At 35.1% G+C, this 72089-nt stretch overlaps 1 long non-coding RNA gene across 1 annotated transcript; it reads left to right on the top strand.

The window, feature by feature from the left end:
- The first annotated feature begins 33742 nt into the window (after positions 1 to 33742).
- LOC140616490 (uncharacterized) lies at positions 33743 to 50297 on the top strand. The gene is made up of 3 exons (XR_012016960.1): positions 33743 to 34344; positions 34648 to 34712; positions 48923 to 50297. It is a non-coding gene; the product is annotated as an uncharacterized lncRNA (long non-coding RNA).
- Positions 50298 to 72089: the final 21792 nt, after the last annotated feature.

The raw sequence follows: 72089 nt of genomic DNA, 5'->3' as shown, positions 1-72089 counted from the left end.
AGTGTCACTCTGGACACTGTGGTGAGTGAATTCTCAGGAAACTGAATAGAAGTAGGGTAGTTACTACATTATGTGGGAGAAATTATTGTAGTTGAACTAAGATGACAGTGGGGAGATTGAAAGAAGTCAGTAGATTCTGGATATCTTATGAGTAGAACTTACGGAACTTGGCTCATGGATTATACACAGGAAACATGGAAAAACATGATTCAGTAGGGACTTTGCAGTTAAACATAATTATCTGACACTGAACAAACTAACTTTTCTGAGACTAAATTTATCTATATAATAAGTATAACAAGATTTTCTTAGACCATATGAAACTGCCCATTTTGGCTATTATTAATTTACAAAACCATATTTATATGGTTCAATCTATTACCAAACACACAGAATTATTGTAAGGATTGATGTGATAAAGTATATGAAGAAGCCAACTTAATATTGTACTTAGTAGATGCTAGTTTTCTTCCTTTCTTCTTTATCCTTCTTTTCACTTCAGGATCCAAATAAAAATCTTTTCATTGTAGTCATCTTGGATTAACTAGCATTCATCCATCTCTCTGTCCTCGGAACTCTAATTAAAGAAATAGATTAGTTAACAACACTCCTTGTTCACAGAAGAGTCCAGACAGGGCAAAGGCTTTCATTGTGTCACATGGTAAACTAATCACAGACTCAGGCCAAAATATGATTTCCTGAACTCTAGATTTTACCATATCAATACTACTTTGCTGTGTATCTATTAAGGTGTCTATTTTATCTCTCCAACTAGATTATAAATTCTTTGAGGGCAAGGCAGGTATCCAATTATTTGGAATCCAATATTATCATGCATTTAGTGAACATTTAGTTGATATGTTCGGATTTAATTCAAGCTGAACAGCATATACAATATACACTAATGAGAGAGAGAGAAGAACATAAAATTGCTTGTCAAATTTATTCATGATGTAACTCTAAAATAGAAAAAATAATAAAGAGATTATCAGAATAAAATTGGGTCAGTTAAGGAAAGTCTCCTACAGAGAAAGGTCTTACTAGGGCTACTAATTGTAATATTTTCTTGAGGTCTTAGGGCAATGTGTTACTTATTAAAAGTACTTCAAAAGCAAAGAGTTGAACATATTGAATCAGAAGCAATTATAAATAGTCATTCCAATTTGTAACAGGCATCTGTTAGAGCAGCTGGAATCTGAAATTACCTGTCCAATTATTTACAGCAAGGCTTAATCCACATCATGGAGTTCAAGAGATCTCATATTTTAGTCATGCTCAATTTGTTTGCACATAACAGTAATTTTTATCAAAGTTGCCTATATTTTTACACAAAAATAGTTCAACCAATTTGACCAAAATATCTAATCAAATCATCTTTTTAATAAATGAACAAAGCATATTGCATTTGTTTGTAGTAATTTTATTCACCACAAAGACACTAATACAACATTAATCTACTTAGAGAAAAATGAAGGTTAGCATAAATATGGAGCTAGATGTAAATTAGTCACATCACTATGATCATATTGTATTTCTTCCTGACTCACAAAAACAAGCAGCAAATATCTCATTACTTTACTGATACTAGAAGTGTTATCCATCATATAAGTAGCATAATTAACCAAGGCTAAACAATTGAAAATATCTTGATTCAGGGAAAAACCCAGGTGCATTCCATAGAAAACCATTTTCTGGACTTAGTAACATCTTACCAGATTTTACTCAATGGTTTTATAATAAATGACAATAGTCAACTGCAATGATAAAATAGTCTCTAGTTTTGTTAAAATTAGATCATTTAAACATGTACATATGAAATAAGTATATGGAACATGGATTTTTCAACACAGTGTTTAAAAATGTAGGATGTTCCAAGGTTATGGTGACCAGCTCTACAGTTTATCCAGGACCAAGAGGGTGCCTGGGGTGTGGGACTTTCAGTTTTAAAATCAGGACAGTCCTGCATAAACTGAAATCAGTTGGTCACCCTATCCAAAATATTTCAAGATACACTCTAAAAATTCTTGAATATTCAATTAGTTTAAAAGTTTAAATGAAGATATTCCTCACAAATCTTTGTTGGGTAAAAATAGTTTAGATGGAAGTAGGTAGTATGAAAAAAGCCTGAAAGCTATGGAAGTAGTAATTCCCGAATGAATGGGAATTAGATATTGAGCAATTTAATTGAATTTGATGGATATGTAAAAACTGCCCACTTAATTCTGTGCGCTGGGTCAGGGGCTGCAGGTTTAAAAATGATCAAGGGGCCTGGGAGGCTCTGTTGATTAAGCATTTGCCTTTGGCTCAAAGCATGATCCCAGGGTCCTAGGATGGAGTCCTACTCAGAGAGGAATCTGCTTCTTCCTCTGCCCTTCCCCTCTGCTAGTAATCTCTCTCTCACTCTCTCCCTCTTAAATAAATAAAGAAAATCTAAAACTAACTAACTAACTAACTAGATAATATCAAAGATCAACCCCTGAACAGGAATAATCAACAAAATGTAGCATGTCTTTAAGAAGCAGATATGTTTTTATAATAATTTCAATAATTCTCAACATGCCAAAATGCAACACTAGAGGAAAGTATAGAATTGTATATGTTGAAAGTGGCTCTAACTAGCAACAGCTGTCGCTGTGCAGAGATAAAACATAAAGGTAGTGCTATATACAATAAAAGCACATACAATGTTTAAAGAACCACTATAAAAACATATTAAATAAAACTAATTGGTTGAGGGGTGCCTGGGTGTCTCAGTTGGTTAAGCATTTGCCTTTGGCTCAGGTCATGATCTCAGGGTCCTAGGATCTAGCATCACATTGGGATCCTTGTTCAGTGGGGAGTCTGCTTCTGCCTCTTCCTCTGCCCCCCGCCCCTTGCCCCTGGCTTGTGTTCTCTCTCAATTAAATAAATAAATAAATAAATAAATAAATAAATAAATAAAATTAAACTAATTGGTCGAGAGCATCCCTTTTTGATTACAGATATGTTTTTGCTATCCCAGATAAACTTACCAATTGCCTTTGAGATAGTTTTTATTATTTTTTTTCTCTTGAGGAGAAGTGGTTTTTCCAGTTCTCGTAAAATTGTTGACTGTCTGAGAATCAGCTGCTATGTCATAAATTATAGGAAAACACCACATTTACAGTTAAACAGATTCCATCTGGGGTCACGTTCTCTTTTCTTATGTAGCTACTGCATCACTGTCACTCATCTTTTTTTTTTTCTTTAATGCTTTGATTATTTTTTCCTAACAGCAACAAGAAAATCGTTTTCAATGCCATGTTATTGCTAAGGCTTTAAAAAATATTATGAACTGTGGGAATAATAAACATTTTGTAAGTAGGAACTTGAGTTATGTCTTTTTTTTTTTTTTTTGGATGATTTATGTTTGCAGAAGGGTAGGATGGAATGAGGTCCTGGTTGAGCTTCCCATATTAAACCACAGTAAGATCTGTGGGGGGGGGGGGGGTGACCTGGCTCAAGGTGGTCAAAAGTCACTGAGCCGTGTTTTCTCTCAGATAATTATTAGCATCAAGGCTTCCAAAGCAGCTAACAAAGCAAACTGTTGGGAATCCAGAAATAAATTCCAGTCATCCCCTTTAGAGATTCTCTGAGAAATACATTTCCCACTGAAGATATTTATTTACTACAACTTGAAATTTTAAATCTATATATATATTTTAAATAAGGCTGTAAAAGAGAGAAGAAAACAATGTTTGGAGAAGAAAATGAGATAAGGAGAGGTTTATTCTATTTTTTTTTCTTTAAACACTGAATATACTTGATCAGACAAAGGTCCTAGAATAAAAGTAGATGCTGAAAATACATTTTCAGTGAGGGAAATGATTAAATTGATGCCTTTGAATCATCTCGAAAAGAAAGAATCTGGAGTTCAGTGGTATTGAAAACAAGAAAAGGTGAGAAGGTAGGTTAAGCATGAAGATAGATATTATAAAGTTAAAAACCTTCCTATCTAATGACTTTTGTATCTTGTTCTAAAAATAAAATGAAGCTATACAATAAAATGGTGCAGGAGCTTTGAGAATAGGAAAGAATGCTTGAAATAGTTTCTGAGAAAATTGGAAATGAAGGCGGACTTGCTAAGCATTGGGGAAGCATTTGAAGTTGTAGACCATGATTTCCTAAAGGCACCAATTAGTATGTTTCAGTGCTGAACAATCCCAAACATATGGAGCTGGAGAGTAATTCTCATTTTGGGCTTTGTTAAATGAATATAACAGAAGAAGAACAAGACAAGTAAGTTGATTATAAACATATTTTCAATGATGGGTCATGAGTTCTAAGTTGAGTAAAGTGTAAGATAAAGACAAAAAGATAAAGTCTAGAAACCAAGAAATAAATATTACAGAAAACAATATTTAGTAAACATTCCTAAGTAAAATAACATAATTAAATGTTATAATATTTAAGCCAAATGTTGAATTTAAGATTTTAAGTTGAATCAATAAGGGGTATAATCAGGATACTGGATAACTAAGTGGAGTGGTCAATGTAGAAGGAACTAAGGACATATAATAATTAAGGAATATTTGTGTACAGGAAGATTTTAGGGAGAATAGAAATTTTTGGTATCTGTAACAAAATTTTCAGCCAACAAGAGGAATTCTTGAAGTCAGAGGTAGTCATAAAAATGAGTACAAATTAGAAAAGCCAACGTGAATAAGACTCAAAGTTCAGATTAGCAGGAGTAGATAAAATTATAACAAAATTTAATTACTATGGAATGGGATGAAGTGTAATTGCAGGAGGCAGAATGGATAATTTGGGGAAAAAGAAGAAAAATGTGAGGTGGGTGAGAAAAGAGAACCCAGAACAATATGTGAAATTAAAGATAGGATAATGGAGGACTTTTGTTTGCATAGTGATCCAAAACTACTAAAACACTAGATTTCTAAGTCAAGAGTTCTCAAGAGTCTTACTTGGATAGACTGTGCTCTTGAAGGAAAGTTGTCCTAAGTTTAAGATCTTATTACTGTCTTTGAAATCCATTCCCGTCTGCTTCTGTGTTTATGCCTGTTTCACAGGAAACCTAAACACTATCTCTCTGAGTCCCTAAGAGCTTGACTCTGATTGGGAATAGGTTCTGATAGTGAGATACCCTTCAGGAAGTTTGGAAGAGTGAGGGGAGCCAGAAACTACATACTGGCATCTGTGGCAAGGGACAGCAATTGTCCATAGACATCAATGTTTTTAAGTGTTGGGTCACATATTCTACTGCCCAGTCACACTTGACTGGCAGTGGTAGGGGCAGGAATGGTAGTAGTATCAATAGTTTTCTGATATTTGGATCTACACATTCAGTAGCATCCCTTTATTTCTGCTTCTTCTGCCCTTCACATGATTTTGTATGTATCTAGTTTTCTGTATTAAATCCAATCTGTTTGAAAAAACTAAAGTGATTCTTATTTCCTATAACCATAGCTAAATACTGAAGGTCAGCAAGCATAGTCATCTCCAAAGGTCCTCATGATGTGTTCAAAACTGAGCATATCTTCTTGAAAGAGAAGGCTACCCCTTCTTCGTAAAAAGTCCACTATTGTGGTCTAAATGTCTTTTGGCATGATTAAAGAAATGTCATCATTCCTAAGAATCTTAATCTAAGTTAAAAATAGCAGCCACTTCTGGCAGATGGGAACAGGAGGGCAGCAGAGAGAACCCAAGGTGTAGTGAGGAATCAGAGCCTTCTTTATACATTGTCCTAAGTAAATTAACTAATTCCCAGGATGTACATAGTGTTCTTTTTCTTTTATCAGTTCAAAATTTTTAATTGTTGATTTTGAAAAGTAGTTTCATAAGAGGTTGCAAAGAAATGTATAAGGAGACCCTGTGCACCCTTGTCCAGCCAAAATCAACTTCTAACACAACCATATTTTAATATCAAAATCTGGAGATTGGTAGAATCCAGAGTTTATTCATATATCATCAGTTATAATGTGTTCATTTGTGTGCTTATGCATATGTGTGTGTATCTTCACAATATATGCTTTCCTAACAACCACCAAAATCAAATACTCGACTGTACCCTTAAAGATTTCTTTGTGTTATCCCTTTTTTTTTCTTTTTTTTTTTTTAATTTATTTATTTACGATAGTCACACTCAGAGAGAGAGAGAGAGAGAGGCAGAGACACAGGCAGAGAGAGAAGCAGGCTCCATGCACCGGGAGCCTGACGTGGGATTCGATCCCGGGTCTCCAGGATCGCGCCCAGCGCCAAACCGCTGCGCCACCCAGGGATCCCTGTGTTATCCCTTTTTGTGTGTGTGTGTGTGTGTGTGTGTGTGTGTGTTATCCCTTTAAAACCAGTCCTATCTCCTCTCCCATCCCTGGTAACCACTAATCTGTTGTCCATCTTTACAATTATGTTATCTTACAAATGTTTTGTACATAAAACATGTAGTCTTTATCCTTTTTGAAACAGTCTTTTCTTAATGAAAAAGTAGTCTTCCTGGAAAAAAAAGGCAACAATGTTTTGCACATTTTGCAGTGAAGTATAGTAGTGTGTAAAGGGGAAGATATTTAGAACAACAATTCCAGGGTCTGGATATAAAAGCATCTTGAATATAAAGTGTTTGTCCTTTTAAAATATTTTTTTAAGATTTATTTATTCATTCATTCATGAGAGACACACAGAGAGAGAGGGGCAGAGACACAGGCAGAGGGAGAAGCAGGCTCCATGCAGGGAGCCTGATGTGGGACTCGATCCCGGAACTCCAGGATCATGCCTTGAGCCAAAGGCAGATGCTTTAACTGCTGCGCCACTCAGGCATCCCAAAATATGGTTTTATTTAAAGTTCAGAAATGACTTTCAAGTAACTCAGCAATTTCTAAAACAAAAGACTACTGAAATTATTCTTGAAAGAAGATAATTCCTGTGGTATGTGGTGGCTCATTTCCTACAGTAAACAATTACACAGATCCAACTACAGAGACTTATAAATAGGCTACCCCTTGCTTTCAATATTTGTACTTTCAGGCAAATGAACTTCAAGTTATTAGTACAACTTTAACATTTATGAACCTTGACTGTACTTATTTTGGAAGACAATATATTCCACCCACCTTGCTTTTAAAAACTAAGGAAAACTCAACAGAATTCAGCAAACTTTTATCCATGTGGGAAAAGTTGAAATAAAAATAGAAACCCTGAGGAGAATACCTATAACACTGTCTGATTACAGGAGTACCAGAGTGAATTAAGTTATTAGTAGGGATGCATAAAGACCAGAGGCTCATCCTAAAATCTCTTTCTCACCTGCTGGAACCCCATATCTTGGGGCAGATCATGAACTCCACAGCTACTCTGACCCAGGAGCCTAGGAACCCCCTGAGCCACTAAAAAAACATTTGAACCATTTTTTCCCAGGCAAGTGAGCTCATGTACACAAAGGAATTTTGTAGCACTCTCAGCTAGGTAGAACTTGGAATATGTAACTTAGATGATAAAATATTGTGAATCTTCAAGTATTTTATGATATATAATAAAAAGAAGAATTTTAGAATTATCACATAAAACCTAGGATGAATAACCAATACAAATGTGAGAGAGAGTCTAAGAACCCTTTTCTGTACTCAGAGTATATTAGTTTTTTAGGGTTGCCATAACAAAGCACCACAAATTGAGTGGTTTAAATAGCAGAAATTTATTGTCTCATAATTCTGGAGTCTGAAAGTCTAGGATGGAGCTTCCAACATGGTTGATTCCTTTTGATAGCTTTGGGGGGAAAATCTGTTCCAGACCTCTCTCCTTGACTTGTGGGTAGCCATTTTCCTGGTTCTGTGGCATTTTGCCTGTGTGCATGCTGTGCCCACATGTCCCCCTGTCATAAGGACACCAATTGTATTAGTCCACTCAATTCCAGTGTAGCTTCTTCCTAACTAATTATATCTTAAAAAAAAAAAAACAAAAAAACAAAAAACAAACCTCGTATTTCCAAATAACTTCACAATCTGAGCTACTGGGGGTTAAGACTTAGACACATGGATGGGGGAGGGGAGTGGTGGTGGGAATAAAATTCAACTCATAACAGGTTTCATATTATTTGATGAAAAGAACTTTTCTCTGTACTTTATCCAAACTTTTTTTTTTTTTCCAGCAGGAATTGGTACCCACAGAGGAGAACCTGATTGAGCGGAATTGTAATAAGCTGCTGGTCATCCCTCTCTGACTGGAGACAAGTCACCTTGGACCACATTTTGATTTTCAGGAAAGAGTCACTTGCGAGGCTTTTTCTAGTTTTATTACTGTGAAGTAAGCTGACAGTTATTACCTTGAGGATAAAATGTGACAGAGCCTTCACTGATTAGTCTGACAAAGACAACTTCTTTCAATAACCTTACATAAGTGGACCTTGCCTGCAGAAAAATATTGGCAAAATTATGGCAGAGCATCCTATAATGAAAGTGATTGAGATCCCAGTTCCTTTGTTTTGTTAAGTCTCTAATGGATGAAGACAGTCTCCACTGAGGCTTATCAGCACTGAGAATACCACTAGTCCTCAAGAAAAACTTTCAGGAAAGGTAGAGGTTTTCTGAACCAGAAAACTGGTTCAACAACATAGGAAGTTACTGGGGAAAAGGCTTGTTTAGGCATATCATAAATCCATGTGTCAAACCTCTGTGTCTTGTCACAGAGGCATGGCAATGCCTGTGAGTATAAATTCAAAGAGCTGAAGTGTTAGGAGACCAAAAGTAGAGTGACTGTTGGCATGCATAATATGGAAGACATTGTCCTTACTAAAAGGTCACAGAGAGCTGCATAGGGAGCTGGACCAGCAAGACAATTGTCCCAGTATTGGGTAGGAATTCCCTGAACAGCACAACGATGATCAAAACAATGGCAAATGAAATCCAAGCTCCACTATTCACTTTTCACCCAGTGTGTGCAAGTAGGAGTGGCTGCTTTGGCAACAATCTGCTGCATTTCTAGGAGCATCTGAGGAAAAGGTGCCCAGGGTTGCAGACTGTGGTGGTTCTCCTGGAACCTATCCTGGATATCACACTAGTTCTGGTAGGTCATGTGAATAATGTAACTATTTTAAAACATGTGATTTTATATATATAGCCTACAAGGATGAATTTATTTTATTGTTGTTCCCAATATTTCCTTCCTTATAAGAGGATTATACCTTCCTATCATTTCAATATCAGTCTTGACCATATCACTTGCTTTGGCCAATGAAGTATGAGTAATGTCTGCCACTTTCAGGTAGAAGCTTCAAGAGTTATCTTCAGGCTCTGACATTTTTTCCTTGCCTTTTGCCAAAGGATGTGGATTGTCCCAGATAGAAGCTGTTTTTTCAACCTGGTCCTGAGGAATACAGAACAGAATTACACCAGAACCAGCTTCTGATGAACAGGAATATGAATGAGAGTTACAATTTTGTTATTCAAAGCCAATAAGATTTTGGGGGCTGTTTGTTACATAGCTTAACTTACCAGGACCAAAATAGGAGGTCTTATCAGTTATAATCCTTTTGCTCATTTGATAAAGGGAATTTGAACAAATTATATGGTTATTACTAATTTTCTGGAAGATAGAATTTTGGTATTTAATATTCTAAGGGTTAGTGAGAGCTTCTGGTGGCAAATGGCAGAAGCCCAAATCAAGGTGGCTTTGGATGATTTTAAAGGAATTATTGACTCACATGCTAGAAAGTCCAGAATTGGTGGTATTCTGAATGTTCCCAGATGTCTTCAGGACTTTGTATTTTACTCCCTACCCCCTGGTTCTGCTTTTTGTTTCATTGGCCCTTTCCCTACCCATTCTTTCCTCATACCAGCAAGATGGCTTACATCATATCTTCTCAGCAGGAATATCATCTTTAGCTCTGATTGTCAGAGTTTAAAATTGCCATAGAATATCTCATTTTAACTTCTCTACTTCATATATTCTCTCTTCTTCTGAGACCACAGGGAACTCACTGATTCCAGGCTATTTAATTCATCAGCTGGGGTGAGGAAGGGCTGCTTTATATGATTAAATGAGAATTAGGACCACAACCTGAGCGTTACACAGGCCAAAGATGTTTATTTCTTACAGGAGCCTCTTTTTTTCCCCAACCACAGCAATCTTCATTTCTGTAGGCTGGGGGTAGAAATTCATCAAGCTCCCATTTATCTTATGATAGGGTAGAATTAAGTACTCTAATTTTTACACAGATTATTCAATATCAGCTCCTCCAGTACATACATCCAGGCCTAAAGCCTGGATACCACTCCCTGCATGGATGCCAGAACCTCATGCCCTAGACATTAAAGCCCAGATCAAGTTCATACATCCACATGTCTCCTTCTGCCATGATTCTTGGTTATTGCTCTCAGAGATTATTCATCATAGCTGGCTTTTAAAAAATATTTATTTATTTATTTATTCATTATTTATTTGAGAGAGAGAGAGAGAGAGAGCACAAGCAAGGGGAGGGTGAGAATCTCAAGCAGACTCCATGCTAAGCACGGAGCCTTACGTAGGGGTCAATCTCACACCCTGAGATCAGGACCCAAGACATAATCAAGAGTCAGACACTTAGCTGACTTAGCCACCCAGGTCCCCCTATCATAGGTGGCTTTTAGAGTTTTCTTTCTCTTTTTTAATAGCTATGGATCAAATATTATTATATTTTCACTAGTGATCATATATGCTTGATTCAGAAAAAAAACATTTTCACATTAGATCAGTATGCCAGGCTTTTAGTGGCTCCCTTACTCATGTTCAACTTCCAGTAATCTTTGGTCTTGAAAAATTAGATACACTCTTTTGTTCAATTTAGAACTTATCATTGAGTTGAGCACATAATAAGCACTCAATACATATTTCTCAAATGAAGACAGGCAGTAGAACACAGGCTTAAAATTTTGCTTGAAATCAGATTGTCCAAGTCCAAATCCTGCTCTATCACTTACTAACATAAGCTGTGTGAACTTCACCATAACTCTTAACCAATCTGTGCTTCAGTTTTCTCATAGGTAAGTAGAATAATAATGGCATGCCTGCCTCATGAGATTGTTGTAGGCATTAAATGAGTTAATGTCTATAAATATCAGTCTAAGTACCGATGCCTGACATGTAATAAGTGCTTATGTACTGTTAACTCTTATTATTTGTATTTTCACTATTGATAACAAATTCAGAGTAGGTAAGCTGACATGGGGGTCAGGTCTTCTGGAATAATGTTGCTGGAAAATATAGCTCAGAATGGATATCCGATGTTTGTAAATCAAGTGTGATAAATTACAGTGAAATCAGCGAGTTATTGTAGGCTTGAAGCTATGTTTTCTCACTGAGCAATCAAAGGGCCAACTGGGTCAGGTGGGTGGGGACTGGGGACAAAAAAAGACAATGTTCTAGTGTCTTAGAAACATTCCAGAAAAAATGTTTAAAGAAATTCATGTTTCCTACTAAATATTGAATTCCCTCTTAAGGAGTAATCTATTTGCATTAGAATCGAGATTTTCAAAATGTCTCTAAGGATCACTTTGGTGGAATCATCTTTCTAGATTGGGAAAAGAAAGACATACAACTAGAAACACTGATTTGGAAAAAGTGTTTCAGTCCTAAGAATTGCCAAACATTTAAGTTCAATAAATTCAAGGATTGCCCACTTCCAGCTTAAAAATATTCATGCTCTTGCAATATACAAAACTCACAGTGGGGGGAGTTCCACTGCTGAATCCTGCTAATTTAGATGCACCAATATTGGAATCACATCTCAAAATAGAAAGAGAAAACCAGGCACCAATATTGGAATCACATCTCAAAATAGAAAGAGAAAACCAGGCAGGGAGGTATCAACAGCAGTGATGTTATTTCTACTCCCAACATCAACTATATAAAAGGTTTCTGTTGCACATAAATGTTTTGGACTTGGTTGCTTTCAAAACTATATTTAACTGATATATTTAGCAAAATAATGTGGGATCATCTTTTATATTTTGACATGGTACCTGAAACTGAACTACCCTCTCTGATGAACTGAAGGCTCAGGAGAACAGCAAGGTCTCTATTTGTTCTTTTAACCGACAAAGCAATCACATAGGAACAATCAAAATGACCACAAAATTAATATAGTTTGTGTCATTCTTACTTCAGAGAGCCAAGAGCAGGATGAATGGATTTACGTCAAACTATCAGCAAGGTTTTAAGTTTTTTTTTTTAAAAAAAGATGTGAGGGTGATATAATCAATGAATAAACAAATTAATATGCAGAGTATCATCTTCTGTTAGATTCAGACAGCTTCATTTAGGACAATATTAGCATTATAATTACTTGTGTTTGCAGGAAGTGATCTGTAGATAATATGATTCTCTACAAGTCATTAATGGAAAAAATCTGCATAATTTTATCTGGAATATATTTAATAGCTCATCCAATTTAAACATATTAACACATCTGTAGATGCTATCTGCTATCTGCAAAGAATAATATAACAGTGCAGGATTAGAAAACTTTGGCATTATTGACTTTGTTTTTTTATTACTAGCTATAGAGAAATTTACTGGTATAACAATAATATACAAATTTATTATGATTTAATGAAGTAATAATATATAATATACAGGTATATAATAATGAATAAAACATAAGTTAAAAATATGTTTTAAAGAAATATTGAGCAAACACTTTGAGTAATACTCAAAGGCTGTGTTTTCCTGTTAGAATTATACAACTTGAGAAACGAAATTCCTAGAAATAAATGTAAGCATTTTGGCTTCCAACTTACTTTTGAATTTGACTAGGTGTTGTGATAAAACTTTTCATTTATTTGAAAACAGAAATGGATTAGTGATGTTTTATAAACATATGTATGTAGCTATATGCATTTAAGCTATTGATTCTTTTTTTTTTTAGCCACTGATTCTTTTTTGTTTTGTTTTGTTTTTTGTTCTTTTTTTTTGTTTTTTTTTTTTGTTTTTTTTTTTTTTAGCCACTGATTCTTGAATGCTTCTGCATAGACATATGGTTTACCAGAGAGCATCCTTCCAATGTGAGGAAGTGCCTGCTTTGGCTCCCGACTAATGGGCAGGCAGCTTGTGATTGCTAGTGCTACAAGGGGTGGAGTTTATAGCCAGCCCTGACCTTTGGCAGGCGATGATAATAACCCAAAAGCTTTCCTTTAGTTTTGGGCACATGAACAAATACAACAAAGACTTCCAATCTTCCAGTGTTGTCTTTTTTCCCCTATATTCCACTATAAATGTTGCCCTTTTTTTCCTGCCTCCAACAAGGTAGGGTACCCTGGGATTGCTTACCATTTCATAATCCCTTAAGCATAGACTCCCAAACACATGAAACAGTCAATGTGTCTGCTATGTTCAGGAACAAGCTAGATGTTAATGAACATGAGGCATGTTCTTAGGAAAAGTGGCAGGAAATGTTGCTAAGAGGCCACAAAGACAAGCTGTAGTTAGATTGTAAAGAATACTGTTGGTGGGCTAAGAAATATGGCCTTTATAGTATCTGTAGTAGTCCCAGATGGAAGGATTTTATGCATTTACAATGAACACTCTAATGGCAGGGTAATCTGTGAGTATATACACCTCTAGTAGACTTTTTGCAATAACGTGGGTTGATGAAGTTCTATCCTAAAGCAAAGGCCATGGGAAAATGGAGAAATGATGAACCAAAAAATAATAAGTACATGGAAGTAATAGTATTTGGTCATTGATAGGACACTGAAAAAGAGTGTGTGCCAGGGAGTCAGGTAGATGTGGGTAGAAATACTGGTTCCACCCCCTTACTGCCTATAACTACTTGTGCATGTCTCTTAAACCTTGTAGCTCAATTTTCTCATCAGTAAAATAGAAAAAATAACAATACATAGGTAGTAAGCTTGTTATGAAGACAAAAATTAATACAAAGCACACAGTGCACTGCCATGTACAAAGTTAAAAGTGCATAAATTTAATTTCATATACGATGGATTACAATTTAAGAACGTCTTTGAATTTTCTGACCGGCATTGTATCAGGATACACAGAGGCAATTACATTGTACTTGGTGAGAATCCATGATTCAATGAGTGGAAGAAAATATAATTCCTCTGACACAGATAAAAAATATTTTCCAGAGCACAGTTTTTTATTACATTTAGTATTAATGACCTGCAGCAGAATCTCTGGTTGCTGATCTTACCCTGGGCGACCTGTCCTGCTTCTTTGATTAATTGATCCTTGTAGAATTCTAAGAGACAGCATTTGACTCTGCAGCTTTACAGGCAACCCCTTATTTCAAAACTGGCTGATCATTTTAGGCTCGGTTTCCAGCCTTGGGTCATGCCCTTGTCAGGACATCCCAGCTGCTCCACACCAGGAGGCACTTGGCTCTCCGTTAAATGTGTCCTGTGAAGCCCAGGTAACCATGGTGATAATCCTCAGAAGGCACAGCACCATCACCATTCTGACCTTTTGACCATCCATAGTGAAAACCACAATCCCTTCCCCTTTGAATGTTTTAAATTATACACTCATGTGGTCTACAGTCAAGGGAAAACACCACTTGCTCATGCTGACAGCTGCCTCGTATCCATCAAAGCAGGATGCCAATGATAAAATGCTGTTCTAACATAATTTGGTACAAAATGCAATCAGTCCTTTATCTTGAAAGGGCAGCCAACGTTTTTTTCAAATCTTCTACTATTCTGAAGTTAGGGACGCCTGCTTTGTGCTCTAAAAGATTTTTTGTATGAAAAAAATGTTCAGTGTTTCTCTAAGAGGAATACTAGAAGAGTGTCATAATTAAAATGAGACCTAATGAATCTTCTAACTTTCTGCCCAATTTTAAATAAAAGGGAACTGAAGTATAAAAATAAGACAAAACGACTTGCTCCAAACAGCAAGCCTCTGAGAAGCCATGCTGAGACTTTAAATTTCTCTCTGGATTTCTCGGCAGGCTTTTTTTTTCTACTGCATTCTGCTCTTTGCTTGGTACCAGAACAGTGGTAAAGCTGATTATGCTGTTACAACTACGGTTTTGTTTTTTTTGTTTTGTTTTGTTTTGTTTTGTTTATGTCTTATAGATCAACAACAACAAAATACCAACCGTATAGTGGGAAGAACAACCTTTAAAGTCAGACAGATGAGCTCAAATCCAACCTCTGCCACTCTGAGCCAGTTTACAGTCTTATGTTTCTAGTTTCCTCATTTTCGAAGGGCAACAAGTTATCTGCTTACAGGGCCAAAGTGGAAATTAATTAAAGCCATCTATATAAAATGCCTGGCATGAAGGCAAGTACACAATGCATGTTCTTTACTCTTTCTTAATATGGGGGTGGGAAGAGAGGAAAAGGGAGAGAGTCTAATTTCAAATTTAATAAAGTGATAGCATGGTTATATTAAACAATAAAAAATTAACATTAGATTATATGAGGTTTCTTGGGTTATTAACAGTCTTCCTCTGGAATAAATTATTCAACTTTCCTGAAGTAGTTGAAGTTTTGAGAATAGAAAAGTTTATTATTCTGCTTTTTAATTGTATGGATATATTAAATCCTTCAACTGGAAACTGTATCTTCCCCCATGTAGCAAATATCTGAGAAATAATACTTTAGTCTCTCTGTATCCAGATCGAGATGCTGAATGTTCCATAGTTTGATTCATTATTTTTTTTATTTTTTTTCAGAAAGCAAATATTTTAATGATAACAACAACCTCTTTATAATTAAGTTTCATAAATCTGTATTTCCATATCATCTACTCTGAGGTAGGATTACCATGAATCTAATGGATTTAAGCTTCAGAGTCCCTCACTTGGACAGGCCCTTTTATTTTTATTTATTTGTTAAAAAAATTTTATTATTATTATTATTATTATTATTATTATTATTATTTTGGACAGGCCCTTAGTTTGATTCATTATTAACTACACAAGGTCTTTTAATATGTGCTTTGCACCCTTTGTTTTGAGAAGCAACTTCAGTTTTAATTCATAAGCCCTATTCATAAATGTTAAATAAGAAAGGATATTTCACTAAATACCAAATTACAGTGTCATTTTTCTCCACTGTGCTAGCAGAGGGCTCTAGTGTATTATTGGAACCAGGGCTCTTATGAGCTTCTGGTTCTGAATCTCTGATCCCGCGAGATTATGGATTGTTCAAATTCTCCTCTGTGCTTTGCATAATGCTTCAGGAGATGAATGGTCTAGTAGTATATGCAGTCCAGACAATAAATGTCAGGAGTGGACTGTAATGCAGGCTTGGGTAATATTGGAATGGCTTTTGCACAAAACCTCTTGTCAGACAGCCTGAAAGTCAAAGGCCTTATTTTAATGCTATATTTTCAAATAAATAAATTATATAAATCATTCTTATAAAATGTCTGAAGACATATTTTGAGTATGGTTGAGTTAAAACAATTGAAGGCTGAGAATCAAGAAGTCTAGATCCTGAGCCCAGTTCTATCACATATGTCTGCGAAAGTCATTTGACCTTTGGATATCACATTTTCATTATCAACAAAATGAGATTAACACTGCTTTTGCTTCCTCACAGGACTGTTGAAACACCCAAATATCGGAAATATACTTTGAAAAGCATAAGAAAAAAATGCAAATACAAGGTAATGTGATTTTTAAAACTTCATAGGTCATTTATTTATAGACCCCCGCCCCCTTTTTTTACATGTTTGGAAAAAGAGAGCTTTTTAAGCTATGTGATCTGAGACATTACATCTTTTAAGGAGAATCAAAACAATAGAAAAACTTTTTTATTGTATCAGTGGATACTAGTATTTTTTGACTTTCAGACCCAGCTGAGTCAAATGAGGTATGTCAACTCTTTGACAAACTTCAAAGTAGAAGTTAAATGTTTGCTATAATTTTTTCCTACATGAAAATAGAGCTGGAAAGTGACCCCTCCCAGTCTATATAGGCACCTGTCCCCAGATCTCAGGGAGAATGACATTATTAACAACTTCCTGGGATAGAATTCTCAAATAAACACGCTGGGTTCAATTTGACACCGTGAAGTTGGCCACTTTCATTTTTTTTTTTTTTTGGCCACTTTCATATTGAGACCTTATTTAGCACTTCTTATGTTTTCTTCCTCCCCAAATTGTAGATTCCTTGGGAGCAGAGAAAGTATCTCATTCATCTTATTATCCCTCCCTCTTTTATAACATAGAGTTTTGTGGGTTGTAGACACAAATGATAGTTTGTTAAATAAATAATTACCATTTCTATGTGTGTAGCTGTTTTGCTAGCTGGCATTTATTGAGCACATACACTATGCTTGGTCACTATACTAAATGCTTTACAAACAAGTCTTAAGTTCTAAAGGGACATTGTAAACAAAGCTTAGAACATGGTAAACCTTAATAAGTGCTAACTGGGATTGAGTTAATGATCATTCTTAATATTCCCCTCTAACAGATCAAGTCACAATGTCAATAAATAGTAAAGCAAAGACTTGCACACAGACCTTGTACTTAGCCATTTTACTCTACTGCTTCTCCATAGAAGATATTGGTGTGATACTGAAATATTGCCCCAGACAAAAGTGCCACATTTGCATCTTATTACAGAATTACCTATCTCTCTCTTATGATTTGACAATCCCTTGAAAGAGTCTGAATAGGTTGGACAACTCACTGTGTGTCTCTTTAATTAGATCTCATTTCAGACTGTTGTCTCCTCATTGTATCCTGCTCATTCTGAGCTTTGTCGTATATACTTTGGCATTTCTCACAGGCTGACTTTCTGTGTTAGTAGCTTATGATGCTTACCAACACATGTGCTATGATATGTCTTTGCTCAAGTGAACAGTCTCAGCTTTTTGTTATTTTATGAAATATCATTTGATTTTATTCTTTATAAAAACCAATGCTATGTTTATTATAGAGATCTTAGTAATACATAGAAGTAACAAGGAGAAAAAAGACTCATCCATAATCGCACTATTTACTGCTGTCCACAATTAAGTAGAAATCCTTTTCAGATATGTATGTATACGTTTGTATAAATAGTGAGTGTGTGTATATAAGTAACCGTACACACAATGGTATCATACCACACAAACCATACCCATTAAGTTAATTCTGTTTTTGAACTTAATAATATATCATGAGTCTCTTTCCATTACACAAAATATTCTTTCAAATTATTATTTAACAGCATACATAGTAATGCCTCGTATAAATATAATGCATGTTATTTAAGCAATCCTCTACTATTAAATACTTTATTTTCATTGTTGTAAGGCTTATCATGTAGCTGAATATCTATTCATATCATAAATGATTGCCTTAAAATTACTTCTAGATCTTTGTCATCTTCAAATTTGTAATTTTACACAGAAGGGAAAGAGTTTATTTTAATCTGTAGTATAGGACGGCCACATAGCTAATGTACAGAGTGGCTTGGATTCTAATTTCATTATATATGACTTAAAATTCTCTACACGTTCCATTGTACCATATGGTCCCCTGTCACAGCATACTAGTCTACGTACAATCCACATACCCAAAATGCATAAGGATATTTTAAAAAGGGAAATAGGAATGCTTATCCCAGGGAAATTGTAATTTTGATGGTGTGGTCATATTTTGGAATCATCCTTGCATTTAAATTTTTAATCTGCAAAATGCTAGAGGGAGCTGGACACACAGTCTCTGAGTTCCAGAGGTCTAACCATGAAGTATATTGGCCTTTCTAATGAGCTCGGCAATTTTAAGGGGAAGAAAAATGCATTTATTGATTTGGCTCAGCTGTCTCGATTTGGGAGCTGTCCCAGTAATCTCATTACTATGGTATGTATGCTTTTATTCCCTCAGCATCAGAATTAAGTCTATATATAGAGCCAGCAGCTGCATTCTCAGCAAGACCTCAAGGTATCAAATGCACCCAGGAGCTCTCAACTACCCATTTTCATTAACACAAGGCACTAATGACAAATATCTGTTTCTTTACCTGAATGTTATTTCCAGCCTATGAATTTTTTTTTTGCTCCTTTATATATCTTTGTCTAAATTAATGCACAACTTTTATGATTTCCAGATTCAGGCCTTATATACTCTTAGATTTTGGCAGAGATTTGAATATATTCGAGCAAACCTTTTTAATCTGACTCCTGAAATTACCATATTGGCCCTTAGAATATTTCAGGAATTTGATACAAAGAAAACTGTAATAACTAAAGAGAGACATTGTATACCTTAATGCATGTTGTTTACATCACAAAAATATTTAAAATAAGTATACATTTTTTTTCTCACCAAGAGACCTCTCTTCAGTGCTATTCCTTTACATTTTCCTCTCTTCTGCAAGGAAAAATATGCTTCTATACAGAAAATCTGGCTTGCTAGAGTCTCCAATTCACCATCACTTGCCATATGCAGTGCATAAATTTATAATGTGTTAAGCTTCAAGAGCAGCTGATGACAAATTTCAGCTTTTCGACCTAGGTTTAATTTCACCAGACTCTCTGTCCCCTTATATTAGCTCTGTGTGCTGTGAAATGCTTTTATGACTAATCAAATATCTTCTGCTGCAAAGATTTTAAGGGCTCTTAGGGAAAATGAAAACCTGTATTAATGAGAACTTGTGAAGTGCTAATGAATTTTGTTTGTCTGAATGCCACATTTTTCCTCCCTTATCCTTGAAAGGTCATGGGCTTTTGGACAGAGGTTTTCCCTATGACCAAATTCTATGACATTCAAGTGAAATGTTGGGTTATAAAGTTACCTTCTTAAATAGTAAGATTAGTTTTTGCATTATTACTATGGGTGTCCTAATAAGACTGTATTCAACCTATTTGTTTGCTGGAGGCAAAATGTACCATAATTAATCTCTTGCTACAAAAAATTGGGCAGTTTTAAAGAGGGAAAAGGCTGTTTCAACAACTTCATTTTATAAATAAAACAAAGAGAAGTTAATACCACATAACCAGATAATGACAGAGCTGCAGCTAAAGTGCAGGTCTCACAAGTACCTTTCAAAATAACACAGAGAGATACATTTGATCTTCCTTAAGTGCTGAAGTATAAGTAGAAAGCCTACTTGCCTTTTTAAAACCATCATGGAGTCTTAAAAGAAGATTGAGAAGCTCACATTTAGAGGCCTAACAAAGAAAGTGTCACTTATTTGATTAAAAAAAAAATTTTCACTATGTATCAAATAAAATCAAAACTGGATACTTACTAACCCAATTTAAGATAAAATGAATCCATCTGAGACCTGCAAGATAATGAAGTAAATCATGACAGAAAAGATCCAAAATGATTCCAAACAATGAGTCATCATAAACTGAGAGTTTGAAATAAATGATGGACATGGTGAACAGCTCATTAATCATCTAAAAATAATTTTTCAAATGAGAGATTAGGGCATTCCTAGAATGATGGATTCTTGAATAAAAACATCTAAGCCACTTTTTACTTAAAATTTACTGAAATGACCAGAAGCACATGAAGTTGGGAGAAAATATGTCCCATATCTGGAAACTAAAATATAATGCTGTCCATATCACATAAAACATGAAGTCACAATCTTCTAAAAACAGAACAAAAAAATAAAAATAAAATAAAAACAGAACAAATTGGAATATATTGAGTAGTAACTGTAAGAACCAACTCATAACCCCACTCCTCTGGAACACAATATAATTCCAAATGTACTAACAAAGATATGCGAGAACACTGCTAACAAATCCAGTTTGCAAATGCAGAGGTAAGATATTGATGCATGGCAAAGCATTCTGAACCAACTTTGCTAGAAAACGCTAGAGAGAGTTTTGCTACAGCAAACTGAAAATGAAGCCTCTGTCCCAGCTCTACTATTTCCTCTCCATGTGACCCCAGTTTGTTAATTACTCTTTTTGTGACTTTCATTTCCTCAAATGTAAAACAATGATACTTTTCTCATAGGTTTGTGGAAGGTGGGAGATAAAATATTATGTGCAAAGCTTTAATCATGGTAATTAGTTTAAAATCAGCACTCAATATGTGGCAGCCACTATTACTATTAGCATTACGATCATAATTATCATCATGACCATCATAATCATGATCTTCAACACCTGAAGAGGTATGGACCTTCCCTTTTTATAGCAGTGCAAGGAAAAAAGGTGGGCAAGCTCTCCTATGTGGAAACTGGAGAGAACAGAAAATGTGGAAACCGGAGAGAACAGAAAATTAGCACCAGAAACCTTGTTGTGGTGGTAGATTTATGCAATAAAATGGCATGGAGACTAAGTTACCTATGCTATCACTACACCTGAGGTCCCTCATTATTCTTCTCAGAATGTTGAGATCAAAGAGCTGGTGATATAAATATGTATCAACCAGCCCTTCAACTTAAAATATGAAAAAAAAAAAGTATTCTAAAAGCATTCAAGTAAGAAGGCTTTTTTAGAACATACTTCCAGAAGAGAAATCTCATCCTATCTAAATATGAAGGAAAAAAACACAAAACCAATATGGAACCTGTGGTAGGCTGAATGCACCCCCACCAAGATGTCCACATCCTAATTCTCAGAATTTTTAAATATGTTTTCTTATATGGTAAAAGAGAACTTTCAGGTGTGATTTAATTAAGAATATTCAGATGGAGAAACTATCCTGAATTATCCAAGTGAGCCCAATGTAATCACAAGGGTCTTTTTAAGCGGGAGGCAAGACCATCAGTTAAATTAGAGTAATAAATATGATAATGAAAGCAAAAGGTTAAAATGGTACACAGAGAAGGTCACCAGCCAAGGAATGCAAAGAGCCTCTAGAAATTGGAAAAGGCAAGGATCAGTTCTGAATTTCAGAACTGTAAGATAACAAATTTGTGTTGTTTTAAGCTACTAATTTGTGGTAATTTGTTACAACAGCAATAGGAGACTAAAAAATACATATTCTTTAAAAAAAAAGCCAAAGTTATAATGTAGCACTTTGAAAATAAATAAGAAGAACATTATTGGAAAAAGGATTAATGCAAAAAAAAAAAAAAAAGATGAAGAAAAGACAATCCTCTCTGTGGTATAAGCAAAATTCAAGAATCCTTGGACATTACTTAAAAGACATAGGAATAAATATGAAACTCTAAGGAAAACTGAAGGAAGGGATCAGTAAAAATAAGAAAAAAATGAAAGTAATCACCATGACCTGAATGTTTGGGCCCCTTCCCTCCAAATTTATATGCTGAAATCCTAACACACACTCCACCCCCAGCCCAAAGGTATTAAGAGGTGGGACCTTTGTGACATGAGGGTGGAAAACTCATGAATAGGATTACTGCCTTATAAAGGAGTCTTCAGAGAGTTTCCCTAGCCCCTTTGGTTATGGAAGGACACAATGAGAAGTCTGCAGCTCAGAAGAGGATGCTCACTTGACCTTGGGCTTTCATCCTCCAGTACTGTGAAAAAATAAATGTTCGTTGTTCATATGCCACTATGGTATTTTGCTATAGCAGCCCAAACAGACTAAGAGAGTAATTGATAATTTTATTTTTATTTTTAAAGATTTTATTTTTAAGTGATCTCTACACACAACATGGAGTGAATAATTGATAATTGTAAAGCAGAACTTAAAATGACAATAGGAACAGTTAAGTGCAGAAGGGATACTGAAGAAAAGAGATCAGTTCTACATAAGATAAACATAAGCAATGTTGTCAGGATGCAAAGTAATAGATGAAGTGAAAATAGATAAAAATTAAAATGCTAGGTGGGGAAAGATAACAGAGATCTAAAGCACATGCTATCATTTCTAAAGAAAAGAGTGTATCAAAGAATAGTAACAGGAAAAATCACAATAGAACATATTTTTGAGCAAAGTCTTGATTGTTTTCAATTAAGATAATATGATTAAAGAATCTTAGGCACAATACCTTTTTTAAAGATCACCACTATAAGCAATCCAATTTAGTTTAACTGAATGTATGGCAGCATGGAATTATATGCTTCTTGATGAGATGCAATATAAGGAACATAATACTATCTAAGAATAATTCTTACAAAAAAATGTTGAGCCTGAATCTAATCAAGACTTTGGACCTAACTTCCAGTTTATCTGGAAATATATGGGAAAGAAAAAATAAGATTAATAATGCCACAATTAGATTGATGCAGAATATAGGCCATTCTACAATGCAACAGATCCCATTGCTTCAAAATAAATTCCATTGAATTAGAATAAGAACTATTTTAGAATACAAAGTCATAAAATCAACTATAATTTATAAATTTTAGATTTGGTTTGAAAAATAGAACTATAGAAGTTATTTGTGGAACAACTAGAGAACTTTGAAGATGAATCAGGTATAAGAGCATTATGAAAATATTACTGATTTTTAGAAGGAGATCATTGTATTATAGTAATGTATAAAATAGTGATTTCTTAAAAATATGCATGCAGATGTTCTAGGTGGTAATGTCTGTAACTTCTTTGAAATGGTTCAACATATATACACATACATATACATATTTGCAAATAGATATGACAAATATTAATGTAATTATTTCTGAGAAATGAGTTTATCAATATTCATTTTTATTATTCTTTATCTTGTATATTTAGGAATGAGTAAAAACACTGGAAAGAATGAATATAAATAAATATCAGATTCACAAAAGTAATAGAATAATGCCTTTTGAGTTTGAAGTACATCTAATTAAAATGGGTGGCATTAGTAACATATACATAAATGCAATTAAAGTATTCTATGCATCTTAGCATTTTCAGAGAAATGTTAAAAGTAAGAACTTGCATTGGATAATAAGCCATAAAACATGTTGTTATGTTCAAGACAGCAACTGAAAGAATAAGGAAATAATGACACATTAATAAAAAGAAATTGGGGGTGCCTGGATGGCTCAAAGGTTGAGTGTCTGCTTTCAGCTCAGGGTGTGATCCTGGGGTCAGGTTCAAGTCCCACATTGAGCTTCCCATGGGGATCTTGCTTCTCCCTCTGCCTATATTTTTCTGTGTCTCTCATGAATAAATAAATGAAATATTTAAAAAATAAAAAGGAAATAGAACATTAAAAAAACTTGCTTAATTGTCCCCGAAAAACCCCACGACATTAGAAAATAAACATAATGTTAAGTAGAAGGGTAAAATAGAAAATAAAAAGTAAATGGAACATAAAATCCAACTATATCAATAATTGTGTTAAATGTAAATGAATGCTCCACGTGAAAGAGATTAACAAAACAGAACAAAAAACTAAAAACAACACAAGTATTTACATTCTCATTAAAAGAGAATATTTCTTAACTTCAAAAACAAACGTGAAAATAAATGGATGTATATAATTTCTATTATATATAGTATATAGAAACATATACAGAATTTGTATATGTTATATATTGTTATATATTAACGTATTGATATATATGTATATAAATAAAAACAGAGTTGATATACCTGTACAAATATCAGACAATGTAGACTTTAAGGAAAAAAGAGTAATTCAAAGAAAGAAGAATATTTTATAATGATAAAAAGATCAAACTACCAAAAGATATCACAATCTAAATTTCTACGCACCATATAACTTAGCTTCAAAATACATAAAGCAAAAGTTGATTGAAATAAATGGAAAAGAGAAAAATCCACAATCATAGTAGCAGAACTCTCTTAATAATAATAGAAAAGACAAAAAAAAAAAAAAAACACCAGTAAGCAATAAGTATATTGAAATCCAAACAATAAAGTTAAAAATGAACTAATTGACACATATAAAACATTATACCAAATAACAAAAAATTACATAAATTTTTAGATGCAGATATAGTATTGAATAAATGCTGAGCCATTAAAAAAAAAAAAAGAAAGAAAGAAAAAAGGTTAGCAAAGAATCCCTTAAAAAAGCAGAGTATTTACCATGACCCAACTGGCTAATACACTGACTAGCCAACAGGGCATCTTGAATTTTCCTACCACCTCCCAGACCAGAAATAGTTGTCCCTAGCTCCCTCAAGCCAAGCTCATTCATTTTATCAGTAAATTCTCTGCATACTCTTTGAAAAGAAGATGTAGTTCCATTGGATCTGGAGTAGGTAAAGAGAAAAGTATCATTGTTGATGACGTTTTATGTTCATTTATATGTTAAAGTGAAAACTCTCTTCACTGTATATTCTCTTACATCATAGTAGACAAGACTATGATTAAAAACTAAAAGCACAATTCACAAGCTTATTACTATTGATAGGAATATTTCATTAAAAATGAAAAAGTATAGGACAAATAGTAAACCAGAGAAGACATTAGAATAACAGTGGTAAAGTGGGACTTTCCAAGGAAAACTACAATGGTCACATTAACCATGGCTTGATCTAAAAAAATAAATTTAAATAAAAAATTTTTAATGTGATTTTTTTTTAGCTTGCTTATTTACCTAGAAAGATAGGACTTGTGATTGTCTTTTTCTTTGTTCTCTTGCCACATGCTTACTCAGCTGGAAGGCAGAATGAAAGGCAAAACCTTCAACTGACTTCTTCTTCATATTCTTGCTTCTTGATTCTCATTATATTAAGCTGGGATAGTATACTTATGTAAAGCTAAATTCCTAAATACACCATTAGTAGAGTGCATTAGGGAATTTACTTGTGGAAACTATATCTTCTCAGTTGCTATCAGCCTTTATTTACATTCTAAATGCAAGTTATTTCCAGGTGCGCAAATAAATATATTTATTTAAAGAATATGGGACAAAAATAACCTCGGTGCTGGAAATGTATCACCCATATTGCAGAGAGGCCATTTTCTAGTAGGAATAGACCTTGAGTGCTTAAGTGTGTTTGACAGGGAGAGAGGAGGAATACACAGATGGGGAAGTGTTTTTATAAAAAAGTTTTTTTAATGCTCTTTCTTTTGCATAAATATTTTCATTATCTTTGTTTATTTCACTCGCAGTTAATTCCTTACAGATTCTAATAGGTTACCTGTCAGTTTTAACTTTGTATTCTTCTGCGGTTTGTCTATTGTCTTTACAAGTATTAAGTGGGAAATTGGAGAAGATTCACTAGAGGCTTGTAGTCAGATTCCATTTTAAATTAGTAATCTCTAAATCAATGATTTTTAATCAGAGGACAGGAGCAATAGGCAGAGTTGATTAGAACTCATTAAAATACAATTATCTTAAATATGGTGTTTCTGTTTTACTCCGTATCTTTCATTATATCATCACAGGCCATCACGTATGCTAAGAAATAACTCTTGCTACCAGAATTAAGATTGACACTACTAACTACAATTCCCCAGCATAGAGGTTTACAACTATTTTGGTACCTCCCTTTAGAGTTTCTCTTCCAACCCAAGAGATAAAACTTTTATCTCTCAGGTATTTGATTAATTGCAAAAAAAAAAAAAAAAAAAAGGAATTTTTAAATTGCTGATATAAGCTACAGCTTTGGGAAATTTAATTTATACCAGTTTGACTATTTTAGTTACATTGTTCAAAGATAGAAAACAAAGGTAGAGTTGGTTCTTTCTTTATGTTTCTGTTTCTTCTGAGAATATTTTTCATCAATATGAGCCCTATCAACACTGCAAAGGTCTGGTTTGAACCATGTGGAATACATAGACTCAAGTATATACTGACTCTGGTTAGTGAAATCTACACCAATTTAATAAAAATATAGATATTTTTTGACACCCTCTGTATTATCCATTTCTAAATTATGACTACACCAATGTAGAGAATTGCTCAAGTCTGCTTTGTGTTTTAAAAGGTAAATCATGAGCTGTCCCTCTGATATTGAATACATTACTGGGCACATGATATTTTCTGTTCTCCTATGTGCTAGAATATGTAAAATTCTGCTTTATAGGTGGGAGATTAGCTGATAGTTATCTTTTCTCATTTATTCACCCATTCCATTTTCTTAAAAAACCTTTGAAGATGCACGCAATTCATTATCCTTGGAACGGTAATGTGTAGTACATTAATCTAGTAGAAGGAGGGAAAATGCAAAAGAGCAATAATAGAGGGTTGCATTTTGATATTATTGCCCTTTCCCCCAAAAGATTGTAGAAAGAGATTCTTATTTGGATCCAATTTTTATCAGGTAAGCAAACAAATACACTTGTAATATTGGAATCATCACGAACTAGTCAAGTTTTATTTCATATGTGTTTGTCTGATAGAGGAAAATATTTGACATTCTTATTTTTGTACATATTCCATTATTTGTTTTTTTTATATTCCATTATCTGACTTACATTTGTTAAGTTCTTAATATATGTTAGCAATGCGTGTTGCAAATCCTCATATAGTTGTCTCATTTTATGTTTATAATCTCTATGTAAAGCAGGAATTTTACTTCTCCATTTAACTAAGGAAGAAATTGACACTCAAAAAGCCTCAATAACTTGCATAGTGTCATTTAGCTATTTAATGACAGATCTAGAATCTGTTTTTCCAAAGGAAGCCTGCTGCTATTAATGTCATAAACTCAAGAATTCCTATCAAATTAAAATATGAAGACATCTATAGCTAGCATCATACTTAATGTTGAGAAATTAGAAGCTTTCTTATTAAGATCAGGAACAAGGCAAGAATTCTACATCCAAGGAATCAATTCCTTGAAAGACACAAGCTGGAAAAAAGTCATACAAGAATAAATAGACAACTTAAATAGGTCAATGTGTATTAAAGAAATTGAACCAATGATTAATAATTCCTCAAAGCAGAAAGCACCAGGCCCAGATGGGTTCCCTGATAAATTCTATAAAATATTTACAAAGAAATTATATCAATTCTCTATAATCTTTTTCAAAGGGCAGAAGCAGAGGGAATGCTTTCTAACTTGTTCTATGAGGCCAGCATTACCCTAATACCATAACAAGGCAAAAATAGTAAAAGAAGTAATTCATAGACCAATAAGTTTCATAAACATAGATGCAAAAATCCTCAATACAATCACTGCAAATTGAATTGAACAATGTATAAAAAGAATTATATGCCATAGTCAAGTCGGATTTATCCCAGATGTGCAACTGGTTCAACATTTGAAAATCAATTAACATACTCCATCACATCAGCATGCCAAAAGAGAAAAATCACATGATCATAACAAAGGTGAAAAAAATAGGATTGACAAAATTCAACACCCATTCATGATAAAAACTCTCAATAAAGTAGGAGTAGAGGAAAACTTTCTTAATTTAATAAAAAAATATCTACCAAAACAAACAAACAAAAAACCTATAGCTAACATCATATTAATAGTGTAAAATTAAGGCTTTTCCACTAAAATCAGGTACAAGGCAAAGATATCCCCTTTTACTACTCCTTTTCATCATCATACTGGAAGTTGTAGCTAATAAAATAAGAAAAGGTATAAAGTTATACAGATTGGTTGGGAAGAAGTAAAACTATCTTTGTTTGCAGATGACATGATTGTTTATGTAGAAAATCCAAAAGAATCAAGAACAATAATAAAACTGCTGGAACTAATAAACAGTTATACCAAGGTTTCAGGATACAGGCTTAATATACAAAATTCAATTGATTTCCTATATACAAACAAAGAACAAGTGAAAATTGAAATTAGAAACACAGTGCCATTTATATTAGCAACAAAAATAAATACTTAGAGATCTAACAAAATATTTATAACATCCACATAAGGAAAACTGCAAAACTCTGATGAATGAAACCAAAGGAGAACTAAACAAATGGAGATATTCCACATTCATAAATAAGAAGACTCAATATTATTAAGATGTCATCTCTTCCCCAATTGAACCAATTGCACCTATAGTTTCAGTGTAATCCCAACCTAAATCCTAATAGGTTATTTTGTAGATTTTGAAAAACTGATTCTGATATTTGTATGAAGAGACAAAAAATTCTGAATAAACAATACTATACTGAAGAAGGGGAAGAAAGTTGAAAAACTAATGCTACTTGACTTCAAGACTTACTTTATGGCTAAAAATCAAGTAATCAAGACAGTATGATATTAGTGAAAGAATAGACAAATCAATGAAACAGAACAGAGATCCCAGAAATAGACCCACACAAGTATAGTCAGCTGATCATTGACAAAGAATCAAAGGCAATACAATAGAGCAAGGATGATCTTTTTAACAAGTAGTTCTAGAAATACTAGACATCCATATGCAAAAAAAAAATTAAAAATTAATCTACACATAGCCCTTAACATGTTTCACAAAAATTAACTCAAAATGGATTATAAATCTAAATGTAAAACACAGAACTATAGAACTCTTAGAAAATAACAAGAGAAAATCTACATTACCCTGGGTATGGCAATAACCTTTTACATACAAAACTAAAGCACAATCCATGAAAGAAATATGGCTAATAACTTCATCAAAATTAAAAATGTCTGCTCTCTGAAAGACAATGTTGGAAGAATGAGAAGAAAAGTAACAGAGAGGGATCCCTGGGTGGCGCAGCGGTTTAGCGCCTGCCTTTGGCCCAGGGCGTGATCCTGGAGACCTAGGATCGAATCCCACGTCGGGCTCCCGGTGCATGGAGCCTGCTTCTCCCTCTGCCTATGTCTCTGCCTCTCTCTCTCTCTCTGTGACTATCATGAATAAATAAAAAATTAAAAAAAAAGAAAAGTAACAGAGAAAATATTTGCAAAAGACACGTCTGACAAAGGACTGTTATTTATACAAAGAACATTTAAAACCCAACAATAAGAAAACCAACAACCCAATTAATAATGGGCTAACCTCCTTAGTAGACACTTCACCAAACTAGATATGCAGATGGAAAATAAGCATATAAAAAGATGTTCCACATTACATGTGATCAGGAAATGCAAATTAAAATAGCAATGAGATACCACTACACACTTATTAGAACAAAATCCAGAATACTACTGACAGTGCTAAATTCTAACAAGAATGAGGAGCAACAGGATCTTTCATTCATTGCTGGTAGGAATGTAAATTGTTGCAGCCACCATGGAAGACAGTTTGGCAGTTTCTTACAAAATTAAACATATTCTTATCATATGATCTAGGAAATCACACTCCTTGGTGCATATCCAAAGAAGGTGAAATCATAACCACACTAAACCCACACAAAGCTGTTTATAGCAGCTTTATTTATAATTGCTAAAAACTTGGAAGCAGCCAAGATGTTCTTCAAGAGATGAATGGATAAATAAACTGTGGTACATCCAGACAATGAAATACTATTCAGTTCTAAAAATAAGTGAACTATCAAGCATGAAAAGACATAGAGGAAATTGCATATTACTAAGTGGAAGAGACCAATCTGAAATAGTTATATACTCTATGTATATGACAACCTGGGAAAGGCAAAACTATGGAGACAAAAGGATCATTGGTTGCCAGGGTTTGAGGGTGGAGGACAGATGAATAGATGGAGTAGAATACTGACTTGAGTGATTATGATATGTCAGTATGAGGAAAATATATTCATATATGGAATACAAGTATATGGGAAATCACTGTACCTTTTACTGTAAACCTATAACTGCTCTAAAAAATATTTTTTAAAAAAGCCAAGCTGTATCAAGCTTCATAGGACTAAAATGTGATAAATAAGAGAGATGTTTAAATGGACAAGCTGAAAAGAATTCTTCCAAGGTCAAATTTATAAAATGTTAGAATGAAAAAATTAAAATTACCATTAAATATGAAAAATATAAAGATTTTTAAGTCTTCTATGACCCCTACTGTTCTATGTCTGTCTAGATAATCTGTTTCTCCACCTGTACATTTTATAATCATAGGCTTTATCATTGTAATGTAAGTCCTCACAGTTGGCTTTTCTTTTTATAATGCAAGAGCCTGATTTGAGCTTTGATTTTTCCAGGCATCCACTTTGACGAAACCTCTCTCAAATAAACACATTGCCAGCCGCGTGATTAAAGGAAAGGCCAGGCCACCTCCACCCTTAAGGATTCTTAGTTTTAGAGACCTTGTTTGATTTCCATAATGGACCATTTGAGCCACTGTTTGTTTCTTTTCTGGTGTTTTAAATTCCCACTCGTATGTTTTAAATTCACCAATAAAAAGTAAACTGATGAAACCCTAGTTCCCCACACTTGATCCCAATAAAGCAGAACCCTAGGTCTGTGCACTCTCATTCTCCCACCCTTTACCTGTGACCTTGCTATGTGACCCCAGGTGTGTTGTTTAATTTCCATGTCCTATAAGTAAAAACCTTTATTTTTCAAAGTTTCTCTCTTTTCTTTAAGATTTTTTAAAAAAGATTTTATTTATTCATGAGAAACACAGAGAGAGACAAAGACATAGGCAGAGGGAGAAGCAGGCTCCCTGCAAGGAACCCAATTTGGGACTTGATTCCAGGACCCTGGGATCACACCTTGAGCCAAAGGCAGATGCTCAACCACTGAGCCACTCAGGTGTCCTGATTTTTTTCAAAGTTTCTTAATGGTTATCACTAAAGGGTATTTTGTGATCATAATAAGGGCCACAAGGGCAGGAGAAACCAGGCACACAATAATTGCATAATTATTTTTTCTACATTATCAATTATACTTACACTTTTTTTTTTCTGTCTTTAGCAATTTTCACAGATCCATGCAAGTGATTGAAATTCAAAAATCATGAGTTTTGTCATGGTTTCTTTTCTCTGGTGAGACTTTGTTTTTTAAACCTTGATGATACTCTACAAATATGCTTTTATAAAGACATATTCTCTGACTTGAATGAAATAGGATTTTATAGACCATTAGCCAGGAAAATCTAACTCGGGTGACTTATGACCTGGAAGGAGAGAGGTATTTGATTTGAGATAACTTTGAGCAGATCTAGCTACATGTCAACACCCAACTAACAGCCAGGACCCAGCAGCCAATGGTTGAAAATGGAACAGTGTGGACTTAAGTGCTCCAATGAGGATCAAACACATAACCTTAAAAAAAAAAACAAAAACCATAACCTTGCCTCTTGCCTGTGCTAATACAGTTACCCCACCAGCAGTGTCCAAGAGACTACTAGCTCCACCGTAGCCTTAGCATTATGTTAAGACTATTTTACCTGGGATTTGGGTAGAACAGTAAGTGCATATTCGATGAAGCATAAAAGTTTATTTTAGTATTATCTATTTAATTATTCATCAATTGCCCCTCAAGTATCCAATTCTCCCTTAAATGTTATAGCTGAAAGTGTAATGGCTCCAATAAATGTGAATCAGGATCTTTATTACTTTATTTTATACACATTATCTTATGTAATCCTTACAATTACTCTTCTGAGGTTGATATATTTTTATTTTTACTTATAAGGACACAAAGGCTCAGACAGATTAAGGAATTTCCCTAAATTAAAGTGTCAAGAAAGTGTCAAACTGGAATTTATACACACCTCTAGCTTGCTCTAGGACCTTGTTTCTAAGTGTCATGGTTTGTCAATAAAGTTGATTGCAATCGGACACGGAAGAAATGCTGGGCTTAATCTAGTTTACTTTGAGGCCCAGAGAAATGGACTTATTTTTCCAGTGACTCAAAGTCAAGGGCAGAGTTTGAACTAGAATCCAATGTACTCATGCCAAGCCCCGTGATCCTTCCACTGCCAATATGTAAGGGTTATTTATTGCTGTAATATAAAGCTCTGGAAAGAATAAACACTTGTTCCAGGCCCTATTATTCCTCAGCTGGAATGACCATGGCCTTCTGATAAATTCACTATTGTCTCTTTAAAATCCAGGTAGTTGTCACCTCATTTGGAAAACTGTTCTCGATACTTCAGGATACGGTTACTCTTCTTCCTACATACATCTATTATTGCCTTATCATGTCATCTAAATCATATCATAATTTATGAATCACATGCTTTTATCTCCTTTAAGATTAAGCCTCATGAGAACAATTAGCATGTCATTCATCTCTATACCTTGTATAAAAAATAGGCATAAAAATAGTGTTTAAAAAAGGCATATAGCAAGCAAAAACTTTTCTGGAATTGACTTTTCTAAATTTCCATTTTCTTAAGAAAACTATGATTCTAGTTGTATCCAAATATAATCAAATAGAACTTTAAAGAAATCATATTATTTATTGTTTTTAGTCAAGTATTTATTAAAATTGATAATTTTCCATATATAGGGGGATACCTGGGTGGCTCAGTGGTTTAGCACCAGACTTTGGCCCAGGGGGTGATCTTGGAGTCCCGGGATTGAGTCCCACGTCAGGCTCCTTGCATGGAGCCTGCTTCTCCTTCTGCCTGTGTCTCTGCCTCTCTCTCTCTGTCTCTCATGAATAAATAAGTAAAATCTTAAAAAAAAAACCCTAAATATAGAACGACTATCAAAAAAAGGCAAATTTTTCTTCAAATTTTTATTTATAAGACCATCAATATTCCAAATTTCTTAGAAGGAGACACCTCTTTGCAATCTTATGCACTTTTCCGAGTAATGCACACATTGTTATGAATGTGCTTCTTGACAAAAAATGCTCAATCTACACCAGGTACAGAGGTTCTCCTTTTGCATTTTTGTCTGTCCATGAGATTTCTATTCCTCTCAATACACTGTTAAATAATGGGAGACAAACAAGATCTATATTCAGAAAACTTTGTTTCAAGTTCCAAATCTTTCATTTGCTTACTAAATGAATATGTATAAATCTGCAAAAATTGAGCCCAGCAAAATGGGAAGAATAATATCTGCTCAGCCTACTTTCTGGCAAAACAGTGCAAATCAAATGGGTAATGCTTATAAAAGTGCTTTGTCAGCTATTAAATATTGGGTTAGTCCTAGTTACTATTATTTGTTCAGATGTTGCTCCTATGCAGAGCATCTACTATCCTAACATCACCATCTGCCTTTTTTGCAACTAATAAAAATATAAATACAAATGAAATCCCATTTCATCTCAAACTTCAGAGGAAATTTGCAAAATACTTACTTTTTGTAAAAGTTTATTCAAATTAAAGATATGGAGAGAAATTGTTCTCCATGGACAGATATTAGATGAAACAATAAGCTTTATAGTGGTTAAGTTATAAAGTAAAGATAAGTAGTTTGGGTTGGTAGTGTCCTCTTCCAGGGTCTTGACTTTGCATCTGGGTTATGTTATTTTGGCAAGTGCTACTGAAGCTCCTTATTTTCTGATGAGGATGTTTAGTTTGGAGGAAGTTAATGAGCAGGGACGGGAAAGTGTTCTATGGTATCAAGACAAGAAAATTGTGGAGACCAGCAGCATTACTAGTGTTCCCCTGTTCATCTGTTCCCTACCTTCAACATAATCAGCAGAAAGATCTTTCAGTAGACACAAAGACTAGCAAGGACAGAGTATATAACACTGCATTGTTCTTTACAAAAACTTATTTTCTCTACAGCAATGAAGTACTCTTTCTATGAGCAGTTACAAGCACAGAAAATGTTGCCTACCATAGAATGAAAGACTTCCTTGAAATTATATTACATTTAAGGTAATTAATATCATTAATATGAGATGTAATCTTTACATGTTTTAGCTACTAATATTGAAATAGAGATGATTTGGATATTTGCTGTGGATTTTTTTTCTAAGGCATTTAAAACACAGAGCTTTTAAAAATTATTCAGTTTTCCAAATTGCACCCTGCATTTATGAAATCCCTCCAGGTTATGAAGATTGAATTTTAGACCTCCTATTAGAGAAAACCCAAAACAAATAAACAAAGCAGGATACATGTTTCATATGCCATTATAATTTTAAAAGACTATATACTTTTTCCCCTGAGTGTCAGCAGAAGAGGAATTACATTAGAAAAGTCTTCAGCTACAGTTCCCCAACCACAGACTTGGGAACATATTGGTAAGTTCATCTTTATTATGACGTCTTGATGTACCTTACCCATACTTTAATGGTCCAGAGTGGCCAGAAAATTAACTCTGTATTTCCAGGTCACATTGATCCCCCTTTTCTCCTGCTTACCCTCTCTGAGAACTGTCTATCTTTCCTCAGGTCTCTAAAACAGATTTTTGTTTTGTTTTGCTTTGTTTTGTTTTGTTTTGTTTAATGGGGAAAAGAATACAGAATTCATCCAACAAATGAAGCTAATGTTTCTTTTTTTAATTTAAATTTAATTAATTAACATATAATGTATTATTAGTTTCAGAGGTAGAGGTCAGTGATTCATCAGTTGTATATAATACCCAGTGCTCATAATATCAAGTACCTTCCTTAATGCCCATCACCCAGTTACCCCATCCTCCCACACACTTCCCTTCCAGAAACCCTCAGTTTGTTTTGTACAGTTAAGAGTTTTATGGTTTGTCCCCCTCTCTGTTTTTGTCTTATTTTCTTTTTCTATCCCTTCCCCTCTTATCTGTCTTGTTTCTTAAATTCCAAAGCTAATATGTCTTCAACCTCTGATTATTGATAGGATCTTATAAAATGTCAAAGGGTATTTATGAAATGAAATGAAATTAAAAACAGTAAAGAGTAGGATGATTTAGTGAAAGTGTATATACTATTATTACTATTCAAAATTTTAATATAATAAAAGTCTTTGTTCGAAGGAATAGTATTATAATGGATACCAACATTTGGAAATATTTGAAATGCTGTGGTGAAAGAAAGAAACAAAGACATAGAAAGAGAGATGGATGGCTGGGTGGATGGATGGATGGATGGGTAGATGATAAATAGATGATAGATAGATAGATAAATGAATTAAAAACAGCACCTAATTAAGAAGTACAATAGAGGTTTCTTTAAAGCCTATTTAGTTCTATTTTAGATCAAAGATTATAAGTATTTTAAGTATATACTTTTAACAGTATATAATAAAGTGTGTAACATCCTTGTTGGGATAAAGTTTGTGAAATTGTTACAGCTACCTTTGTTGTATACCTTTCCTGTCATGTGACTGTCTCCAAGTACAGTCAACCTCATCAATTAGGGACAGTAAAAAATGAAATTATATTTATATTATTATCAACTAATATTTACTGAGAGCATACTAGTATATGCCATCATGTGCATCATTTCATTTTATCTTCACAAGAGCATTGTGAGGCAAGGGTTATTATCTCTGACCAATACCTTAGAAATGAGTAAACAGCTCAGGCATGGTAAATAATTCACTCTGAGACAGTGTTACAACTTCAATTTGAACTAAACCTATGTCTTCAACAGCACACACTGACCTTTTCTTTTTATTCATTTAACTGGCATTTATTAAATTAGGTGTTGTAGAGAAAGTGATAAGGACATAGTTATTTGCACAGGGTTTAGAGTCAATCAAGGATAAAATTCCAGCTTTGCCATTTAGAATCTGTTTAGCCTTTGGGAAGTTATCTATCTTCTCTAAGTGTTAATTGTCTCATCTATAAAATGAAGATGCAAAATACACCTATTTCAGAGGATTGTTTTGATAATTAAAGAAGATGTTACAATACCAAATACTTAGTTCAGTCCCTAGGTCATAGTAAGTATTTGAGAAATAGTAGCTCCTATAATTGTGATAAATATGCCATGGCCTCTGCCCTCAAGGACTATAGATTTAAGGAGGGAAGATTAGATATGCACCAAGTGACTGTAATACATAATTGAAAATGACATTGTTGAGAGAAAAGAGTGGTAAATTCAGTCTAGGAAGATGATGGGCATCAATGTGGAGGAGGACACATTTTATTAGGGCCTTGAGGAATTGCCTTATGCAGATTCAGTGACAGGGCATCCCAAGGAGAGGCATGAACACAGCTGGAGGCTGAAAAATAAACAAAGAAGACTGAGGTTGATTTAAACATATGCTCTATATAGAAGTAAATGGGAAACAGGACTAGGAAAGTATATCAGAAACTTGAATATACCACTAAGGAATTTATTCTTTAGTAGAGGATAATATAGAACCTCTGAAGATTTTGAAGAGAGGAGTCATAGGAATTTGATTTTAACTGTAAGCAGGATAAAAATGTAAAATGTAAAAAAAAAAAAGAAAAGGAAAAAATAATAATGTCTTTAAAGAGAATGTATAGAAATCAAAATGTACAATCATAGTGCTTGAACAGAATGGGAGGGTAACACGCAAAAAAAGGCACTGTATCTGAGGATGATAGACACATAGAGTGGACAGGAGCTGGCAAACTAATTGGGCAAAAGGGACAGGTGAGAGAAAAAAGAAAAAAATGACTGAAATTTCAAGTGAGTTGAGAGGACAGTAGATGCACTAAAAAAAGAGCAATTGGAAAGATAAGCTTTTCAGAGTGAGAGATGAGCCCTCTTGTGGACACACTGCATTTGAAGCCTTTACGGAGTGGTCAAGAGAGAGCTTATGTGACTGACCACACACAGCTTAGTAAAGACTTTAAATCATGTTGACCCATCTGAATCCATACAAGGCTGGGAAATGAAGTATGCTTCACTGAATAAAATTGCCAACGTAGAGAGAAGAATCGGGAACAAAAAAATTGCATGTGGGGAGGGGAAGAGTCATAGAAACGACATAGGAGAAATCAGAATGTTAAATCTCACAAAGCCAAATGAGAAGAAATTATAAGCAAAATGGAGAGTCATCAGTGGAAAATGGTACAGTTCAGTTAATGATAAAAACTAATAAAAGACCAATATTACCATTGGAAAATAAAAATTCATTGGTGCATTCTCTTGGGAAAATACTTTGATGTTTCTCGTCAAGATACCCTATGAACCAGCAATTCCACCCCTAGGCAACTACCTAGGAGGAAATATATTGTCCACACAAAAACTTATACACAAAAATTCATAATAACATTATTCATGCTAGGCAAAGATGGAAATCAACCCAAAGGCCCATTGATTAATGAATGTATAAACAAAAAGTGGCATATCCATATAATGGCATATTATTTGGCAATAACAAGGAATAAAATACTGATATATGCTACAATAAGAATGAATCTTGAAAACATTATGATAAATAAAAGAAGCCAATCATGAATGACCAAATATTGCATGATTTCATTCATATGAAATGTCCAGAATAGGCAAATCCATAGAAATAAAGAATAGATTAGTATATGCCTAGGGATAGAGAAAATTGAACAAAGTGGGGCATGACTGCTGATGGATATGAGGTTATTTCTAATAATGGATAATGAAAACATCCTAAAATTATACTGGACATCATTATAGTGTCCAGTGATGACTGGACAGCTTTGTAGATCTTTTTTTTTATTTAAAGATTTTATTTATTTATTCATGACACACACACACACACACACACACACACATACACACAGAAGCAGAGACACAGGCAGAGGCAGAAGCAGGCTCCATGCAGAGAGTCCGATGAAGAACTTGATCCCAGGTCTCCAGGATCACCCCCTAGGCCGAAGGCGGTCCTAAACCGCTGAGCCACTCCGGCTGCCCTGTAGATCTTTAAGTATTTGTGTGATGAGCATAACACATCTATATTCTTATTTAACCCTAGAAATAAGATGCTGATGTCAGTATGAATATCTTCATTTTACAGATGAGAAAACTGAAATTCCAAGAGATTAATGAATTTCTCAGGTTCATGTGCAGCCAATAAATAGTAGAACTTGTGTTCAAATCCAAATCTGCTCAGTACCAAAGACTTAACCAGGTCTTTAATACAGTGGCTTTAAAAATGCAGAGTTTTGACTCCTTAATTTCTCTTTCTTCAGTCTCATTGTTAGTGTATAGAAATGCCACTGACTTCTGGGCATTAATTTTGTATCCTGCCACGCTACCGAATTGCTGTATGAGTTCCAGCAAACTTGGGGTGGAGACTTTTGGGTTTTCTATGTAGAGTATCATGTCATCGGCAAAGAGGGAGAGTTTGACTTCTTCTTTGCCAATTTGAATGCCTTTAATGTCTTTTTGTTGTCTGATTGCTGAGGCTAGGACTTCCAGTACTATGTTGAACAGCAGTGGTGAGAGTGGACATCCCTGTCTTGTTCCTGATCTTAGAGGAAAGGCTCCCAGTGCTTCCCCATTGAGAATGATATTTGCTGTGGGCTTTTCATAGATGGCTTTTAAGATGTCGAGGAATGTTCCCTCTATCCCTACACTCTGAAGAGTTTTGATCAGGAATGGATGCTGTATTTTGTCAAATGCTTTCTCTGCATCCAATGAGAGGATCATATGGTTCTTGGTTTTTCTCTTGCTGATATGATGAATCACATTGATTGTTTTACGGGTGTTGAACCAGCCTTGTGTCCCAGGGATAAATCCTACTTGGTCATGGTGAATAATTTTCTTAATGTACTGTTGGATCCTATTGGCCAGTATCTTGTTGAGAATTTTTGCATCCATGTTCATCAGGGATATTGGTCTGTAATTCTCCTTTTTGGTGGGGTCTTTGTCTGGTTTTGGAATTAAGGTGATGCTGGCTTCATAGAACGAATTTGGAAGTACTCCATCTCTTTCTATCTTTCCAAACACCTTTAGGAGAATAGGTATGGTTTCTTCTTTAAACGTTTGATAAAATTCCCCTGGGAAGCCATCTGGCCCTGGACTCTTGTGTCTTGGGAGGTTTTTGATGACTGCTTCAATTTCCTCCCTGGTTATTGGCCTGTTCAGGTTTTCTATTTCTTCCTGTTCCAGTTTTGGTAGTTTGTGGCTTTCCAGGAATGCGTCCATTTCTTCTAGATTGCCTAATTTATTGGCGTATAGCTGTTCATAATATGTTTTTAAAATCGTTTGTATTTCCTTGGTGTTGGTAGTGATCTCTCCTTTCTCATTCATAATTTTATTAATTTGAGTCTTCTCTCTCTTCTTTTTAATAAGGCTGGCTAATGGTTTATCTATCTTATTAATTCTTTCAAAGAACCAACTCCTGGTTCTGTTGATCTGTTCCACAGTTCTTCTGGTCTCGATTTCGTTGAGTTCTGCTCGAATCTTTATTAACTCCCTTCTTCTCTTGGGTGTAGGATCTATTTGCTGTTTTTTCTCTAGCTCCTTTAGAAATGACAAATACCCACCATTTGCTTCAACGTGGATGGAACTGGAGGGTATTATGCTGAGTGAAGTAAGCCAGTCAGAGAAGGACAAACATTATATGTTCTCATTCATTTGGGGAATATAAATAATAGTGAAAGGGAATATAAGGGAAGGGGGAAGAAATGTGTGGGAAATATCAGAAAGGGAGACAGAACGTAAAGACTGCTAACTCTGGGAAACGAACTAGGGGTGGTGGAAGGGGAGGAGGGCGGGGGGTGGGAGTGAATGGGTGACGGGCACTGGGGGTTATTCTGTATGTTAGTAAATTGAACACCAATAAAAAATAAATTTAAAAAAATGCAGAGTTTTGACAAGCAGAAATGGTGTCAGATGTAGAGGATTAATGTGCAAAGATATATATACAAAAGATCATAGGGGTGTCAATGGGTTGTCAGTAATCCAAAGGCATGCCAGCAGAGGACAGAAGATTTGAGGGCTCAAGAGGAAAGAAAGCTTTCATGTCACTTTGTAACTTTTTGGTTAAAAAAAAAAGCAAAACCACTGGAGACTTTGCAAAGAGGAAATAAAATAACCAAAGCTCTACTTCTAGAATATTGTCCAGACAACAGTCTATAAAAGAGATGCTCTGTCTAGCAATAATCATGAATATCTATACAGAGCACATACCCCCAAACTAAAATCCTTAGTGTTAATTTGAAGTAAATTGAGCAATCTGCTTAGAAAAGTTGATGATGGGGATGCCTGGGTGGCTCATTGGTTGAGCATCTGCCTTCACTCAGGCTATGATCCTGGAATCCTGGGATAGAGTCCTGCATCAGATTCCCTGTGGGGAGCCTGCTTCTCCTTCTGCCTATGTCTCTGCCTCTCTCTCTCTTTCCATGTGTCTCTCATGCATAAATAAATAAGATTCAAAAAGAAAGAAAAAAGAAAAAGAAAAAGAAGAAAAAGAAAAAGAAAGAAAAAGAAAAAGAAGAAAAAGAAAAAGAAAAAGAAAAAGAAAAAGAAAAAGAAAAAGAAAAAGAAAAAAAGGTTGACCATGGGTAACAAAAGGGAAAGTTCAGGAGATGTTTGGCATGAAATAATCATGTTGAACATTATATCAAGCGAAACTGAGATAAGAAGGTGCTAAAAAATGTTTATAAAATTCTGTTGGACACACTCTGTCTCATGCTGTTCATCTATATTGGACTAGTAAGAGCTAATATATTCTCTGCCACACATAAATGTTTTTTTCTCTCCAAGTGTTGCTGTTTTGTAGAAGTATGTGAACATTTTTCTCTTAATAGTTCCATAGACACTTTACACATTTATCTCAGAGTTTAGATATATTAAGCACACATTTATCATTCATTTTCAGACCAATATTCATAATCCATTATTTATCACTTTCCAAACTAAGCACTGCGCTGAGCCCTGGGAAAAAAAAGAAAAATAGCAAAGGTTACACAGCATTCCAGGGGATGTGTACACATAAGCAAAGCAGGATAATTTGGTGTATTATGGATCTATAATAGAGACATATGAAAATCAGTATTTCATATCCATTAGGATCTCACTATAACGATTTCAAGTAATTATAACAGAAAATTTAATGTAAGTAGTTGGTTACCTGGAAGAGGCAGGATTTGAGAAGCTACAGAGTGTACAGTAAGATAATATAGAAATTATCTCACAACTGATAACCTCTATCAGCCAGATACTGGAGAAAGAGAGAAGACATAGTTGTAGTGGATTGAATGGTGGCCCCTAAAAACATATGTTCACATCTTGATTCCTAAGTCTAGTGGATATTACCTTATTTAGAAAAAGAGTCTTCCAGACATAATTAAATTAAAGATCTTGAGATGAGATTATCCTGCATTGCTCAGGTGGACCCTAAACCCAATACAATTGCTCTTATAAATGACAAAAGAATAGAAGATGCAGAGAGAAAGGAGGAGAAGCCATGTGAAGGCAGAGGCAGAGATTGGAGGGATGTTGCCACACAAGCCAGGGAATCCCTGGAACCACCAGAAGCTGGAAGAGACAAGGAAGCCTTCTCTCCTAGAGCTGTTGGAGGGAGCACATTCCTGCTGACACACGAATTTCAGACTTCTGTATACCAGAATCAGGAGAGAATACATTTCCATTGTTTTAAAAGTGTATTTTATAGTAAATTATTACAGCAGCCCCAGAAAACCAATACTATGGTGTTACCAGAGCTGGAGTTCCCCCAAATGGAGCATGTCCAGAGGGAGCTGGAATTTCAGAGGGAACATAACCACTGCTAGAAAAGCCACTCAGTGCAGACAGGAAGGGAAGACCCCAGCTTCTATCCTCCCAACCCCCATCTCCTGCCATTGCCTCTCCTAGGCTGACACTGGCCATAAGTCAGCTGACATAGGAGCCTGGGGAATGCAGGCCAGAAAGGCCGCCCCTCTCCCCCTCCCACCATAGAGGGCAGAACCAGGAAGGATGAAGAATATGTGTGAGGGCCACAGGCTCCAGGACAGCATATTGTGGGAGCACACTGGCTACATTAAGCTTGATAAATCAGAATATTTTCACAAAGAAGTTGGCATTTACTTTTTATCTAGATGAATGAGTAGAAACTCATCAGGCAGTAGAAGCAAGGCTTTCAATGGGTGAGAAAAATATGTGTGTGCAACGTCAAGTTCAGAAGCCTGTGCAGCCTTCCTTTCCTCCACTTCTGTGCTTCAGATCTCCCATGTGGAAAAAAAATATATGGGCTGGGTGTAAACATGAGGGGGCAGGCACCCAGTAATTGGTATGGGTCTAATCTGAAGATTTAGCCATCATAGGTTTAAGATACGATGCCTAAAATCCCCCAGGCTTAATTAAACTGCACTCTCTGAATCAGTTTTAAGAGCTGTGTTTTTAAAAATTTTTAAGAGTTTCAAGAATTGAGGAGCCCCTGGGTGGCTCAGTTGAAAATCAGCATCTGATTTTCGATTTCAGCTCAGGTCATGATCTCAGGGTCATGAGATCGAGTGTTGGGTCAGGCTCCTGACCCTGTGCATGAAGCCTGCTTAAGATTCTCTCTCTCTCCATCTCCTGTCCCTCCTCCACCTCTCTCTCTTTCTCTCAAAAAAAGAAGAATTTTAAGAATTGGGGCAGTCTATGTGTTAAGGCTGCTAGGTGGTAGCCAATTCATAATAGAGGAGTCCTAATGATTCCTATTTGGTTTTTCACCTCGTGTGTATAATATATCTATACCTTGTAAATAAGGATCCTAGTATAGGTTAATCTCCTGCCCTACTCAAAAAAGAAGTTAAGTCTTAGTTCACTTAATATATGCATATATAAGAGTTCATTATACAGTTGAAACATGTTTTAGAAATTCAAAAAGAAATGTCTGGGTGTGAGATAGAGGTTTGGAAATCATCATATAATAATTTCAAACCTGGTATTGGAAGAGATCATCTGGGTGGCTTGTGGATGAGGACTGAGTCCATAGTCTGGGCAGCCTCCCAATGAAAGGCATATTGCCATTCCTCTTGGAGTATTCTAGGACTGTTCACCAGCCACCTGTGCTGGCTATGTGGGCTCTCTCACCTTACCTTAAATGGAGCAGAAGGTATCAATAGAAGCTTAGTTTTAAAACATTAGACAATCCTTCAATGCAATACCTATTCTATCAGATATTGAAATGGATTAGTCAGAAAATGACACTGCAAAGCCATCACAGCTAGGTAACATTATTTTTTAATCCATCAATTCCACTTGGATTTCAACAAGAGAGTTGAGGAGGAAAGGTGCCATGATCTCACTTGATTTACACATCCTGCAAATATAACTCAGTTTTTAAAGCCTTCACTTTTTAATTTCTTGCTCACTTCATCCTTTCAATCCTTGCTCCAACAAAAATACAGTGATATTTTCTTATTTTCATTCCCTTCTTAAGTGACCTTGAAAGGCTAAAGAAGATGTTACAGTAAAGTTTCTTTTCTTGGTCTTGGGAAAAAAGAATAAAAATGCTGGCTTGTCAACTAAATGGGCAACGGATGGTAACGAATGAATGCAGTCCTTCTCGGGGGACAAGGCTGTATCCAGGCAGAGGCAGGCAGTGCTACAGGGTTGCACATCAATGAGCGATGCACTGCAGATAAAATGCAAATCAACCTGTCTTCTGGGCAGCAAGCCCGGTCAAGGAAGAAACCTTGCTTTTTACTGGAAGCACACCATCCTTCTTGTCCACGTTCCCCAAATGCCTGTCATAAAGGACTAGCTCAGTGAAGAGGCCACCATCCTAGATAGGGGGACTTTGACCTTTCAAAGCTGTTAATCAAATTACATTTTCTAAAGACAGAATCAGTTCCAAGGATTTAGAAATGATGCAATTTTTTAAGAAGATTTTATTTATTTATTTGAGAAAGAGGGGGAGTGGGTAGAAGGAGAAACAGACTCTCTGCTGAGAAGAGCCTGACATGGGTCTTGATCCCAGGACCCCAGGGGTCATGACCTGAGCTGAAGGCAGATGCTTAACCTACTGAGCAACCCAGGCGCCCCTATGATGAGAATTTTTGTTCCTTCATTGATTCATTTCAAAAGCTGTTTCTAAAATATCCCAAGTAAATCTGACTCAGAACATTTATGTCTGTTTTCTGGCATTTGGAATATTGATTGTAGCTTTAAAATCTGTAATTCTGTAATAACTAAGATCTTAAAGACAGAAAGGATTTTAGAGAGCATTTAGCACAATGGCATAATCTATTCCTAGCAGGAAATTTCCTTTATAATATTCCAGCAGGAAATTCTCTTTGCAATATTTTTGGACAATTCTGCTTTAACTGCCTGGCAACAGGAAACCCACCAACTATCAAGACAGCTCATTTCTTTGATGGAAAGTTCTAATTGACAGAAAGTACCTCCTGATAGAAAGACAAAGTTTACATCACATATCTTCCCTGCCCCCACTACCACTCCATTGACTCCTACTTGCTCTTCTCCATGATAGTTTTCATATATTCCAAATATGCTTCTGATTTTACAGAAGCACCGCATCCATACCTGTACATGTGTCATGAAGAATGAGCCTGCTGGGAAATTGACCAGGATCGTATCTGCCCTATAATACTGCACTTGTGCAGTAAGTGTTAATGTCCTTTAAAAACAGTCCCTGTGGGAGCTTGGGTGGCTCAGTTGGTTAAGCTTCTACCTTTTACTTAAGTCATGATCTCAGGGTCCTGGGATAGAGCCCTGCATTGGGCTCCCTACTCAGCACTCCCTCTGTGCACTCCCTCTCCCTCTCTTTCAAATAAATAAATAAAATATTAAAAAAAAAAGGAATAGGGACACCTGGGGTGCTCAGTGGTTGACCATTGCCTTTGGCTCAGGGCGTGATCCCAGAGTCTGGGATCCAGTCCCACATCGGGCTCCCTGTGAGGAGCCTGCTTCTCCCTCCATCTATGTTTCTGCCTCTCTCTGTGTGTCTCTAATGAATAAATAAATAAAATGTTTAAAAAAATAAAAATAAAAAAATAGTCTCTGAAATTTTAGTATAACTACAATTTGAAGGGACTTTTACATACTCTTAAATTATGTATCTCCACAAAATGAGGAAGGTTATGGTCTACCCTTCGCAATTGAAGATATTTGTTCACTCAACAAATATCTGTCACATGTGCCATGCACTGTTCTAGGTATTCAAATTGACACTGAGAAAATAGGACATCTGCTCCAGTTCATACATCCTCTAAGGGGGAGATTCGGGACCCCACATGAAGGTCTTAATATTAAATCCTCTGAACTTTCTGTCACTTACTCTGTCTCTGCAAAGACAGGAGAAAGGGCTCAAACACTCCATTTGTTGATACAAAGCATCCAGTCAGATTTTTAGTGGTCCACTCTTATATAGAAGGTGACAGTCAGGGGCACCTGGTTGGCTAAGTGGTTGAGTGCCTACCTTTGGCTCAGGGTATAATCCTGGGGTCCTGGGATGGAGTCCTGCATTGGGCTCCCCGCAGGGAGCTTGCTTCTGCCTCTGCCTATGTCTCTGCCTCTCTCACTGTGTCTCTCATGAATAAAATAAATAAAATCTAAAAAAAAAAGTTGACAGTCAATGACTACCACATGTTTGAAGAAAAACTCCGTATAAAGGAAAAAACAAAACGAGCAAACACAGAAAGCAAGGAATGACACAGAGATAGTATGGGAGGTGGGGGACTTTTAAAATCTATGGTAATACCCTCAAAGAAATACAAGATATTACATCTATAAAACAAAAATAGGCTACTTCAAAAAAAGACTAGTAAGAGAATAGCCAAAAAGAGATGTTAAGAATTAAAAATAAAAAATAAAAGAAAAAGTAAACTTGAAGAAATCTTTCAGAAAGCAGGATCTAAATATAACAAATAGGATAAACAGAGAAAGAAGAAAATTGGGCAATCTTTTCAGAAAGCCCAACACACATATAACAGAAATCCCAGAAAAACAAGGCATAGAAATTTGAAGATAAGAAATTATCCATGAGATAATTTGAGAAAGTTTCTCAGAATTGTAGAATGTGAATTTCTGTATTAGAAGAGCCAACTTCATGCTCAGAACAATGGAAAACAGACCTAGGCTGAAACCCTTAAAATTACAGAACACTAGAGATTAGGAAAAGATTCTAAAACTTCCAGAGAGAAAATTGTCTCTTACAAAGGATCAAGAATTAGATGGTGGTAGATTACCCAATAACAACACCGGAAAACAAAAGACCGTGGAACAATACTTTCAAAAATAAAGTATTCTCAAGATAGAATTTTATCCAGCCAACATTTAATCAAGTATGAGGGTAGAAAAGGACATTTGCTGATACCCGTACTATCAAACAAATTTTTGAAAGGTATAAGAATGAGAAAGTAGAAGATACAACCTGGCTGCTGTGTGTGGCAGTCTAAAAGAGGAGCTAGTGCTAAGAATACACTTGTCTTGATGAGGACTAGGTAATATATGGAACTGCTGAATCACTATATTGTATACCTGAAACTAATATAACACTACATGTTAAAATAAATAAGGAACCAGTCCACAATAGTGCATGTCAAAAAAACTCTGAGCTATTTAATTTTTTAAAAGATGACATTGAAAAATGCCTCATGAACCTGAAGATATTAAGAGATTTACACCAGTAAGAGAGAGTTCAGGTATAAATTACTGATACCTTGGGATGTCTGGGTGGCTCAGTGGTTGATCATCTGCCTTTAGCTCAGGGCATGATCCTGGGGTCCTTGGATCCAGTCCTGCACTGGGCTCCCTGCACGGAGCCTGCTTCTCCCTTTGCCTATGTCTCTGCCTCTCTCTCTCTCTCTGTGTATCTCAAGGATAAATAAAGAACATTTTAAAAATTAGTGAAGTATATAAAAGCTAATCAAATGAAAAAAGGACAATAGTTAACTTCATAGAGAACAAAAGGAGTTCCTGAGAAAAACAAAGCAACTCTGGTATGCACACAGGATCAGCTCTAAAGCATATTGATAATGTGAAGATAGAATGTTTATCTCATCGAGTGGGTCTTAAAGTGTGATCCATAGGTCAAATAGCATCATCAGCATCACTTGGAAAACTGAAATACAAATTCTCTGTCTCCCCTCTTACTGAACTAGTAAGGGTGGAATCAAAAAGTCTATATTTTAACAAAGTATTAAAGAGATTTTCTGTGTGCTAAAGTTTAACACTGATCAAACCAAAATTATGATGCCTGTACAAGAGAGGATAACAGGCTGTTTGTAGGAATGTGATGAGGATGGTGCAGAGGAGAAGTCTGGTAACTAAAGCTCTACCCAAGCATTAATAAAACTAAGAAATGCTAAGAGATTTAGAGATTTTAGAGGTATGGAAACAGAGATGGTTGAGAGAGCAAGGGAATGCCACTGTGAATTTTACCTATGAAACTGGTAGGACATTTGGGTACTAAATATGGACATATTTTGAATGATAAAAATAAAACTAAATTTTGAGAAGAGCACTGACCTTCTCAGTCCAACCAATCTGATGTTCTCCAGGACAGTAAAAACAAGGTTTTATCTTTGTAAATTATAAAAAGAACACCTGAAATCTTGCCATTTGCAGCAAAGTGGATGAACCTCAAGGGCAATTATACTAAGTCAGATAGAGAAAGACAAATACCAAATATCATATGATCTCTCTTCTATGTGAATCTAAAAAACAAATAAAAACAAAACCAAAATACAGGTGCATAGATATAGAGATCAGGTTGGTAGTTGCAAGAGGCAGGGAGTAGGAGTTGGAAGAAATGGGTAAACTGTTTTGGGGGAGTTTTTAGTTTAAATAAACTGGACGATAAAAAAAGAAAGATACTAAAAGCGTTCAAATTATTTTCATGATTTTAATTAAATTATTTTCAGAGTCATTCATACATTACAGACCACTGACCAGAAGATATTCCAAAATATTCAAAATTCAATAAAAAATTAGTATTATATTGCTATTCGATAGTGAAGCTTTTCATTGAACACCAACAGAGAAAAGCATGGCACCTTACCTTGTGTTACTGAGCAGGGTATGATGTACCTTATTATATATATAGGATTAAATGAAATTAAAGAGATTATACGTGTGTGTGTGTGTGTGTAAAACCCCCATAACAGTCTTTAAGAAGCGGTTATCTCCAGTTTAGAGATGAGACAATCTTGGCATTAAGAAGTATTGAAATTATTTAACATCACACAGCTGGTGGATGTGCTTTCCATGACCCCCTGTTAACTAGATTTAGATTGCAATTATGTGTATTTCAACTAGTCAGATTGTGTAGCATCTGCAGACAATTATAGATGGCAGAGGACTCAATCTTTCTGTTTTGATGTAAGAAGGTCAGTAAATTAAAGGGAGCGAGTGGCACTAATTTTCTATGCGATCTTTAAGAAACAAAATAATCTATTAATCACCAAAATGCCACAGACAATTTACAAATCAGTGGAGATTAAAAAAAAAAAAATCAGACCCAACTTGACAGATGGAGTGAGTGAGGGAAAATCTAATTCTTTAAACTTATTTACCTTCTCAGAATTCTGTTTCAGGTTCCTCTAGGCAATAGGAACGCAGCCCTCCTGGGCTAAGTATTACAGCCCACTAGGGCTCACTGTGTTTCCTATTCTATTTGGTTACAGACTTGACTGGGACCTGCCCTGCCTATACAAACTGACTGACCAGCAAAACCAAAGAGATTGTGTAGCCTCTCAAGCTGGGTTTTTCTCTCTTTTGAAAGTAAGCATGACTTGAATCCCTTATACCCTCGTCATACTCAAACCTCATTCTGGACCTCAATGCAACAGTCATGATTTCCTGAAGACAAACAGCCTCAGCCCTGACTTTGGAGCCGGTCCTCCATCGCTAGCACATACAGCTCAGGACCTCTGCTCCTGAGCCTTACTATCAGCCTCAGAATCCCCTTGGCTGCTTCCACTCAAGGTATTCCCCATCTGAGTCCAGTGTCTTTTTTTGTCCAGGACACTCCACCCTCAAGCTGACTTATTTCAACTGCATGCCCTCCGTGGAACGCTGGCACTCAGAGAATTGGGGACAGACACACCTAATTTCACAGATGGGCAGGCCCTGAACTAAGCTCAGCAACCATGCGAAACGATTATTAATGATGATGTAACGAGTTTTGGAGTGAGATGGACTTGATGTTGTGGGGGCTAGCTGAAAATAAGGATGTTTTCATGTCATGGTCTGGTTAGAAAATGGCTCTTTCTATTGACATGAGGGAGAAATTGCAGGATCCCAAGAGACAAACTTGCTACAGCGATTCACTATCCCTTTATTTCTTTGTAAAAGCAGTGTCAAACATTATCCAAATCATTTCCAGCTCTTCTCCCATCTTCTGTGTGAAGGAAAGATCCAGGCATTTCCCCAGCGGCCCAAGCCTCCTATACGGCTCTAATCATGAGGTGACAGGGCAGGCAGCTGGCCTTGCTGGCTTGACTGGCATCCATTCCAACAGGGGATAAGCCACACAAGTATTCTAACCCCTTCTATGACTTCCCTCATCAAAGAAATATGCCTTCTCAACAGGAAGAGCCTTTCTGTTCTTTTTAAAACTTTTTTTTTACTGTGAAATGTAAAATACAGCATATGTACAGAAACATTTATAAAATATAAATGCACAGTTTAATAAATGTTTGTAAACATTCCTAAAATGACCTCCAAGGACAAAACAAACAAACAAAACCATTTTGCATCCGAAAAGCATTCAACATACAATTCATAATTAAAGCTTTCAACTGTACCTGAAATAACCCCAATCTGACATTTATGGTCATCATTTTTTTCCTTTTTGTTATAGTTTTAATACTTAGTGTGAGTCTCCAAATAATGTGGTTTAGTCTTGCTTGTTTTTTTACCATTCTGTAAATGGAATTATATGGTATGTATCTTCAGTCTGGTTTCTTTTGCTCATTGTTGTTATATTTTTGAGATATTCCTCTGTGCTTATCTAATGAATGTATAGCAGACATTTACTTATATTCATCAATGTATAGTGTTCCCTTACATAAAATATATTACATCTATTCCTGTCGATGAACATGTGGATTTTTTCTAATTGGGGCCATTATGAATAACACTACTGAGAATATTTTTATATATATCCCAGTTCACTCTAAATGTCATTAATAGACATAAAAAAAATGAGCGAACCTAAATTTAAAGCCAAAGGAGACTTTTAAAGGGAACTTTCATATATTGTATATTTTTTCTCTTATTTCATTCTTTTTTTTTTAATTTTTATTTATTTATGATAGTCACACAGAGAGAGAGAGAGAGGCAGAGAGAGAAGCAGGCCCCATGCAGGGACCCCGACGTGGGACTCGATCCCGGGTCTCCAGGATTGTGCCCTGGACCAAAGGCAGGCGCTAAACCGCTGCGCCACCCAGGGATCCCTCTTCTTTCATTCTTGAAGAAGAATAGACCAATCCCCATTGCTTTCTAGTCTGTCCCACCTGCTTTCTGTAAGATGAGAAAACCTTTTCAATGACAAGGTTGGGAGGAATCCAGGTAAGATCTTTTTTTACCAAGGGAATCACATACTACTTGGGTTCTAGAACTGTCCTGCCACTGTTTGCCAGTAATAAAACCTAGGAAAAGTGTCTGGACTTCATTAAGTTCCAGAATTAAAAAAAAAATCAAGTAAAAAAGGAAATAAGGTATCATTACATATAAGTTATATTATGTACAAGACATTTTGCCATGACATGTAGCTATCTTTTTTTTTTAATTTTTTTTTTTTTTATGATAGTCACAGAGAGAGAGAGAGAGAGAGAGAGAGAGGCAGAGACACAGGCAGAGGGAGAAGCAGGCTCCATGCACGGGGAGCCTGATGTGGGATTCGATCCCGGGTCTCCAGGATCGCGCCCTGGGCCAAAGGCAGGCGCCAAACCGCTGCGCCACCCAGGGATCCCCGACATGTAGCTATCTTATTAAAGCACTTCTAAAATTTGGAAAATAGGTGTTGTTAATCATATTTCTACTATGCTATTTCTATCTCCAGAGTTGTTTTGGATAATAAATGAAATAGTGTATGCAAAGTGATTAGCACACAGTTGAAATTAAACACATGTTCACATGTTCATTATAATTAATCTCGCCTTATCACTGTGCATGCATTTTTTAATGTTTCCAGACACTAAATACATTGTATCTACAACTGGCCAAAACAGTTTACTTGATTTTGTCATTATATTTACTTATGTCTGACCCCAATATTTTGATTTATTTCAGTCTAAACTAGATATGGGACCAAGATGGCAATAAGAAACACAATTAATAGAAGATATAAACTGCATTTTCACCCAAACTTAGTAACTTTCTTTAAAATATCTTTAGTCCCCTGATTAAAACACAGTGAAAAACTGGAATCCAAAATTTAAAAGTAGCTCTTATTTAAATAAATTCCATGTCCCTGGAAAGTATGAGGATCACATTGGATCTCCATTTAGTTTACTAAGAAAAATAAAGAGAAAAATGTGAGGATTTTTGCAGTTACATTTAAGAACTGTTTTTTTTTTTTCTGTTTCAGATTGAGAGCTTTAGCACATTATTTCACTGTGACAGGGAAGTAGAGCAGCTTCTGCAACTCCCGTTTACAAGGTCTGTCTTGCCACAGGATAGGAAGGGAGCATTCAGTCACGTTGAATGCACTTCTTAGAATAAGAGGAAGCTGTCACAGAAGAGGAATGAAATCATTACAGAGCAGCTTTTGCCCCCCCACCCAGGCCTGCTGGTTCCCAGCTGTTCCCCTGTTTCAATCACTTGATGGCCAACAAGATAATGTATTTCACTAACAATATGAAGACTCCTTTGGTATCATGGCTGCTGACTCAAAGTCAGAGAACAAAGAGGTGTATGAGAGCCATTGTGCAGGGAAAATATTTATCGAGCACAGACTATGTATAATGCACTATATAAAGCAGCATCAGCAAGCATGGTGCAGCTGTCATATCACAGAGTTATTGCAGATATTTCATCTTTACCACTCAGCATTATAGACAACGCATAATTAGTGTTTTGAAAAAGAAAATTAAGGACATTTATCCTCCAGGTGCCCATCCACCCTCTGATGCTTAATTTCTTAAATCTGGTTTACTTTGCTTTTTTTTTTCTAAATTCAGTACAAATTTAGTCTCTTGAAGCCAATCTCTTGGGCAGTTATGTCAGAATCTTTAGCTCTTGTCTGTCTGAAAGACTGATTCCTGAGGCTTTTTTAACATCATGTGAGGGCTTGCAGCAGAGATGGCAGCCAAGGGAAACAGTGGGGATGATGTTCCAGTATCTGAGCAAAAAGAGCACATCAGCAGAATCAAATACTAAGCTTCAGCCATTTGGATCTGGCTATGTACCAAGCCAGTCCTCTGATCATCAATGCAACTCCATTTCCCAACCCTGGAATTAGATACAATACAATATAATCCCTGGCAAAGGACTTGTCTGTGACTATGAAGTAATGGAATTGAGTGGATGGTATGGCTTATGTAATCGGTTTTATTTCCTTCTGGCTGCATTGTGATGCAATTTTACTCCATTTTCAATAACACACTAAAAAAAAAGTACGTGAGTTTCAAATGGATTTAACTATGACACCGTTGAAATTTGTTTCATTAGTTGAAAGTTAAAATAAATGTTCATAACAGCAAGCTTGGTTCTGATTACCGATATATAGAGTATCTTTTTTGAAATTTCTTATAGACACAGGAACCAAAAATCCACTTTCTTGGAGGGTGAAAGACAATAAACAAGAGAAAATAATCCTTATAAACTAGCTTAGCAATTTTAGGAAAACCTAGTCTTCTTTATAGTGAGACACCAAGTAGTTTCAATACTGCAGCTATGAGTCCAAAGGCCAAAATATTACATTCTCTTTAAAGGAACAAGAGTTCCATGAGTTTTAACCTAACTGAGGGTAAGGAACAATCTCCATAGCAACAGCTGCAATTACTTAAGTACTTACTTTTTGCCAATCACTATACCAGGAATTCATATGCCTTACAGGCAAGCTCCTGCACAATTTTGCAAAGTAAATATTACTACGTCAATTTTCTGCCCTCCAAACTGAGGTCTGGTCTGGTTAAATAACTTCCCAATAAATTACAGAACTGATATTGAAAATCAAATTCTGCCTCATTCCAAATTCTATTATATTTATGTTCATCATACTACTTTAACTTCTCTTTTTCTGGAGGAGAACTATTTCATTTGTTCCTTCATTAAGAAATTACTTGATGCTCAGTATATATTAGACACTGTTCTAGATGTTAGTATTATAGCAGTCAAAAAATAAAGTCCCTACTCAGATGGATCTTACATTCTAGTAACCATTCTATAAAGAAATGCAAAGTAGGAACTTGGATGGAACTAATGGAATATTATTTTAAATAAGACCTCTTATTCTTGGTCAAAAAAAGGCCTCTCTAAAGACATAATACTGAGCTAAGTACAGATATGAAAAGGGAGAAAGATCGATCTATATCTGAGGGAAGACTTTTTCCAGACAAAGAAGAAAGAAAGTGCAAATGTCCTGAGAGAGAATTCTGCATCCTATAGTGAAGAAGTGGCAAGGCTAGAACTGCTGGAGCCTCTAAGCAGGGAAAGAGTAGAAAATGAGAACAGAAGGGCAGCAGGGACCAATCCTACAGTTTCTTACTGACTATATTGTAGAATGTGGATTTTATTTAAGTGTGACAAGAAGTCATTAATAAATCATTGCAAGTACAGGAGTTGCATGATTTCATGATCTTGTTTCCTTTTGAAAAGGATTATCTTGGCTGCTGTAAGAAGAATCAGCTTTAGGGGTACAGGTTAAGAATGAAATCAAGGAGAGGAGTTAGGTGGCTGTCTCAGTGGTTAAGATGAGTTATGATAGTGATACACTGGATATCAAAGAAAGAGAAATGGCAAGAAAGACTCCAAGGTTTGTGGTCTGAGCAACTGGATAGAATGAAATATGATTGCTGACACTGAAAGGCTGGAGCAAGAGTAGATTTAATGGGGAATGTGCGGAACCAAGGGCTCAGATTTGAACATGTTAAATAATAGAAGTCTCAGTCTTTTATCTGGATATGACAATTAAAAAGTTTAAAATAGGAATATGAAATCCAAGATGATTTCAGGGATAAAATTAGCTATCTCAGTGGAACATTTAAGAGAACTCTTTTAATAATCATTTGCTATTTGTGATCTAAATTAATCCAACACCCCATTCTTACTCATTATTATATTAATCATTATTGATAATAACTGATACCACATATTAAGCACATTATAATTCAGACATAAGTACTTAAAATGCATTATCTTTTTAAAATTCTTACTACACCTTAGAAGAAGATTCTATTATTATTTGCTTTTAATAAATGTGAATGTTGAAGCACAAGGAAGGTTAAAATATTTTATCCAGTATCTTTCAGCTAATAAGTGATAGAATTTAGATTAAAATCTAGGACAAAACAGACCACCAAGGGACATTAACACTATGGTAAAACAGTTAGCTTCAAACATTTATCCCTTTACAGAAACATTAAAAAGGGGGGGGGGGAGAAAGAGTTAAAATAATTTTCTTTTCAGAAATCTGGAAAATACTAATGGGTTTATAAAAACCAAGCAAACACTGAATGAAGAAAAAAGGAAATCTTAAAATGCTCCTGTCAGGGATGTCCACTCTAATCACTGTTATTTAACATAGGACTAGAAGTCCTAGCCTCAGCAATAAGACAACAAAATAAATAAAAAGCATCCAAATAGGCAAGGAAGAAGTAAACTTTTCACTATTTTAGATGGCATGGTATTCTGTACAGAAAATCCAAAATACTTCACCAAAAAATTGCTAGAACTGATATACAAATTCAGTGAAGTTACAGGATACAAAATCAATATGCAGATATCTGTTGCATTTCTAATCACCAATAATGAAGCAGCAAAAAGAGAAATCAAGGAATAAATCCATCTATGATTGCACCAAAAACCATAAGATACCTAGTAATAAACCTAACCAAATAGGTAAAAGCATTGTATCTGAACAGTATAAAACACTGATGAAAGGAATTGAAGATGACACAAAGAAATGGAAAGATATCCCAAGTTCATGGACTGGAAGAACAAATATTGCTAAAATGTCTGTATTATCAGAAGTAATCTACACATTTAATGCAATCTCCATCAAAATACCAGCAGCATTTTTTACAGAGCTAGAATGAACAATCCAAAAATTTATATGGAACCACGAAAGACCTCAGATAACCAATGCAATTCTGAAAAAGAAAAGCAAAGTAGGAGGCTTCACCGTTTTGGACTTCAAGCTATATTACAAAGCTACAGTCTTCAAGACAGACACACGGATCAATGGAACAGAATAGAAAACCCAGAAATGGATCCACAACTGTATGGTCAACGAATCTTCCACAAAGTGGGAAAGAATATCCAATGGGAAAAAAAAAAAAAAGACAGTCTTTTCAACAAATTATATTGAGAAAACTGTGTAGCAACATGCAGAAGAATGGAACTGGACCACTTTCTTACATTCACAAAAACATAAACTCAAAATGGATTAAAGACCTAAATGTGAGACAGGAAACCATTAAATTCCTAGAGGAGAACGTAGGCAGTAATCTCTTTGACATTGGCCATAGCAATTTCTTACTAAGATATGTCTCCTGAGACAAGAAAAACAAAGACAAAAATAAATCACCAGGACCTCATCAAAATACAAAGCTTCTGCACAGTGAAGGAAAAAAATCAACAAAACTCAAATGGGAACTATAAACTGGAAAAGACATTTACAAATGACATATCTGATAAAGGGTTAGTATCCAAAATCTACAAAGAACTTATAAAACTGAACACCCTAAAAACAAGCCAGGTAAAAAAAAAATGGGCAGAAGAAATGAATAGACATTTTTCCCAAGAAGACACACAAATGGCCAACAGATGCATTAAAAGATGCTCAACATCACTCATCATTGGGGAAATACAAATCAAAACTACCATGAGATATCACCTCACACCTGTCAGAATGGCTAAACTTAACAACACAGAAAACAGGTGTTGGCAAGGATACAGAAAACAGGGAACCTGCTTACACTGTCGGTGGGAATGCAAACCAGTGCAACCACTCTGGAGAATAGTATGGAAGTTCTTCAAAAAGTTAAACATATAATTACCTCACAATCCAGCAATTGCAGTAGTAAGTATTTATTCAAAGGATACAACATACTGATTTGAAGGGATATATGCACCCCAGTGTTTATAGTAACATTATCAATAATAACCAAATTATGATAAGAGCCCAAATATCCAATGACTGATGAATGGATAAACAATATGTGGTATATATATGTATAGACATATATATATGTATATATGATGGAATATTGCTCAGCCATAAAAAAGAATGAAAGCTTGCCATTTACAATGATGTAGATGGAGTTAGAATATTATGCTAAGCAAAGTAAGTCAGTCAGAGAAAGGCAAATATCACAGGATTTCACTCATATGTGGAATTAAAGAAACAAAACAGAAGGACATAGAGAGGAAAAATAGAAAGGCAAAATATGGAACAGACTCTTATCTATAGAGAATGAACTGAGGGTTACTGAAGGGGAGGTGGGTGTGGGGAAGAGGTAGTTAATGGAGATTAATGAGGCCACTTGTGAAGAGCACTGAGTGTTGTATGTATGTGATGATTCACTAAATTTTACACCTGAAACTAATATTACACTGTATGTTAACTAGCTAGAATTTATTTTCACTTTTTTAAAGATTTTATTTATTTATTCATAAAAGACACAGAGAGAGGCAGAGACATAGGCACAGGGAGAAGTCCCTGCAGGGAGTCTGATGCGGGACTCAATCCCAGGACCCCAGGATCACACCCTGAGCCAAAGGCAGACAAAACCACTGAGTCGCCTAGGCATTCCAACTAACTAGAATTTAAATAAAAACTTGAAAAAAAAATCTGCTCCTGTCATTCAAGGAAATCTGTCAAAATACTAGCTAAATCCAAGTTAAAAGAACAGAGATTTCAATGACCACATGTGAAACATAATACAGTCTTTGAAAAATATTTTGTAAAAGTCACTAAACAACTTCAGCCATCAGCAATCAAAAACAGCAAGTCCGGAATAAAGAGAAAATCTTATTTTCAGCATAATCACATTTTAATATTCAAATGTCTAATTTTTAGCAACAAAATCACAAGCCATACAGAGAAATAGGAAAGTGAAGGGAAAACATTAATTGACAACAACTACCTGAGGATCCCAGACTTTGGGCTTACTAGATAAAGATTTTATTTTTTTTAAGATTTTATTTATTTATTTATTTATTTATTTATTCATTCATTCATTCATTCATTCATGAGAGAGAGAGAGAGAGGCAGAGACACAGGCAGAGGGAGAAGCAGGGTCCATGCAGGGAGCCCGATGTGGGACTCGATCCCGGGACTCCAGGATTACACCCTGGGCTAAAGGCAGGTGCCAAACCACTGAGCCACCTAGGGATCCCCTAAAGATTTTAAATAGACTGTTTTAGTAGACTCCTACTGCTGAAAGAAATCATAAACAACTAAAGAAAAATAGGAAAATGATGTGTGAATGAAGTAAGAAAATAAAAAGAAATGTTATATACAGGGCTGAAAAGTATAATAACTGAAATGAAAAGGTCACTATAGGGACTCAACAACAGATTGGAGTAACCAAAAGATAAAAAAACTTGAAGATGCTATACATTCTCTGGAGCAGAAAGAAAAAAGAAGAAGACATGTGAACAGAGCCTAAGGAAATGGTGGAATGCTGTCAAGTATAGAAGTACATACATTATCAGAGTTCCAGAAGAAGAAGAAAGAAAGAGTTGGAGTAAATATTGTAAGAAATAAAGTTGAAAACTACCAAATTTGATGAAAGACATGAATCTACACATACAAGAAGCTCAATGACCTCCAAGAATAAACTCCAAGAGATCTACAATGAGACACATTATAATTAAACCATCACAAACCCCAATTACAAAGAGGAAATCTTGAAAGCAGCAAGGGAGAAGCAATTTGTCACCTCCAGATGTCCTCAATAAAATTAATAACGAATTTCTCTTTGGAAATCATCATGGAGGCCAAAGGGAAGTGACATCAATAAATGACATATTTAAAGTGATGAAAGAAAAAAATAACTGTCAAGCCAGAATTCTACATCTGGTAAAACTATCTTTCAAAACTGAAGGAAAAATTAAGACATTCCCATATAAACAACAGCTGAAGAAGTGTGTTATCAGTAGAACTATCCTACAAGAAATTCTAAAGGAAGTTTTTCAGGATGCAATGAAATAAACGTGTAACTTTTGACAATAATAACAAAAAGGAAGGGGAACAGAGTTGTAGAAAGCAGAATTTTTATGTGTATTGATGCTAAGTAGGCATCAATTTAAAGTAAAACTTTATAAACTTAGGATATTAATTGTAATCCCAAAAGTAACTGCTAAGGAAACATAAAAATATACACAAAGAAAATGAAGAGGAAAACAGAATAGAACAAGAGAAAACAGTCAGCTAAACACAAGAGAAGGAAGTTATGGAGAAAATGAGAAACAAGAAAGGAATAAGGCATGCAGAAATCAAATAGCAAAATGGAAGAAGTATTTCCTTTACTGTAATAACTTTAAATGTAAAAGGACTAAAAATGCAGAGATTGGCAGGATGGCTTAAAAAAAATGATACAATTAATTATATGCAGTCTACAAGGTACTCCCTTTATATCCAAAGAAACACACAGATTGAGAATGAAAGAGATAAAAGTTATTCCATGCAACTGTTAACCAAAAGAGAGCTTGTGGTATTTACAGTAATGACAAACAAAAGAGGATTTAATTCAAAGACTATCCAAGACACAAAAACAAATACTATATACAGATGAAAGGGTCAACTAATCAATAAGACATAGCAATTATAAATATATGCACCAAGTAATAGAGTCCCCAAATCTGACACAAACATTGACAGATGAAGGGAGAATTAGGGAATCCTACAATCATAGCTGAAGTTTTTTTTTTTTTTTTTATAGCTGAAGTTTTTAAGGTTCTACTACCTATAATGGTTAAAACACTTACAGGATAACAGATATAGGAATTAAACAACACTATGCACCAATTAGACCTAGTAGACATACATACAACACTGCCCAACAACAGAAAAACACATATTCTTCTCCAGTGTACATGGAACATTCTCCAGATAGACCATATATAAGGTCACACACACACACAAAAAAAAACCCTCATCATATTTTAAGAGATTGGAGTCATACAAAATACCTTCTCCAAACAGAATGAGGCTGGAAATAATTAACAAAAGGAAAACTGGAAATACAGAAATATGTGGAATTTAAACAACATGCTCTAAAATGACTAACGGATGAAAGAAGAAATCAAAACAGAAATAAAAAAAAATCTTGAGACAAACAAATATAGAACCAAAAAATCCCAAAACTTACGGGATGCAAGAGGGACAGTGCTGTCTGATGAAGATAAAAACAGAAGGTATAAATAACTAAAATAAAAAAATAAAAGTGATAACATTACTACTGATTTTAAGAAGTAAAAATAATTACAAGAGAATGATACTAGGAACAATTTTATACCGCCAAATTAGATAACATTGATGAAATGGACAAATTTCTAAAAACACAAATTACCAAAACTGACTCAAGAAGAAATTTAAAGAGACCTATAACAAGTAGAGAGATTGAATCAGTAATCAAAAACCTCCTGCCAGAGAAAATCCCCAAACCAGATGGCTTTACTGGAGAATTCTAACTAACATGTAAGGAAGAACCAACACTAATCCTTCTCAAGCACTTCCATAAGGTTTAAGAGAAGGGAACACTTTCTAATTCATTCTAGGAGGCCATAATTACTCTGATACCGAAGATAAAGATAGCACTAGAAAAGAAAATTATAGACCAATATCAGTTAAGTATATAGATGCAAAAATCCTCAACAAAATATTAGAAAATAAAATCTTATAGAATATTAAAGGATTATATATTGTGACCATGTAGTATTTATCCCAGGAATGTAAAGGTGCTTCAATTTAAGAAAATCAATCAATCAAAACAAAAAAAGAAAGAAAAGAAAAGAAAGTCAATCAGTAGGGTATAGTACATTAATAAAATATAAAAAAAAAACACATAACCTCCTCATAACAGAACTTTTGACAAAATCTAACACATTTTCATGATAGAAAAAAAAAACACATATAAAATTAGGAATATAAGGGATTCCTCGACATAATGGAGGGCATTAGTAAAAAACCCACTGCTACCAATATATTCAGTGATGGAAGACTAAAATATTCCCCTTAAGATTAGGAACAAAGCAAAGGTGCCCACTTTCATCATTCCTATTTAACATTGCACTGGAAGTTCTAGCCAGAATAATTGCACTAGAAAAATAAATAAAAGACATCCAATTTAGAACAGAAGGAGTGAAACTATCTTAATTCACAGATGACATAATCCTATCATAGAAAATCTCTAAAACTCTTCAAGAAAACTACTAGTTTAATAAACATATTCAGCAAAGTTGCAGGACACAGGATCAACATGCAACAATTAGTTGTATTTTTACACATGAGCAACGAACAATTAGAAAAGGAAATTTTAAAAATTTCAATTCCAATAGGACTGAAAATAATTTTAAAAATACTTAACAATAAATTTAACTAAGGAAATGAAAGTCATGTACACTGGACACTATAAAAACTTTGCTGAATGAAATTAAAAAGAGTCTAAATAAATGGAAAGACATACTGTGTTCATGAATTGGAAGACCTAACATTGTTAAGATGTCTATTATACCTAAAGCGATCTACGGATTCAATGCAACCTCTATCAAAATTCCTATGGCCTTTTCTTGCAGAATTGGAAAAGTTGATCCTTTTATCTATATAGATTTACAAGGGTTTCTGAATGGTTAAAACAATCTTGAAAAAGAAGAACAAGGTTTTTTGTTTTTTTTTTTCAAAACTTACCACAAAGCTGAATGATATGATATAGCCTTAAGGATAAACATATAGGTCAATAGAACAAAACTGAGAATTCACAAATAAACTCATACATCGATTGCCAATTGGTTTTCGATAAGGGTGCCAAGGGCATTCAATAAGCAAAGAATATTCTCTTCAACAAATAGTTCTGAAACAGCTCGTTATCCACATGCAGAAGAATGACTTTGGACCCTTGCCTCATACTACATATAAAAATTAACTGAAAATGGATCAATAATCTAAATATAAGAGCTAAAAACACAAAAACTTAGAAGAAAACAGGTTAGATCTTCATGATCTTCGTTTTGGCTATGCATTTTTAGGTATAACACCAAAAACACAAGGAATAAAAGAAAAAGTAAGTATATTAAATTTCATCAAACTTGAAAACTTTTCTATATATATTAAATGATGTTATCAAGAAAGCAGAATAACCTACAGAATGGGAGAAACTATTTGTAAATTATGTAACTAATAAATATCCTGTATCCAGACTATATAAAGAATTCACACAACTCTACAAGAAGAAGAAAAACAAGCTAGAAATAAAATAGAAAAAAGACTTCATAGACATTTCTCCAAATAGTAAGTACATGAAACGCTAAGGAAATGCAAATCAAAAGCACTATGAGGTAGTACTTCCCATCCACTAAGATGATTGTAATTGAGTTCAATGAAAATAGCAAGTGTTGGTGAGGATGTGGAGAAATTGAAATTCTGAATATTTGCAAGTAGGATTGCAAAATAGTTTGGCCACTGTGGTCACTGTGGAAAATAGCTCGATGGGTCCTTAAAAAATTAATTATGGAAGTAACTATGTTAACCTAATTATGACCCTACAATTCTACTCATAGGTATATACTCCAAATAATTGAAAATAGGTACTCAAACAAGTACATGTATACATGTGTTAATAGTAGCACTATCTACAATAACAGTGACACATGAATGGATAAAGAGTGATAGACTCATTCAATGGAATATTATTTAATCATAATAAGAAGTGGGGTGCTGATATCTGCTACAATGTGAAGAATCTCCAAAACATTATGCTAAGTGAAAACAGCCAAATACAAAAGGTCACATACTGTATGATTCCATTTATATGACATGTGAAAAACAGATAAGTGCAGAGAAACAGAATACAGATGAGTGTTTGTCAGAAATTGAGAAGAGGGGAGGAGGGGGAGAAATTGATTTAAAAAGTGAAGGAATGGGGCAGCCTGGGTGGCTCAGCAGTCTAGCACTGCCTCAGCCCAGGGGGTGATCCTGAAGACCAGGGATGGAGTCCCTACATCAGGCTCCCTGCATGGAGCCTGTGTCTCCCTCTGCCTATGTCTCTGCCTTTCTCTCTCTGTGTCTCTCATGAATAAATAAATAAAATCTTTAAAAAAAATAAAAAATTAAAAAAAAATAAAAAGTGAAGGAATGTTTAGGAATGTTTTGGAATTAGACGTGGTGGTCAGACTGTGAATGTACTAAATGCCACTGAATTGTTCACTTTAAAATGATTAATTTCATGTTATTTGAATTTCACTTCAATAAATTATTAACATAATTTTTAAAATCTGAAATCAGTCCGATTCTAGAGTCCTCACTCTTAATGACAATTTTGCGGTGACATGCCTAGTATGCTGTAGGCTTGATGTTCCAAGACCAATCTCAGCACACTATTGGTGTTCTTATAGCTATCCACAGGTAGTACCTGGATACTGGTTTCCTAAACAAGGTAGGAAGTCTTTCTGATATGTGTAGAATATTTTAAATGTTAAAAGGATAATCAAGTAAAATATCCAACTTAGTTAAGTTAGCATTGATGGTGAGGTTTAAGTACCCTTTTCATAACTGACACCCAGGGCTTCAAACTTAATCAGTGAGATTGAAAAGTAACAATATAATTAAACCCATTCAATGAACATTTACCTCCCTGCCGTTTTTTTTTTTTTTTTTTTTTTTTTTTACTTGCCACCAATTCCACTCCTTTAAAACCATGACTCTTAAGAACAAACAAACAAACAAACAAAACATGACTCTTGAGTTTGTGGCTGCCTTTTCAAAGCAAAGTGAAAGAGAGACAGTCTCTCAGTAGACAGCACCTTGCTGTTTGTTTGTTTTTTGTTTTTGTTTTTGTTTTTGCTGTTTGGTTTAAAAATAGAACCTCATTCAGTTGTTTCTTACACCACACCTGTGCCAAAGTGGACTGATCCAGGACAGCCATAAAGAGAAGTGAAGAGTCTAGAATGGCCACCCCTGTTTGTGTAAATTATGAGACAGTCTTCTGTTGGGGAACCTTTTCAGTTTAGACTCACCAAATTCATAGAATCAGTCTCTCTGATTTTCACAAAGCTCTACTCATCAGTTTATTCAACAAACATTTATTAAGAACCTGAGTTTGGCAATAAGGCATAGGCAATAAGAGAGAGCTGTAGTAGTAATGATTGTTACTGTAATAAATGTGATTAAAATATTTATTCAGGAAGTAAACAGAGTCATAAATTCTGCTTTGGCTAGAATGTCATACATATCTTTACAAACAATGATATTCATCTTGAACACAAAAGGACGTATGGATATGTGTCGTCAGCCAAAGTAAATTATTCCTCAAAGCCTTGATTTCATCATACAAAAACCAGGATTAAAAATACATGTATTTATATATGTATACATATACATATAGGCTTTTCCATCATCAGAATCTTTGGAAAGGTAAAATCTAAAAGACGTGAAGTGAAAGATCTTCTGGACTATAAAGTTACCTTCCAGAAGAGTTAAATAACATTGTGATTTTTCTAAAGCTTGACTCAAAAACAAACATGCTAAAAATTCTTAAAGGAAAAACATATTTTCCTCCACATGAAGAATCTCCATTTCAGATTTTTTAGCTTCAGCTAAGCCAGCTTCCTCATAGTCATGAACATGCTGAACAGCCTTAGAAACAACCCTACCAAGTGCAGCTGTAACACACACAGGTAAGATAAAGAAATGAGGCTGTGAAGGAAATTGTCCCTACAAGTTTCTCTAGTGCTCTCTACACTGCCACCACCACCACCTCCTCCAGCTTTACAAGCTTGCTTCCTCTGACCACCCACTCCCACCACCATCTCCCTTCTCTCTCTCTCTCTCTCTCTCTCTCTCTCTCACGCACACACACACACACACACACACACACAATCTTCTAGTCTTCTTCCTCATTTACAGGTCATTCCTTTAGGAGAAAAAAAATGACGTGACAAAAAAGTAGCAGAAGAGAATACTTTTCTAAAAGCTAATCCCTCTGACCTCCCTTTAAGATCCTACTTAAGTGTTAAGAGTCATATTTATCTCTTAGTTTCCATACAGCCTTTCTTGATTTCTCTAGTCTATGTTGCTCTCTCCCTTCCTTGAACTCTGGTTGCAGATGGAGCCCATATTCTGCATTTCCACAAACAAGGGGCTTCCTCCTTAATAACACTCACATTCATGTTCTTTTGTGCACCACTGTTCCACCTCTGAGGTGATTCCTCATCTGTAAAATCTTCACCTATCAAAATTAAAGATAATACAATATTTTAAAAATAAGTATCCCATCTGCCACACAGAAGGTGCTAAATAAATAATTTTTCTTCCCTTTCTTTCTTTTGTATCTCCAATGGCTAGCACAGCTCTTGGGTAAATAGTAAGTGTGTCAATAAATAGAATAAAGAGGTATTGATTGCACGGGTTTTATATTCTGATCTTTTCTATTCCCTTTGGCATTAAATAACTTTTCAAGGCTGTAGTGAAAGGATCCAGTGCTCCTTATGTTCCTTCTCTCAATTAATTTCCTCCTAACTATTGTTCTGCCTAATTATATAGGGCCTCTTTAGGCCCATCTGCAGTTATTAGCTGATTCAAAGGCTTGTTTGTTTGTGGATTTCATTTAAATTTTTACTTTCAGGGCTAATTTCTAATGATGTCATTAAAGCAAACAGTCCAGGAAATCTGCCAGTGTGTGTCCTATGAATCCATCACTGGTGAAAGCCCTTTTTCTGCCAAGCATACAAAGAATGCTTAAAATATTCAGAATAGAAGCTTAGTTGCTTACATAGCAGACAATATCCCAACAGATCTGCCGCTTAGTGTACATAGTAGGCAAGTACTTGAGCCCAGAAAACTCTACCACATAGGCCTGGTATTTCTGGTATTTCTATTTATGGTAAAGAAAGAGAAGAAACTTTTGGCTGGGCTTAAGCATTACCTGAGATCTAGGTACTATGAGAAGCTTCATAAGGAGATGTAAGCATCTTGCTCACTGATGGGACAAGAGCATAACAACCTTCCTGCAGTCCCTGTGTCCCACAGACCTGATGACTGTTCTCAGAGGCAGGAAGTCACTTAGCTCACTCCACCCCCAATCACAGCCACTCACAACAGCCAACCATTCTTTTTTTTTTTTTTAAAGATTTTATTTATTCATAGAGACAGAGGGAGAGAGGGGCAGAGACACAGGCAGAGGGAGAAGCAGGCTCCATACAGGAAGCCTGACGTGGGACTTGATCCGGGGTCTCCAAGATCACACCCCAGGCTGCAGGCGGCGCTAAACCGCTGCACCACTAGGGCTGCCCAACAGCCAGTCATTCTTTTTTTTTTTTTTTTTTTTTTATTTTATTTTATTTTTTTTTATTGGTGTTCAATTTACTAACATACAGAATAACACCCAGTGCCCGTCACCCATTCACTCCCACCCCCCGCCCTCCTCCCCTTCTACCACCCCTAGTTCGTTTCCCAGAGTTAGCAGTCTTTACGTTCTGTCTCCCTTTCTGATATTTCCCACACATTTCTTCTCCCTTCCCTTATATTCCCTTTCACTATTATTTATATTCCCCAAATGAATGAGAACATATAATGTTTGTCCTTCTCCGACTGACTTACTTCACTCAGCATAATACCCTCCAGTTCCATCCACGTTGAAGCAAATGGTGGGTATTTGTCATTTCTAATAGCTGAGTAATATTCCATTGTATACATAAACCACATCTTCTTTATCCATTCATCTTTCGTTGGACACCGAGGCTCCTTCCACAGTTTGGCTATCGTCAGCCAGTCATTCTAATGGTTGTATTGTTCTATGGCCAAGCTGAATAGGTCACGAGCTTTACAAGGTAGAACATCCGGCTAGTGAGCGCCCCATCTGCATGTCCCTGTGCCTTGTTGCCACTCTCTCCAGAAATGCTGTGTTGGCTTTTGAGAGACTGATGCTTTCAAACCCTAAGAACTATTCAAAAGCTCAGGTATAAGTGTGTGGTAGAGGTGTTGGAAATCTCACTGCACAGAAGCAACCAATATAGTTAAAGCACCTGTGAGCTGTGATTTCTGCAGTACTTGAAAGCCTTCCTATAGTTCTTCCTGCCTGAAACTCCTAAAAGTGAACAATTAATTCTATTCTTTAATTAGAAATAGGATCAGAATTGTAGATGACTATAGTCCAGTGATTAACACATAGTAAAAAAAAAAATAATAATAAATCACAAATTCCCCTCCCCTAGACGGTCAGCCTCCTCCATGAAAGCAAGAAGTAGATGATATGCATTGATTCTTCATCTATTTGTCAAAGACGGTGCTCATCAATTATAGCAAAGTATAGCTTAGAGCTGTAATAGGAAATGGATGGAGATAAAGGCAAATGGTGGCTTCTAGGAACAACCATTTCTAGTTAAGTGTTTGTATTTTTGCTTTTTTAATCTCTAAATTATGATATTCACAGGATAACTAACAAACAGAAATTACCTTGAAGATTCTGGTCAAGGTAAAAATGGAGCCTACATATTTAACTGTCCCAGCCTCTCAAATCCCATTAATATGATAAAAGGAATGTCAAAAAGCAAAATCTATACCTGTGTCTAAAACTAGGAAACAGTGCCATTCACTTGCACAAAATTCCAAGGGATTTCTGCAAGAAACAACATTGACAAGACTAAGTTGAGAAGTCACTTGGCCAGCACCTGGATCACTACATGAAAGGAAAAACTGCCTGTGATGGAGGCAGGGAGGCAGAGAGCCTCAGCAGACTCCACTAACCCTTAAAGTTAGGCCTGGAGACTATCAGTGCATGTTAGATCACGATGCAACCACTGTCTCTGGAGAAGCCCATCAGTGCTGACACCCAGGAAGAACAATGAGCAGCATTGCCTCCTCTTGTCCTTCATGTGACAAGGGCTTGGGCTAAGTATTAGTATGAGGGGTGCAGGGAGTCGACCTAGGAGAAAATTCAGCCAAAGTGAAGGTGAAGAATCAATACAAATCAAAATCCATCACTTCCTTAAGTGTTGGAAATATAGAATATACGGTAAAAGGAAAAAAAAACTTTATTTACAATAACAATGTAAATTTCAGCAAATTCAAGATTGAAGAGTAGAAAAAATTTAAAAATAGTTTATTAAATATATAATGGCTTTATTATAAAATTCTGTTAGAAGAAAATAGAAATATTTATCTATCTAATATCACTTATATTTTAATTCTTCCAAAATATGACCCCAAAGGCAGTATCTTAAAGGAAAAGAATAATCAATTTGAAAACAGATATGTTTAATATTAAAATATTAAACAATTAAAATTTTTATAAATAAGTAAAATTAAAATTTTAAATACTATTAAAATATTGGAGGATACACTAAAATCTCTTTGACAAATCCCTAGTATAAAAAGAATGCTAGCACATTAATATGAGAAAAATAAGATCTTTGAAATCTTCAACAAAAGTCTCAAATATATTAACAAAATGTTTAAGTATTCCATAATACCAAATAACATTAAAACCATGCAACATGATTTTTAAAAATATCAGACTGCATAAAAATTATAACTCATCAATAGTAAAAGTAAAAAATAGACACTGTGAGGCCTATGAGAATATTAACTGGCACAATCTTTCTTTAGCACAATTTGAAATACATATAGCATTTGTATGTATGTATATATATATGCATATATATGTATATAATCTTTAAAATTGGCATAGTTTTAACAACTGCATGACTAGGTAATGGTTCTAGTAAAATAAGTACAAATATATTTAAAATATAGCCAAAATATATATATAAATATATAGCCAAAGGGTATCAATTGAAGTACTGTTTAAACTTGCAAAAGATCACAAATAAAAATGGTAACTGTGTGAGGTACTGGATGTGTTTGTTAACTGATCTCATTGTGGTGACCATTAAGTAATACATCAAATCATCACATTGTATGCCTTAAACTTACATAATGTTATACACCAACTATATTTCAATAAAGTAAAAAATTTTTTAAATGAATAAATTTGCAAAAGAATTAGAAATAATCTAAATTTTTAACATCAGGGACTGCTAAAAGTCATACAGTTACATGTAGTCATTAAAAAGTATAAACATATGGTTAATGGGAAATATATTTTATGAGGAAACTGTATTTTAAAAATTTGCATATACATTGATTTAATTATATCCATATGCATTTATGCATTTAGTCACTCCCTGATGGCTTTATAGAACTTGCATTTGAGTAGAAATCTATATATTTCACAACACATATATATATATTATATTTTTTTTACAACACATATATTTAGAGGATTACAGATCAACATGATAATAGCAGTTACCTCAAGTTGAATGTTTATTTTTACAGTAAATTTGTAAAAATAAAAAAGCCATTTTAGATGACACTTAAGAAATAATAATGCCATGGTTGAATTAAGTCAAATTACCAGTTACCACATAGATTTTTAAACTCTAGTATTCGAATCCACACATTTGCTTTGAAATAAGCTTCCATGTACAGTCCACAATTAAATCTGTAGATTGTTTTGCTTAATGATTTTCATTGAATAAATACTTTCATTAAAACTTTTCTTTCTACAAATGAGTGTGAATTAAAGGAAAGAGAATCATTATTTTCTTCCAGCATTTCTCTCTCCCTTCTCTATGGAATCAAACACATATTCTCCCCAAATTTAATTGAGATTCAATGAATATTACTTCATGGATATATGTAAATCACACAAAAGTTTTCTCTTAAAATGAACAACAGTGGTAGAGTCCTTACATTTTAAAAAGGTGCAGATTCTGGGTCACTCTCACTTGTAGAGTGCTAATACTTTATGGAATGATGAGAAAAATAACAACTTGTACACTCAGAGTTATTATATAAAAACCACTTATTCTAGATTGCTGTCCTATTTTCTCCCAAGCTACTTAAAGGATTTTGCATTCCCATGCCTTCTCTCACTCATTTATCCTACCTAGTTGAAGTACATCTCAGGAAATCCCTTGCTACAGGCTCTAGTGTCAGCAACAGCAAAACTGGATTTTCACCCTTCAACAACTCATAACATCTCAGGAGAGAGTACACATATATCTGAGAATTATTAAAGTAGTATTAAATAGTATGTCTCAGTTCCACATTGTATGTCACACTAGCTTTTACTTAAGAAAAAAAATGTGGTTATCATAACACTAAGACTCATTTTTTTTTTACTCTATAAGAGAGACAGTTAACAATAGCCATTCTTTTTTAAAGAGCTGTTTCACAATGGTTAATAAACACATACTGTATTACATGCTTTGCAAAGCTGTGCCCTTCTATATGCAAAATGGGGGATATATAGAAGCAACTTGATCATCTCTACATTCAATTTGGAAAAAGAAGATAAAACATTAAAAAGGGGGTCTAATATTTATTCATGTGTTATGATCTTGTGTAATGTGAGACACACCATCCCAGAAGCCCTATGAGGTGTTAATATATTAACACCTATTTTGAGAAACAAAAGCACAAGAAAATGGTAAGTGGCATGCCCAAGGCCCCAAGATGGTGATCAGTAAAGCCTTCCTATGAATAAAGGCGGAAACAGAAAGTATTTTAAAAGTTAAAATTAATGCCTATCTTATACCAAGTCCACCAATTGCTGTTGAATACCCCAATATGAAATTACCAGGATATTTTTTCCGTCTTTTGATTTTCCTTAAATCTATACTATTGGATTTCAGTATTTATGCTTCTGCTGACCATATATCTACTCTTTGGTTAGTAGAAAGCCAAATCACATGTGAAAATAAGATTATTATAGGGGGCACCTCAGTGACTCAGTCAGTTAAGCATCAGACTTTGGCTCAGATCATGATCCCAAGGTCCTAGGTTGGAGTCCTGCATCAGGCTCCCTGCTCAGCAGAGGGTCTGCTTCTCCCTCTGCCCCTCATCCCGCTTATGGTCTCATTCTCTCTCTCTCTCTCTCTCTCTCTCTCTCTCACACACACACACATGCACTCTCTTCCTCTAAATAAATAAAATCTTTTTAAAAATAAGAAAATACCATTATAGAATGACAATTATCCCATCTGCTTTCATTCCCAATATCATTCCCCACCACAGTATTTTAAAGATTTTACAGCAAATTTTGAAAAAGATGACCATTTCTTATTCAATCCTTGACAGACTTCTGAGAAATCAATAAAAAGTAAAAAGCATTTCTTAACTCCGCATTAGCTATAATTGGAAATAAGGAAGTGCTTGTGTGAGCGTGTTTATACTCCTATATGTGTATATATATCAGTCTTTTTGGAAACAGTCTTCCCAACTAGTTTGTACACAGGAGTTCAATGCCATGTAATTTGGGTACTAGTCTCTTGTCCTTTGATTTTCAGTGAGAGATTCTATGTTTCTTAGTGATTTTACCCAGTCTCCTCTTACCTCTCAAAAATAAGAAACAAACCATGAAATCAGGAAAGATTTGCATCTGGCACTTGATTACTTGAATACCTACTCTTTTCTGAGAGGCTCCCCCATTCCAATTTACCTAGTCATGCTTTCTCCACCTACTAACCATGACTGTCCCTCCTTACTTGCCCCCAACTCACACCCACTGATGACTCCACACACTACAAGACCTTTCACTGGGGAAGTCTCTGCACTCACCATTATACCAGCTTCCTTTCCATATCTTTCATTATCCTGAGAACATAAGGATTGGAGAGCTTTTCTTCATAGTTGCCTTACCTCCTTTCTCTCTCTCAATTTCTCTCCTTCCCCATCCCACCCAATTCCATCTCCAAATTTCTTCTTCTATTGCTTCTTTCCTTTAATTATTTCTCTCCTTCCATTCTCAGTCATACTTATTTTTTAAGACTTTATTTTTAAGTAATCTCTATACCCAATATGGGGCTTGAACTTACAACCTTGAGATCAAGAGTTGCACGCCCCACTGATGGAGCCAGCCTGGTACCCCTGGTCTCAGCGATACTTCTTAAAAAAGAGTCCTGTCCTAAATCCTCAGATGTCACTCACTCTTCAACCCACTAAAAACTGGCCTCTTCCATAATCCCCTGGAAGCTGTTTCGGATAAATTTATCAGCAGTTTCTAACTCTGCTTTACCTTTAAAATATGTGTAATGCAGCTCCCTGCAAAGAGCCTGCTTCTCCCTCTGCCTATGTTTCTGCCTCTCTCTCTCTCAGTCTGTGTCTTTCATGAATAAATAAATAAAAATCTTAAAAAAAAAAAAAAGTAAAATAGCAGAACCTGGATGTGTTTGTTTTTTTATAAATTTTGCTAACATCTTTTATAATTTTTAAAATGGTGTATAAAAGATAGTGGTGGAGAACACACATTCAAAATTTATTTCAATTTCCTCCAAATACAGTTCACCTTTGTGGATGTTATGTTGTTTAGCTTAACTCTTTAGTATAAATCCTGTCTTACCTAAATTAACTCTAGTTACTTCAAGAGCACGTAGTCAACATTTCTATCGTGTTTACAA

Source organism: Canis lupus, chromosome 24 (genome assembly GCF_048164855.1).
Source record: "Canis lupus baileyi chromosome 24, mCanLup2.hap1, whole genome shotgun sequence".
Classification (NCBI taxonomy): domain Eukaryota; kingdom Metazoa; phylum Chordata; class Mammalia; order Carnivora; family Canidae; genus Canis; species Canis lupus.
This window is presented reverse-complemented; position numbering and strand designations above follow the sequence as displayed.